Source organism: Homo sapiens, chromosome 13 (genome assembly GCF_000001405.40).
Source record: "Homo sapiens chromosome 13, GRCh38.p14 Primary Assembly".
NCBI classification, from domain to species: domain Eukaryota; kingdom Metazoa; phylum Chordata; class Mammalia; order Primates; family Hominidae; genus Homo; species Homo sapiens.
In genome coordinates this window covers 18,250,703-18,321,915 of record NC_000013.11, presented here as the reverse complement: position 1 = coordinate 18,321,915, position 71,213 = coordinate 18,250,703, and the positions used below count along the sequence as shown (strand labels likewise).

General features: G+C 49.2%; 4 pseudogenes; 3 read left to right on the top strand and 1 right to left on the bottom strand.

Annotated features, from left to right (window-relative positions):
* On the top strand, positions 11,982 to 42,596 carry IGSF3P1 (IGSF3 pseudogene 1; annotated as a pseudogene).
* On the bottom strand, positions 21,536 to 24,231 carry KMT5AP1 (KMT5A pseudogene 1; annotated as a pseudogene).
* On the top strand, positions 50,292 to 60,616 carry GGT4P (gamma-glutamyltransferase 4 pseudogene; annotated as a pseudogene).
* On the top strand, positions 63,345 to 68,553 carry LOC101060145 (glutathione hydrolase light chain 1-like; annotated as a pseudogene).
* The last annotated feature ends 2,660 nt before the right edge of the window (positions 68,554 to 71,213 follow it).

The following is a 71,213-nucleotide window of genomic DNA, read 5'->3' as shown; positions in this document are numbered from 1 at the left end:
GGATCACAGGTGTGAGCCACTGCGCCTGGCTGCTGCTCCTTTTTTTGTAATGGACCTGGGAGATCTTTAGGAATGAGGGAAATGATCATTTCTTTGAATAAGGCAGAATACTAAAGACTAGCCAGCCCTCAGGCTCATGGTGGTTGCTGCTGTTCTGTTGAACGTGAACCATAGCCTTTAGAAAGGAGCAAGTCTTTGTGGAATACACAGGATTTGAAGTGCAACAAAGGGGTGGAAACCCAGCTGACCATGATACCTTCAAGTGAGTTTTTCCACTGAATTTGATTATTTTCGCATTTGGCACTTCTTTCTGGGTTTTTTAAGCAGCCCAAAAACTCTAGGTGATTTTACTTTTGTAATTGTATTCTCTTGGGAATGCTCATTCCTGATTCCTCATTTCACCAGATAGGTGTGTAACCTTCTTGTTTCTGCCCATAATAATTCTGGAGTCTTTAAACAAAACGACTGTGACTTTTCATGATGAGTAGAAGATAGGTTTTACTCACGCTACAATCAATATTAATTCCTTGCAGTTCGAAGACACTGAGGCCCTGTCTAATAATATGGAAGTTGAACTTGGACTTGGGAGATGACTCCTGCCTCTCGTCCTCTCTGTGGCTCTGCTTTCTATTATTTTACTCATAAGCTTGTTTTGTCTCCTTGCTGAGAATTGTCAAACATGAAATGTAATTTCAGGCTATAGTGAAGAAAGATGACGTAGGCAGAAGAAATTGGCAATCATTTGGCCTGTACATGTTGCTTTTGGTTTTTTTTCTGGACTTAGGATGTAGACCACACCTTGACAGTTCTGGCCTTTGAGTCTTTCACAACTGTGATTATAATACATTAGCTCTTCTAGAAGTTAGAAGTGACTTTGGATTAAGTCTTTCATAAGGTGGCTAAATGAATTTATATGGCTCATCACAATTCACTTGATTGGTTAAGCAGGAAGTTTACAGAGATTTTTTTCTTTGCTGTAAATGTTTTTCTAAATTGAAAAACTTCTATTACTGTCTTCTGGAGTACTAGAAATAAGTGCAAGTGATTGTTTTTGGCAGGAGGCCACATAAACATTTCTGCTTCTCTGTGCCTTATGGGTAGCATTGATATAAATTGTTAAAAATAATGATTGTAGATAGATAATGTATCAGAGTTTGGGCTCAGCCGTGGTAGCTGCTGTTGACCCAGAGGGACCACTGGGATCCTCACATCTCAGGGCAGCACATCGTTGGCAGCAATGGTTGGTTCTACGCAAACTTTTATGAAATTAGGTGAGGCCCTTGCTTAGAATTTTTTAAAAGCTTAATATGAGTTTATATCTCTTTAAATATCAGTTTCTAATATTTTTTAAAGGCCTATGTTTACAACAAATTTGGGAGATACCTATATGCACTACTAACTAGTGTTCTTTTGTGGTGCTTTAGAAATTCTGGCTTACTTGTATTTTTGCTGGCCTTCTAATGATTTCACTCATCAATCAGAAGATACTAGTGTCCACCTCCCTGCTTCCTCTCCGGTGATCTTGTCTATTCTTGGCCATTTTAGAGTTGACTTAGCAGCCTTCACAAAACTGATTGGAATTTCCACTGGGATTAAATTGATAGGTCATTTTTGGGAGACCTTTGCAATATTGAACTTTCCAATCCATGAACTTTACTTATCTGCCCATTTATCATGTTTGTTTTTGGTAGATTACAAAATTATATGATCACTCCAAAAATTACCTTGCCCTTTATAGTAAAACCTTCCATTGTAAACTGGCAATCACTGATCTGTGTTCCTCTAGCATTGCTTTTTTTTCAGAATTTTATACAAATGGAATCGTTCAGGATGTAGCCTTTTGAGTCTGGCTACTTTCATATACTGTATCAACAGTTATTCCTTTTTATTGCCAAATAGTAATCCATTGTATAAATACTACATGGTTTGCTTATTGGTTTGTCATTGGAGGAATATGGACTATTTTCACTTTTTGGTAAATTATAAGTGGATTGGAATTCACAAAGTGCTTTTTGTCTTAGCATAGTTTTTCATTTCACTTGTGCAAATGCCTAAGGGTAGGATTGCTGAGTCACATGGTCCATTTACATTTGACTTTATCAGAACCTGCCAAATTGTCTTCCAAAGTGCTGTGCCACTTCTGTTTCTTTAATAAATACAGGGGTATTCAAGCTGTCTGTTTCTCCTTGAGTTTTGGTAGTCTGTCTTTCAAGGAATTGATCTATTTCATGTAATTTGTAGAATTTAGAAGCATATAGTTGTTTGTTTTGTTTTTGTAGTATCCATTATAGCCTTCTAGTGTCTACAGGATTTGTAATAATATTCCTTTCATTTCTGGTATTGGCAATTTGCGTTTTCTCTTCTTCCTTTGTCAGTCTGCTAGAGGCTTCCTCATTTAATTGATTTCCACCTCCCACCACCCCTGCAAAGAACCAACTTTGGATTTCGTTGAATTTTTTTCCTTTACTGTTTTTGTTTAAATATTACTGATCTAGTCTGTTTTTCTTATGCCTGATTTGAGTTTATTTGGTTCTTTTTTTACTTAAAGTAAATGCTTACATTATTGATTTGATGCTTCATTTCTCATAATTTAGTGCTATAAATTGCCCTGTAAGCACATATTTTGATAAGATGATGTCATATTTATTAAGTTCAAACTGTTTTCCGATTTGTCTTAAGATACTCTCTTTGACCTAGGGGCCATTTAGAAGTATGCCATTTAACTTCTCATATTTGGGGATGTTCTAGAAATGTTCTAGATTCCTAGTTTAATTCTGTCATCAGAGAAAATAATTAACTGAATTTTAATTGTTTAACTTTAGGGTTTGTTTTATGACCCAGAATATGATCTCTCACCACCGCCATCCAGATAATTCTTCAGGTTTTGACGTTTCCCAACCTGTCTGCTGGTTACTTTTCAGAGTACTTGGGTCATTGTTATTTATATTTTGTCCAGAGTTTCAAATTGTGATCAGTGGAAATGACAGGCCGTAGCATGCATACACCATCCTGGCCAGCATCACAGGTGGTCAGCATATCTTTCTGTTGTTGTTTTGAGACAGGGTCTCACTCTGTTGCCCAGGCTGGAGCACAGTGGCATGATCAGGGATCACTGCATTCTCAACCTGCTAGGCTCAAGTGATCCTCCCACCTCAGCCTCCCAAATAGCTGGGTCTATAGGTGTGCTGCCATGCCCAGCTAATTTTTGTATTTTTTATAAAGACGGGATTTTGCCTTGTTGCCCAGGCTGGTCTCAAACTCCTGAGCTCAGGCCATCCTCTCACTCGGGCCTCCCAAAATACTAGGATTATAGGCATGAGCACCACACCTGGCCAGTACTTCTTAAAAATAATTGCTGATCCACGTTGAATAATGATGGCCTGTAAATATTTTTTCTTGCACTTGCCTTGTTGGGTTTTGATATCAAGGTTATTTTTATTTTAACCTTGTAAAATGAACTGGGGAGTCTTCTTTTTTTATTCTCTGTTTGTGTTGGTGGCAGAGTTTTTTTTTTTGTTTGGTTGGTTGGTTTGTTTCTCTTGTATGTTTCATGGAACTTTTTGGTGAAGGCACTTGGGCCTGGAAATTTCTTTATGGGAAGTTTTTTCATTACTGATTCAATATATTTAATCTATGTAAGTTTTTTTTCTACTTTTTGAGTCAATTTTGATTTTTTTTCCTAGAAATTCATATCTCACCAAGTATGGTGGCTTATGCTTGTAATCCCAGCACTTTGGGAGGCTCAGGTGGGAGGACCACTTGACTACAGTAGTTCAAGACCAGCCTGGGCAATATAGTGAGACTCCATCTCTACAAAAAAAATAAAAATTAGCTTGGTGTGGTGGTGGGTGCCTGTAGTGTGAGCTACTTGGGATGCTGAGGTGGGAGGATCATTTGAGCCTGGAAGGTCGAGACTGCAGTGAGCTGTGATTGTGCCACTGCACTCCAGCCTGAGCGACAGAATGAGACCTTGTCTCAAAAAAAAAAAAGAAAAAGATTTGTCATCTATGCTTTAAAGTCTGTTGGCATAAAGGTATTCATAATTTTACATTATGAATTTGTTTATTTGAGACAGGGTCTCACTCTGTTGCCCAGGCTGGAGTACAGTGGTGCAATCATGGCTCACTGCAGCCTCCACCTCCCAGGCTCAAGCCACCCTCTTGCTTCAGCCTCCCAAGTAGCTGGGACCACAGGCACGTGCCACCATGCCCAGCTAATTTTTGTATTTTTGGTAGAGACGGGGTTTTGCCATGTTGCCCAGGCTGGTCTCAAACTCCTGAATTTGAGCATTCCTCCCACTTCGGTCTCCCAAAGTGCTGGGATTACAAGCGTGAGCCATCATTCTTGGCCTGCAAGTTATGACTTCCTTTCAGAGTCTTTCTATCTGTAGTACAGTCCTCCTGTGCAAGATTGTTTTTTGAATGCTTTTTCTTGACAAATCTTGCTAAAGGTCTGTGAATTTTATAATGTATTTTTAAAGAACCAGGTTTTAGCAGGGCATGGTGGCTCATACCTGTAATCCCAGCACTTTGAGAGGCAAAGGTGGGAGGATCGCTTGAGCCTGTAAGGGGGAGGCTGTACTAAGCTGTGATTGAGCCACTACACTCCAGCCTGGGCAACGGAATGAGACCCTATCTGAAAACCAAAAAAACCACAAGTTTTAGCTTGGCTGATTCTATTGTGTGTTTCTTTTGTATTTCATTTGTTTGTTATGTTTTTCCTTTTTCTTTCTTTGAATTTAACTTGTTCTTTGTCTGATTTATTGACTGATGCTTAGTTTTTTTTTTGTTTTTTTTTTTTTTTGAGACGTAGTCTCACTCTTTCACCAGGCTGGAGTGCAGTGGCACAATCTTGGCTCACTGCAACCTCCAGCTCCCGGGTTCAAGCGATTCTCCTGCCTCAGCCTCCCGAGTAGCTGGGACTACAGGTGTGCGCCACCACACCCAGCTAATTTTTGTATTTTTAGTAGAGCTGGGGATTCACCATGTTGGCCAGCACAAAGTGCTGGGATTACAGGCATGAGCCACTGTGCCTGGCCAGTGCAAGTGTCTTTAGCCAGCTTCATTTACTCCCTAACTCCTTACCTCAGGTTCTGCATCCGTAAAATGAGGTCACTAGGAGTATTTACCTCAGAGGGCTGTTGCAAGGTTAAAGCTGGTTATACAAGCAGAGTACTTGGAACAGTGTCAGTTACCTGGCTGGGGCTCAGTAAGTGCTGGCTGTCCTTATTGAAAAGGTTCAAGTGTTGTGTTTTCCTGTTACCTGATCTGGAAAGAGGTCAAACAAAGGATCTTTTAGCCCATGCCATTTCCTGTCCGTCCTTGGCTGAAGGCTGACAGGTAAGAATCCCCAGAAGTTGTCACCGATGTGCCTGTGGAAGTGCCTTCCTGATTGCTTTCCCTCTGGAGCCTTTAAGTTCCATGAAGCACTTAGTTGGCCTGGATTCCACCTATTCAGCATGCTGTGGCAGCTCAGTTCAGTTCCCATTTTTAACTTGGGACTGCATAGATTCCCCGTCATTTCTTTTAGGACCAGGTGGGCAAGAAGATCCAGTCAGTGCTTTATTACTTCTCACTGATATTCACACAGCACATTTAGTGTGAGCCATAGAATAAGAAAACTCTTAGTCACATTCTGTGTCATGAGAAGGTTACTTAAGCTTGAAAACCATTTCCTTGTCTGGTAAATGCGGCTGTAATGAAATCGACCCCATTCACTGTTGTGAGAATTAAATGAGATGATGTATGCAGAGCAACTAGGACAGTGCCTGGGAAAGTGCTACTCATGATCATTTATCTTCAGTTTAGAACAATATATACTTGCTTACTTAAAAAAGGAGATAATAGAGAAAAGGTATTGAGAAAAGTAGGAGAGGAGAAAATCACTCATATTCTCACCATTCAGTGATTCAGCCCAGTATCATCAATGTTTTGTTTGGTTGTTTTTGTAGGTGTAGGATTTTTTTTTTTTTAAACATAATTTTCCTGCATATGCAGTTTTGCATTTTTAACCCAAACTTAATGTTCTTTTTAATGTTCTTGTACTTACAAAGATTTATCCTGTTTTTAGATTGATATCTCACCTTGGCAGAAATGAGATAAAATTTTAAAATATTCATTTGGTGGCTTTCACAGTATTATTTGATCTCTAGGGTCTCCTGTGAGTTTGCTACATGGTGCATTGTATTACTTTCATCTTATAGATGAAGAAAGATACTAGTGTGGCTGAGTCGCATGCAGAATTTGGAGGAGCATGGTGCTGAATGAGCTTTGATGATTGTAGGGGCCACAACTGGAAAAGTAGATGTAAAATGGTGAGGTCGATCCCTCTGACACTTTCACATGCTCAGTCACGCATCTTGAACATATAAGTTGGATCCTATGCCTAGAGAGGTAGGTTTCTGAGCCAAGGCATATTCCAAAAATTGCATGAGAAGCTGGCTTTCCCAGGAACAGTGAGCCCTCCCGGCTCACTAACTCCTGAATCATACTTCCTGCCCCTAGCCAGGTTTATCTAGGACTTGAGCACAAAGAAAAAGTGGGAGCATCTTTGAACAAGAAATATCTTGAAAAACTAGTTAAGTGGTATCATATATTTGTGGGATGGGTGATTTCAAAACCCAGTCTAAAAGGACAGGACCTTGCTCATTGACAATTTATTGTCTGATGCAATGTTTCTTAATCTTTTTGGGTCTTGGATTCCTTTGAGAATCTTTTGAAGTTTATGGACTCTTTTCCCAGAAGAACACACTCATGTGTATGTAACACAATTTTGCATTCAATCTTAGGGACTGCAGGTGTCTACATTAGTTATATATTGGTGTAAAAAAAAGAGCCCCAAACTTAAGGCTTAAAGGAACAATAGATGTTTATTATCTCACAGTTTCTGTGGTTCAGAAAGTCAGTAACATCTTAACTGGATACTTCTGACTTGGAGTCTCCCAGGAGGTTGCAATCAAGATGTTGTTGGGGGGAAAGGGGCAGGTTCAGTGGCTCATGCCTGTAATCTCTACACTCTGGGAAGCAAAGCCAGGAGGATTACTTGAGCCCAGGAGTTTGAGACCAGCCTGGGCAACACAGTGAGACCCTATGTATTAGTCAGTTCTCACATTGCTATAAATACATGAGACTGGAGAATTTATAAAGAAAAGAGGTTTAATTGTCTCACAGTTCCACAGGCTGTTCAGGGAGCATAATGCTGGCATCTGCTCGGCTTCTGGGGCAACCACAGGAAACTTTCAATCATGGTGGAAGGTGAAGGGGAAGCAGGCACGCCTTACATGGCCAAAGCAGGAGCGAGAGAGAGGGGGGAGGTGCCACACACTTTTAAACAATTAGATACTGTGAGAACTCTAACGAGCACAGCACCAAAAGGGTGATGCTAAATCATTCATGAAAGATCTATTCCTGTGATCCAGTCACCTCCCACCAGGCCCCACCTCTAACATTGGGGATTATAATTGAACGTGAGATTTAGGTGGGTACACAGACCCCAACCATATCATCCCGTCTCTATAAGAAATAAAAAAGTTAGCCAGGCATGGTGGTGTGTGCTGGTGGTCCCAGATACTCAGGAGGCTGATGTGGGAGGATCACTTGAGCCTCGGAGGTCAAGGCTGCAGTGAGCTATGATTGCACCACTGCACTCCAGCCTGGGTGACAGAGTGAGACCCTGTCTCAACAACAACAAAAAGATGCCTGGGGTTGACATTATCTGAAGGCTTGACTGAGTTGACTGAGGCTGGAGAATCTACTTCCAGTCACATGCTAGCAAGTTAGTGCTAGCTGTTGGCAGGAGGCCTCATGCGGTCCTCCCCATATGGCTGCTTTGATGTCCTCATAACATCGTGCTTGTCTTTTTATGACCTAGCCTTGGAAGTCACATTCCACCATTTGTGCATTTCCTATTGGTCACATAGGTCAGTCCTATTTAGTGCATAGGGCAAGGTCTGAGAGGGGAGTAGTGCTGACTGCCCATGCCCTCTCCTGGTGCACGCCGCTTCCAGCACCCAGAAGCTCTCCTAACTCCGTTATTTAGGGTTTTCATATGGGATTTCATTACATGGGTATGACTGATCAAATCACTGACCAATGCTGATTGGATCAATCTGCGGTCCCCCTCTTGTCCTTGGAGGTCTAAGGGTGGGGCTGAAAACTCCACAACTCTAAGCGTGGCCAGCTCCTTCCTTGAAACTGCCTCCGTGCTCACCTTCAGTCACCCCATTAGCATAAACTCTGGGATGGCCAAAAGGGGCTTCTTATAAATAACAAAATGTACTCCCATTGCTTAGGAAGTTCCAAGGGGTTTAGGAGCTCAGTGCCAGGAACTGGGGACAAAGACCAAATATGTATATATATATAAACACTACAGTAGTGAATTTTATATAGCAAACATGCATTATTTTTCTTTTTGGCTAAAATTTTTTTCTAGTTATAAAACTGGTACATACTCATTGCAGAGAACTGGGGGAAGGAGTAAAATATTAAGAAAAAAATAAAAATCACTTGCCATCCTGTCACCTAGTATTTTCTTTCTAGTTCTTTTCATGCAGTTATATATAACATTTTGATCTTTCTTTTTATGTTACAGAAGTCATATTTGCTTATTGCAGAGTAATCCAAAGAGTACAGAATGTCTAAAGTTAAAAAAGTTATTTAAAAAAAATGATCCTTGCCTGGGAGGAACTTTCTATTGTAGGTTGAGAGGGGAGATAGAGGGGCTGTGGGTCAGAGGATGCCCTGGTCAGGGTTGGGTGCCTGTGTCTCTTTGGAGGCAGCAGAGGTCTGCACAGCAGGGTATTACCATTATAGGGAAATGGGGGGGTGGGATGTGTGGAAGGGGAATTAAACTGCCAAGAAGAAAACAATTATTTTTATGTTGAGAAGCATTATTTTCAGGGGTCAGAAGCCCTTTGTGGGGCAGAGGGAAATTAAGGAGGTATTTAATAAACAGGTGCAGCTGAATGTGTGTGGTTAAAGTGCAGTCCAGTAGTTATTTATTTGTCCGGATTGTTTATAACCTGCTTCCAGCCTAGACAAGTTGATTTGACCCTGCTGACCTGGCTCATTCAGGCCACTTAACACTGTTTACCTTTGGGTGGGGAGGACATGCATGATCCGCTGGCCGAGTGCCTTTGTAAGGTCTGTAAATAGGATGCATTCTGGTTAAACTCATTATTGCATCACAAAAGCCAGTATCTGATGGGTCTCAGCTCTTTTCTTTTGCACTGGGGAAGACTGGAGGAGAATGAAACTTCCTTGAACCAGTGATTGGGTCTCTACCAAAGAGAGAAACTTAAAGCTAGTGAGAGCCTTAAGATATTTCATTTGAGCACTTGGCTGGCACCATGTAGGTAGAGACACTTTAAAGTAACAGTGCTTTGCTACACCTGATTTGAATCATCTGTGGAGCTTCAAAAAAAATCCTAATTAATCCTAAGACCAGTTATGTCAGGTGGGGTCCAGGCACTGTTATTTTTTTTAAAGCTCCCCAGGTGATTCCAGTGTAGGTCCAGGACTGAGAAGCAGTCCTTGAAGATGCTGGTGTACCCTGACCTGCCTCCAGCCTTCTTTGCAGGAGATGGATGGGGGTTGGTTGTAGTTGTTCTGTCATAGAACACTGCAATTCAAAGGATACCTAATGCTATGAATGTAGGTAAATTGTTTGCAAAATGTTCTGTGTTTCAGGAATACTGCAATCATTTGATTCAAATGTCACCATATGTGTGCGTGTATACAGTCATGGGTCACTTAATGATGGGGACATGTTTTAAGAAATGTGTCGTTAGGCAATTTCATTCTTGTGTGAACATCATAGGGTGTATTTCAACAAACCGAGATGGGATATATATTTTCATTTATATATTTTATTATGGAAAATCAAATGTCCCAGCACTGTTACTAAATATCAGTCATTTCCCCTACTTGATCTGCCATGCCAACATTAAGTGCCATATATTAGATCTCTATATATACTCCATTATAATCTTACAGGATCACTGTTGCACATGTGTTTCCTCATTGACTGAAATGTTATTCAGTGCATGACTGTACATATAGTAAAAACGTTATGCACCATATTTTAACATACTGATATTACTAATGAGTTGTCCTCATGGTGACTTTAAATATCATAATTAATGCCATCAACCAGAATATATCAAATAAATTCAGATACCACTTGTTCTGTTTATTTCCTTCCCCTGCCAATTTTTTATTTTTCCTGATTCTGCTGAAGCCAAGATGGGGTTCTGTGTAAGATTTTGTTTGTGAGGAAAGGTTCTGCATGAATTAAAGTTTTGCAAGCCATGGGCATTTCATTGTATGGGCCGTTTTGAGGTCTGTCATCTTGCAGATTAGATTAGCTTACACTGAGGCACAGTCACCTGCTGGGCTGGGCAGAGAGCTGCACTCCACTAGTATTTGAGCTGTCCCGGCTGTTCACCAGCTGGATCCACTTCAGATAGGCATAGCCAGGGCAGCCGCCATTCCCATTTGTGGGGGAAAAGGGAAGCTATCACAAGAATGGGCTGCAGCTGTGGGATGAGGCGGGCAGCCCAGTGATGGTGTCATTGTCAAGGGGCCATTGAAATGTCCTTAAGCAGTCATTGGCCAAATCCTGTCCTCTATGGATCCAGAGCCACAGAATGTTCCAGCAGAAATATGTCTTAGCCAGCAGCTCTTTATTGAGGACTGATTGTGGGCTAGGCTCTGTGCTAGGGTCTTTACAGATGTTACTAAATCTTCTCAATAACCCTATGAGACAGGCATTATTATCCCCATCTTACCGATGAGAAAACTGAGGCTTAGAGAGGTTAAGCAGCTTATCCAAGACCACAGTTAATAAGTGACAAAGCCAGCATCGGAACCCATGCTAGTCCTCTCTAAAGCCTTCTTAGAAATCATGTGATAGATGAGAAGATCAAGGTCTGGAGAAGAAAAGCAAGTTGTCTGAGATGACACAATCAGCTCTAATTGGTGGCAAAGCTGCGCCTATAACTCACCTGCGCTTTTCACAACCTGCAGTACGTGACCACTGCCGAAATGAAGAGGCAGCATTGTGCCCCCTCCCACCTTCTGAGTGGCTCAGGCACAATCAGTGTTGAGTTGGCATGAAATGAGAACTTAAACTCACCATGCCACTTTAAGAAGAACATGGAGAAGGCAGGCAGAAGTGACCTTGGAGAACAGTATCTGAGCCAGAAGGCAGGAGGTCAGCGGGGGAGTCTTGAGTGGGAAACTCAAGGGTAGCCTGACTGTCCTTGTCACAGGTTTAGCTGGGCACTGTTAGTTCCCCCCTTTGTCAGTTTGTGGGAATCTGGGCATCAGGGATCTCTTTCAGCCCTTCACATTTGTATTTGGGTGTGCTCAGCTTAAAACGATAGCAGCCTGCAGGAGCTCAGCTCTGCCTCCATTTATAGAGGGAAGAGAAACTAAGGAATGCTCCTTGGGGTGGTGTTGGGGAGCAGCTACATGGGAAAATGAAGGGTGCAGCACCAGTAAAAAGGTGCTCCCAGGACTCCCTCCCACCAGCACTCGGACCAAGGAAGAAGCATTTAATTTCAGCCAGATTTCTAGATGGTTGCTTTTATTTGTTTTCATCTGAATTTGTGCCAAGGATTCAACTTTTCCTGCTTATTTTATTAAAAACTTTATACACAGCATTAATAAATAGATATAAACTGCCATATACATGACAAACAGAGGGGCTTAATGAAATTCCCAAGGGTCAGCTGTTGAATAAGTAACAAAAGCACATCTTGGCATGATCAAATTCCCATATATGCAAATTAGGGACAGTGTTTTACCACAGAGTGTTTTAATTAATATTTATAAATCACAGAGTGCCTTTGAAAGGGCCAGTAAGCTGTTTATATTATTATCATGTCACACAAGTAACAAACCCTTTGGAGATTGCTGCCTACTTTGCATTTTGGTCTGAGAAGTAAGTGAGCATGTTGCCTGTGTTTCTCTCCCTCGTAGGTGTGGTGTCAGCACAGCGGCAGGTCACCGTTCAGGAAGGACCCTTGTACCGCACAGAGGGCTCCCACATCACTATCTGGTGCAATGTGAGTGGCTACCAGGGACCTCCTGAGCAGAATTTCCAGTGGTCCATTTACCTGCCTTCATCGCCAGAGCGAGAGGTGCAGATCATCAGCACCATAGACTCTTCCTTCCCCTATGCCATCTACACCCAGCGCGTCCACGGAGGGAAGATCTTCATAGAAAGAGTCCAGGGGAACCCAACCCTATTGCACATCACAGATCTTCAGGCCCGGGATGCCGGAGAATATGAATGCCACACACCCAGCACCGATAAGCAATACTTTGGGAGTTACAGTGCAAAGATGAACCTAGTGGGTAAGGAGAAGCTGTCTTCACGTTGCCAGCGTCTGGCCTGACTCAGTTCTTTAGTAGTGTAATTTTGCTTTATGCCATGCATTTGACTTTAAAAAAAATCCCAAAACTCCCAACATATTTTAGGGGTCAACAGATAGCACAAGGAAACTAAATTTCTGTGTTCACTTCTAAATAATAGGTGGTTGAGGGTGAAACTTTAAAAAGATCTAATGCAGATGTTAAGAATTTCATAAGTTAACTAACCCTGTAACTGGTGAAAAGGGATATGAAAATATAAGGCAAGGACGTTTGTGGTTGATGATCTGAATGACAAGGAAGATGAGACATATGACATCAGGTGGAAGAGAGGAGGAACCTCTCGGAAGGATAGGCCTCTGGGCAGCTCTGAGACCCACGGGGCACTGCTGAAGCAGGAAGCACATGTGGCTGCGGGTCCTTGCTCAGACCTTGTACATTGAAGGTCCTTTGGCTCCATGCGTAAGGAACTATGAACTGGCTGTCTCCCTTGTTGCTCCTTAATGCTGAAGGAAACATGAGGAAGAGGGATGCAGGAGCTTCCAGTGTGGGCAGCACTGGTCACAGTGTTTGCCAGTGTCAAAGGGTTAACCGTATCAAGGCTGTTCTGTTTTTCTGCCTATCTTAATGTCCAGTTTTTATTATCACAACTAAGCAGTGGGTGTTGCTAGTTCTTTTATTAATACACATACTATCATTTGTTTATGTTTCCTTTCTCTAACTAGTCTGTGTCCCAGCAGGAGACCTTTTATTTTTCGTGTGTGTGTGTGTGTGTGTGTGTGTGTGTGTGACGGAGTTTCGCTCTTGTTGCCCAGGCTGGAGTGCAATGGGGCTCACTGCAACCTCCACCTCCCGGGTTCAAGCAGTTCTCCTGCCTCAGCCTCCCGAGTAGCTGGGATTAGAGGCATGCACTACCCTGCCTGGCTAATTTTGGATTTTTAGTAGAGACGGGGTTTCTCCATGTTGGTCAGGCTGGTCTCGAACTCCCGACCTCAGGTGATCCGCCTCCCTCAGCCTCCCAAAGTGTTAGGATTATAGGTGTGAGCCACCGCACTTGGCCGTTCCCAGCAGGAGACCTGTAAGACCCAATCCTTGGGTGAGAACAGGGAGAAAACACATACTAGTTGTGACTAGGGTACTGTCATCAGACAGAGAGGTGGTGCTATTTAATCTCCAGAAAGGTGCAAGCAAGGATCAGGGTATGATTCTGACCAAGGGATCACGGAGAAAATCTCTTCTCTTGCCTGAATCTCTCCAGACTGTGGCTTCCTTCCAGTGAGGACCCCTTTGATCGATGAATTAGGTGAAAATTAAACCCACTAAAAATAGGGTATGATGATTATTGTTTCTACCAAAAATGGTTTTTTAAAAAAATCATCTTCCTAGGGCTGCATTGCTGAAGTAAGTTACAGGATGGGGATGTGGGAAGGAAAGAAAGGATATTGTATAGAAATGTAAAACTAAAAGTTCCAGGAGGCATTTCCATTAGAGGATCAGTCAGAAGTGAAGTTAAAGTATCTCAAAGCAGTGCCAGAATCAACAACAAATGTTATTTGACCTATAAGACAATTGTTTAAAGACAGTATTTTCAGGGAGTTCATTTATTATGTAATATGAAATACACCCCATGTTTTATCCAAGTGTTATTAAAATACGAGACAGGTAAGTGTAAGCACCAAAATAATGCATTTCCAAATCTGAACAGAAAACTTTCTGTTTATGTGCATCTGGGGCTGTCTGTGGCCTTGAATCGATGGTTCAAGGATGACTGTTAGGGACGCAGTGTGGTGACGCCTGCGTGGAATGGGAGCTTAGCCCCGGGAGTCTCAGATTCTGTGGCTTTGTGACTGCAGTCTCAGGACATTTCTGTGTTGCAGTGATCCCAGACTCCCTGCAGACCACTGCCATGCCCCAGACTCTGCACAGAGTGGAGCAGGACCCACTGGAACTCACTTGTGAGGTGGCCTCGGAGACCGTTCAGCACAGCCAGGTGCTGTGGCCTGGCTCTGGCAGAAAGTTGGCGAGAAGCCCGTGGAGGTCATCTCCCTGAGCCGAGATTTCATGCTTCACTCCGGCAGCGAATATGCCTGGAGGCAGAGCCTGGGGGAGGTGCGGCTGGACAAGCTGGGGAGGACCACCTTCCGCCTCACCATCTTCCACCTGCAGCCTTCTGACCAGGGCGAGTTCTACTGCGAGGCCGCCGAGTGGATCCAGAATCCGGATGGGTCGTGGTATGCTATGACCCGAAAGCGTTCCGAGGGAGCCGTGGTCAACGTCCAGCCAACTGGTCAGTCCCTCTGAGCCTCTTGTCCTGTCCTTTACTTGGTGGTGAAAGCTGTCGGATACTAGGAGAATGTGGAGACTCCTTCTTTGGGCACCTCTACCAGGACAGCAGGTTTTCATGTGAAGTTAAAGCCGGTCTTGTGTGCGGCCGGAGGGAGCTGAGGGATGTGCGGGACATAGGTATCCTAAGACCTGAGTCACAGGCAGGTGCCACACAGACTGAATCCTGCTTAGAGACATGCTTTCTTCCACCTACGTGGTGTTTACACTTTTTTGAATTAGAAACTCATTTTAAAAATTGGGAGATTTCTGAGAAACCATTTGTATCTTAAAACTCCGGGCTTTCATTCCCATTAGCCACAGTTGCTGCCCCGTTTAATGATGTTGCCTTCCTCAGGTACCCATCTGGTTTCATTTGCAGAAGCCATTTGAGATAATGAGACTTCCATCCAAGGTCTAACATTATGAACTAGAGAAATTTTGGCTTAAATTATTATTTTTTATCTAATAATAGTCTTTGGTGATATTTTGTAATTTCCAAAATGCTTTATCACATATTACTTCACCATCCCCCAGACGTTCTGTGAGGTGAGTACGTGGTAGTATTCCTATTTTGCAGGTGAGGATGCTGAATGCAGATTACTTTATGTTGGGGCTCAAGAGGAGTCATAGGGCATGTTGATGAGGCCAGTCTGAGAGTACCAAGTTCCACTGTATATGTTTTCTTAAGTGAAGACCTGGAAGGGGTCCTGAGGAGGTTGCATGATGTCTTTAGACACCATCATTTGTCTTGAGGCAAAATGATGGTGGCACAGCCAGCTGAAACCCTCCCTGGCTTCTCTTGGTATCTCCTGTGGCCCCAGACTCTACTCCCCAGTCTCATGAGCCCACCAGGCTCCAGGCCAGAGCTGACAGCTGTTGCTGGCTGCCTCTGCTGGGCTGAGGGCAGGTTCTCACATGGGCCTTCAGTTCCCCCAGCTTTGGTTGGAGCGTGGTTGTTGTGCCGTCACTAAGTTGGTGATGAGTGGCCTGAAAGCCTTTCCTTGTGTGGATGCTCACTTCCAGTGAGGACTGTGGTGGTTCTGGTGAGTGAGTGTGGCTTTGTGGGAAATGAGCTGGTGAGTTGCAGTACAGGTGGGGTCCTTCTTCAGGACCTGTCTCTTGGGCTCCCTGTCCCATTTGCTGCAGTCAGTTGTCTGGGTCTTTGCATACTTTCTCTGCCATTCTAGAGTAATGCCTCAGACTCAGCTAACAGTACACATTTTGGGGCTTTGTCCCAGAAGTCTTCAATTGGAGGCTCCCGGGATGGGACCTGGGAAGCTGGATTTCTGGCACGCTTCCCAGGTGATTCTTCTGCTATCTACATTTTTTTTTTCAAGCAAAGCTTCTAGGGCAGAAGCAATTCTCTGGACATCACTTTAATAAGTCATCTAATGGATGTGAAATCTTTTACCATAGGGGTTGGTAGGGATAGGGGGCACTTTATCTGCTCTGTAGGGCATTTAGCAGCTTCTGGATTTTTCAGTATTAAAAAATCTATCCAAGGGGCTTTATTTTATATTTATCCTTTCCCTTCCTGGAAAGTTTTGAGATCAACTTCAAAAATTTGGGCCAAATTTTGAGTCTTAATGCTTTTAAATTAGGTTGCATCAGTTAATCTTCTTTATTTTAATCTTACCAATTTGGAATTAGAACTTTTTGAATTTACCCTGAAAATGTATCTAGACTAAGCCATCAAAAGGAAAACTAAGTGAAAAAAAAGTTGATGACTTCACTCTGCATTCCTGTGCTGTTTAGGTTCAGTAGTTGCATCTCCAACTCTACCCTTCTCAGTTTATTTCAGTAAACATGTAGCCAGTCTCCACAGCATTGAAGGTGTGATGGTGATAGGCATTAAGGGCTTCAAAGATGACTAGCACTGGTCCCTGCACTTAGGCAGACCTGAGAACCAATGGACAAGTAAAATGTGCTAAGTGCATTGATAGCATTTGTATAGAGTCCTCTGGGAATACCGGAAATAGGAAGTGTTCTTGCAACCATAGTTTTCTCTGAATGGGATGGTTGATAAGACAAATCCAGGAACACCAATAAGTTTCTTGACTTGAACTGAGTCTGGAAGCTTGAGGAGTCAGGAGAAGAAGCATAAAAGTGCAAAAGTGTTTGATATGTTTGGCAAGCAGAAAGGAGTCAAGTATGACTAGTTCCAGATGTTCAGTTCCAGATGTGTGTGATGAGAGGAAAGGGAGCCCGAAGCCCCAAATGCAGTGATATAGAGCCAGGGCTTGACTCTGTGGGCCAAGAGTTTTTAAGCTGTTCTTGGAACCCTGGAAGCCCCTCAAAGGTGCCTAGGAGGTTAGACATGGGTGTGTGTTGGTGTTCATGTGCACATTGTGCACACCCAGGAGTGCAGGGAGAAGGCATGCAAGGGCCTGGGTGGTCCCCCCTTGCTTCAACTATGTTGGGCAGCAGAAGATTTTATATGAATAAAAAGTCCACTTCCTTTGTCCTCTTCTTAATAAAGTTTGAAGACCTCTGCTGCAGACAGTTGGAGAGGAGGTAGAGATTTTTAAGCAGGGAGTAAGACAATCAGATCAGGGTTTCAGAAAGAAAAACCTATGGAGGCCACCTGGAGGTTGATTAAATCTGTTGAGTCTGAAGCCAAGAGACCAGGTAGAAAAGAGCTAATAAGAGCCAAGGCTAGGTCAGTGGGTGCCAGAGGCGAAAGAATAAAGAGCACAATGGAAGGAGGGGTCCAACTGTCTAGAACCCCAGGGGCTGGGGCTGGGGCTCTGGGGGTTCCTTGAACTGTGGGAGGGAAGGAACAATAATGAGGACATGCGGGACCTTTGCATTTGTGGCAGCATTGGCTGCCTTTTGTTTTTGTAAATTCTAATGAAAGAGCCCATCCATCAGATAGACTCTGATAGAGATGCTCAGTGTGCGAAACACCCAGTGGGTCCTCAGACATAGGGGTCTGGGGCTCAGAGACCGAGCCTGAGAGTGATCAGGGCCCTGGAAGAGCTCATGGGGTCAAAATGGGAAAGGGCCTGGGAGAACAGCAGCAGTAAGGGGTGACCAGAGAAGCAGGTGAGAGAGTGGAACAGAGTGGGCAGGCCAGCAAGAAGAGCAGGAGAGAAGGGATCATAGAGCAGGCTCAGAGGCCTCAACCTGCTTGAGGAAAGCCTTTGGTTAGGATGGGGGTAGGGGTAGGGGTAGGGTGGATCATTCATGACATTTGCTAAGTCAGTGAAGCCTAATTTCAGTGAGATGAAGTGGAAGGGGTATTGGAAAAAGCACAGGTCAGTTTCTAGAGATGTAATTGACTGGGCATAACCAAGGGCAGAAACGGGGGTGATGTGGGTAAATCTTGTGTCTTCAACCTGGGAACATGAAGGTGTCACCAAGGCATGGGGGGATTCCCCTGAGATGAGCAGATCCTTTGGCCTCTGAAAGAAGAAAGCCAGAGTTACAGCCAGGCTAACCTGGAGCAATGGAAAGGTCTGAGGTCTAGGGTACCCCTTGCACAGCTCCAGTGGTGTTTATGTGGAAGGAGTGCTTTTCTGTCATTGATGTCGGGTTATAAATGACTAATTGGGTTGACATGAGAGATAATATCCAGCAGATAACATGGGGACTGTCCCATATGGGTGTGTTCATCCAGGCAGATGGTGGCAGAGTGAAATGTGCTTCCTTCAATCCATGCCTCTTAAGACTGGTCTCTTGGGAGCTGGAAGCTGTGACAGCAGCTACTTCATTGGAGGGGAGGCCCTGGAGTTGATGACGTGGTTTTCCCTGTCAGGAAGTTTGGCTGCTAGAGGAAGTAGTTAGGTCACTGGAAAGAAGAGGTGTTTGCAGCAGGTCACTGGCCTATATCGGCAGGGAGGGGCTGGAGAGCCTGAGGAGTGGGAGGGGTAAAGCTGAGCTGGGGCTGGAAAAGAGGAATGTGGATGCTGCTCATGCGTGACTCTTATGTTTTCTCGGGGAAACAGAAACCTCGTCTGCTTGAAGAGTGCCTAGGACGGGATGAATGGGCAAGATCTTGCAGATAGTGGGAAAGACTAGACATGCCAGTCTAGGGAAGGCAGACAAGGTCAGAGCTAATGAATCTACATGGAATTCAAACATCTCTGCCATGAGATTTTTTCCACCTCAGTGTTCTTTTTAGAGGAACAGAGCTAGAACTGGGCAGTGGTCACAGCTCCAGTCTCTAACCCTTAACTCCATTTTCTTCCCCCTGACTTCTGCCCTGGGTGCCTATGAGATACGATAGCTGTCTAATGAGATTAATAGCCACTGTACACTGGTACACAGGTTGTGGTGATGCTGTTAGTGGTGATGAGCCCCTCTTTGGTCACCCCCTCATGCCTGGTTAAACACCCAACTCAACAAAAATTAGCCAGATATGGTGGCTACTCCGGAGGCTGAGGTGGGAGGATGGCTGGAGCCTGGGAAGTCGAGGCTGCAGTGAGCCATGATCATGCCACTACACTCCAGCCTGGGCAACAGAGCGAGACCTTGTTACAATAAATAAGTAAATAAATAAAAATTTAAAAAACACCTAGCTCTTTGGAGGCTGCTTGGTTTTAGTAATCATTTCAGAGTCTGTCTGGCTTTCAGCAGAAGTAGGTACTTTCCTACTAAAGTACCTACTAAGGTTTAACCAGGCGTGAGTACTTAGTAGGTACTTTCCCACTGAAGTAGGTACTTTCCTACTAAAGTAAGTACTTAGTAGGTACTTCAGTGGGAAAGTACCTACTTCCATTGAAATCTGCCTAAAGATTTGATCTGACAGGTGGTAAACTAGTGAACAGACATTAGTTTTTATTTTTTCTATGTAATTCTGTTAGGGTTTTGTCATGGCTACAACTTATTTCTAGTATTCACATGGCGGGGGGTAGAGAGGGAATTTTAATCTTTGAGCATTTGTTAGGATTGGGCCAGCACCTAGGCCACTCTGTAATTTTTTCCCACAGACCTCAGTGGGGTAAGTCTTACAGTATCTGCTGAAAATGTTTATAAGGCTGTTCCTTAAATAGAGTTCTGGGTGCATATATCAAGGCTAGATATTTGTAATCCACCATTTGAGTGATATTAGTAGCTTCTCACTGACCTGGGGGTTTCATGCAAGACATCTAAAGCTTCAGACTGAGCCCCATTGGTCTTAACTGGGGTAACAGTTTGCTTAGACCGTCTGGGCTGAAGTAGTATTGAATTCTGTCTGTGATATTCAGGCGTTTCTCTGGACCTCAGATAACCTGGGTCTGAGTTGGATTTTACTCTCAAGCCAAGTGTTGTGGTACTCCCTGCAATTAGTATTGTAAAGAAGAGGAAGGATAGTGGGAATGTGCTAATGTGGTTTAGTTGGCTGGGGCCCTCATTCACCCAGGATGTGTCTCTTTTCTTAATTGTTCTCTCAGACAAAGAATTCACTGTTCGGTTGGAAACAGAGAAGCGGCTGCACACGGTGGGCGAGCCGGTGGAGTTCAGATGCATCCTGGAGGCTCAGAATGTTCCCGACCGTTACTTTGCTGTCTCCTGGGCCTTCAACAGCTCGCTCATCGCCACCATGGGTCCTAACGCTGTGCCTGTCCTCAACAGCGAATTTGCTCACCGGGAAGCCAGGGGACAGCTTAACGTGGCCAAAGAGAGCGACAGTGTCTTTGTGCTGAAGATCTACCACCTCCGCCAGGAAGATAGCGGGAAATACAACTGCCGGGTGACTGAGCGAGAGAAAACCGTGACGGGGGAATTCACTGATAAGGAGAGCAAGCGTCCCAAGAACATCCCCATCATAGTCCTCCCCCTCGGTAAGTAGAGAGATGTGCTGCTTTCTTCTCCTTTGGCTCAGCATCATTTAGGAGAGGTAGGGGGAGAGAGAATAGTGTGGTGAGGGTGAGGGGAGGCAGATGGAACCCCCGAGGTTAATGCAGAGCTGGGGGAAAAACCATTGAGCCTCTCTTCCCTGTTGTAGCCCACCTGCCTACATTTAGCAGTCTCCCCATAGCAGAGGATCAGGATCAGGGGTGTCCAGGATCAGGGCAGTCTAGGGCTGGGCATAGGCCTATCTGATTGCTAGCAGCCCTGTGCATACACAAGCAGTGCCAGCTCAGCTTGGAGGGAAACCAGGAATCCCAGAAAGCTGTTTGCTCTTGTGTGGGAATCAAGTCCCAGAAGAAGTGGGTAGATAGATGCCTGCCTTGAAATCTCACTTAAGGAGAGCTGGTCTTTTATGGGAGGATTTTAAATCATAAAGTGCATTATTAAGGATTTGCCATCTGGGTTTTTCAGGTATAAAGGCTGGCATTTCCCTAAATGGCTTTTCCCTGTTGAAATTGTGTTTCTAAAAGTCAGTGGATGGGACCTCTCACATCTTCCTGGAGCATAGTCTTTTAAGCTTAGCTGATTTCTGAGGCTGCCTCAGTGGGCTCCCAGCCTTCATGTAGACTGGCCTTGTGTGGGTGGGTAGTGGCCATTGCTAGGGATTCCAGAAACTACCGGTGTTTGCTTGTGTTGTGTTTAAACATTCACAGTATCAAGATATTCTTATTAATCTCATTCTCCCATAGTTCTGTTTTTAGTAAAGAGAATAAAAACCTACGATGCTCTGATTTTAAACAAGTGGTAAAGTTTTAAGACTAATCTTTAACCTTTTCTCAGCTGCTAAAACTATTCTTTCTCTGAGCCTTGTAATAATTTCCTTTACTTTTTATTTATATGTTTTAATATTTAAAATATTTCTCTTCAAGTGTGAAGTAAAAAGTAGCCATAGGGGTCCTCTTGTTAGTCTTTTCTTCTTTTCTCATCAACTGGATTATTTTCTTTTATGCTTATTATTATTTTGTTAAAAACCATGCACACACATACCTAATTATCTTTTTTTTCCTGGCAATAAATATTTTAATTTGTTTCATTTTTATGATGACAAATAATTTTCAAGTTTATTTCCTCGTTTAAATACAAAGCTAAACCACAAACAGGTATAATCAAGACATTGTGTCTCATATTTACACTCCCATCGGATCCTCTTCCAATTTGCTGACCACTGACCAGGCTAGCGGGGGGCGGGGGTGGGAGGGAAGACTTTCTTAGGTAACACCGTCGTAAGGCCCGAGGTGGGGTTGGGGGGGGAATCAAAGATGAGGACAGGCTCTCATACCTGTCTCCATTCACATTTACCTGGGACCAGGGTGGGCAGGAGACACCAGGTCATGGCTCCTGAGCCCCGGCCCCCTGGACTGAAGGGACAGTGTGTGAGAATCAGTTCTGTGAAGGGCGGGAGGAAGCAGCCACCTATTCCTCCTGCCTTCACAGTTAAGGTGAAAACCTTAGCCCTATCCTTGATTCCTGGGGGCTGCCGGGCCCTGTGTGCCCCCCTGCACACCTGGGTGTCTTTCTGAGGCTGGCAGCATCGGCTGGGGTCAGGGGTCCTGGGCTCCTAGGCTCACACCTCAGCTCAGTTGTGTCCTTGCAGGAGGACACTGGGTATCTGACAAACACAAAGCCTCGACAGCAGGTCTGGAACTTTCAACCCCAGCAGGATGAGGGGGAATGGGGGTGGATGTCAGGTAAGTAATTTCTGGTCCCACTACAAAACTTTATTTTTGATTAGAGTACCATTCTCAATCTCTTCTACAAAAAGCAAAAAAAAAAAAGCAAAAAAAAAAAAAAAAAAGCAGCCACTTCACTCACTTCAAGACCTATATACATGTAAGTTGTTTTCTGTGTTTTTTTTAATTATTTTTAATTTTTATTATTATTTTTAAAATAAATTCAGTGTTCACATTTCTATAAAGAATTAACCCAGTTTCAGGAAACCCTGCCCCAGCAGGGCAGGTAAGCAACACTCTCCCTGCCCACATCTAGTTTGATTTCGCGCCCTGATGCTTCAAGCTGCCCAGAAAAGCGGCAGCTTGTGGAAGAGGAAATCTATGCCTGGCCCGTGCTTGGGGCCCAGGGCTCAGTAAGCTTTCGAGAAAACAGAGGGGAAGACTAGCTTACTGCAAAAACCTTTTTAAAAAATATTCATACACTTCAGTGAGTGCCTGTCGAGACGTTAGGAGAACAAGAGCTTGGAAACATCCCGTCCAGGCCACTGGGAGGCAGCATCTTCCTCACACCCCGTCCCTGGATTTCGGGGGTGCAGGGGGAAGGTCCCGGCTCTTCCACTGGAGAAAGGAGACTCACCTAGCTTCCTAGTTCATGTTTGACTATTTCCTCTAAAACCTGTGCTGAGTCTTTGACTGCATGCACGGGAAGCACAAACGTTCGGCTTGTATGCAAAAAAAGTACAAAAACAACTAGAATATAAAAGTTTTGGTAATATAAGGCCATCTGTTCAAGTCCACCTTGGAAACCTGTAACAGATATTTAAATACTACAGTGAAAAGGCATCTTAATATACTTTTTAAAAACATCTGAAGTAATCCGCTAAGATTAAGTGTGTAAAAAAAAATTCAATTCCCTTTGAGGGCACTTTGTCCTTTGAAGAAGGGAAAGTGGGGCGGGGAGGGCGCGGGGCCCACCGGTTAATGCTTCAGCCATGGGTGGGCTTCAATGGAAGCCTTGCTGCGGTCCCCATAGTCATACAGGGGCTCCTCCCCAGCCGCGATGTCTCGGGAGGCGATGAGGATGAGGTGAGGTACGCCGTCGATGTCGTGCAGTTTGGTTTGGCAGTTCCCACGTTTGCTGTGATTGATCAGTCTTCCTAGGCGATTTGTCTCTCTAGTTGCATCCACGCAGTAGGTTTTGCTCAGATACTGAAAATAGTACATGTAGCAGCCCGTGGAAGGGTCCTGTGCGTACAGAGCCTCCCGTTTCTTGGCGTCGGTGATCTCGATGAGGTCCCCGTGGTATTCCACCACAAAGGCACCCCGGGAGAACTGCTTGGTGGCAATCACACCCCTGCCTTTGCCATCGATGAGGTCAATCTTCATTCCTTCTTCCTTCCCACTTTCAATCAATTCATCTATTCTTTTCCTTTCTTCAGACTGCAGCTCGGCTTTGCTCTTCCTGGAGCTCCTTCGGACAGGGTAGAAATCCGTGTTTGCGATTCTGTTGCGTTTTTCCTTGAGCTTTTTTTCGGGGGTGCTGTTTGCCCTTGATGGGCTTTTTCAGGGCCGGCTTGGCGATGGCTGCATTGGTGGAATCACAAGATGAGGGTGGAGTTTTTGGAGGTTCTGCTGCTTCAGATTTTTGGTTTGGAAAAGGTACCAGGGGACGTCTCCTGGCGTCTTTGATCTTCTGTTCCTCGGACTTCATGGCGCTCCGTACTGCGTTCCCAGCATTTCTTTTCTCTTCTCGTTTCCTGTAGATTCCGGCTAATGGTTTCCCCTGGCATTTGACTTCGTGATGTGTAACTGAGTTATCTTCCTGAAGGGGGAAACGCATTCCAGAGCATTTGTTCGGGCTCATGTAGGAATAGATCTTTGACTGCCCGGTAAATACGTTCTCCCCGTCGGTGCGGGGCCTCCCCGGGCCCCTCCGCTCCACCATCTCCGGGCCCGGGGCCGTCGCTGCCACCGCCGCCGCCGCCGCCTCCACCGCGCAGGGCTTGGACATCTTCCCGCCTGCAGCCCGGCCAGGCCCATGGCAGCGCGCCCTGCGCCCTAGCCGCCGCCGCCGCTGCCCGGCCACCACCGCTGCCGCTGCCGCTGCTGCTGCTGCTGCCGCCGCCACCAGCGCCGCCGCGGCGCCCCCTTCCCCCATGGCCGGCAAGGCAGGGCCCGGCACCCGCGCACCGCGGCAGCCCCGGGCCGCCCGGGGCGAGGCACGCAGGGAGGAAGGCGCAGGCGGCGCGTCCTCAGCAGCCCGCCCGCCCGCTCCACCTAATTATCTTGAAATTCTTTTGTTTCTTAGCCTTTTCCACCCTGCAATGCCTAGCATGGTGCTTTGCATAGAGTAGGTGCTCGCTGAATACTGTACAACTGAAATTATTGAATTGAATGCCCACTGTCTTTACTATTTTCCTGTCAGTCTGTGCTTGCCTTAACCACGGACTCTCTACTTTTAAATCTGCAACTAATTCCTCATTGTTTTCTAAGGATCAAGTGAAGGGCAGCCACTCTGTTTACTTCCTATATTTTTTGTCCTAAGATTTCCCCCAACCCCTTCTGAGAACTTGTTTGATGATCTGTGGCCTGCTATATTGCTTTTCCAGCAGATAACTGGGTAGTTAAAGTCCCCCAGCACCGCCAGATCCTGTCCCAAGGCCACTTGGGTAAGTCGGCTGAAGAACAACAACAATCACATCGGTAATGGTGATAATGCCTTGGATTTTAATGGCGCTTTTTCTCCTAAGAGACCAAAGTGCTTCTGCATATATCATCTCCTTCTCCGCTCCCACCTCTCAAATCCTCGTAGAGGCCAATATGATATCCATCTAATGAATGAAGAAATCAGAGCACCACACAGGAAGTGACAGAGCTGATTGTTCAGTTAGTGGTTGAGCTTGCATTGTATTAGGAAATATTTGCTTCTAACTCCACACCCACCGCCCTGCGCTTAGCCTGTGCTACACCATCAACTTCCTGATTTGAAATTTCATTTGCGAATGTGTACTCAGATTTTTATTAGTTCTGTCCTAGTTTTCACTTAATCCAGAGAGTTTAAAATTGTCAGCTGCCTTTTCTCAGGCCTGGAAATTCTTGTAAATAGTGTTTAGTGGGCAGTGAGGCACCAGGTCTGTAGTTGCCTTTGCCTCAGCTGCTGTAATAAAATAGCATTTCTTCTTGTAGCCCCACATTCTAACTATGTGGGTTTCCAGGCTTGCTCAAGCAACAGAGCACCACCAAACAGTAGCCCTTTCAATAAATGAGCCAGGACTTGCATAAGCGTCCACTGGGATGACAGTAGGGGATGAGAGTGAGGTCCTGCAAGTCATTCTCCTGCTTAAGACAAGTGAAAGAATTTTCTTCCTTGATGCTGCAGTTGCCCTTTTAATCCCTTATTTTGAATTGATAACAGTGGGGATGAGTCTTTAATCTAAAGAGGAATATTGTTGTTATTAATGATGATGAAAAATAATTACCTCATCTAATCCTGTCAATGTCATGCCCTAAGAAGTAGGCACTATTAGTATCTCCATTTTTCACATGAGAAATTGGAGCTTTGGTAGGTTAAGGAAGAACCACAGGATTACAGAGTTAAGAAGTCTCCAAATCCAGCCCCTTAACCATTAGTGCTATAGATGGTGACTGTTCAGGAGCCTGATTATCTCTATGAATCATCCTGGTATGACTCCTGGGGGAGGTCGCCCTCCTGGGAAAATTGCTATTCCCTGCCCCATCCAGACCTTTTATTTTTCACATAAAACAAGCACATCCAGAATGGCTAGCAGGCATCCTCACTATAATAAGAGCTACATTTTGAGGCTCAGTGCTCATCTTTGTTTCTGCTTGTTGAGGAAATAAAGGAGAGAAAAGATTTGATTCAAATGCATTGTTATGTGTATGTGTGTGTTTTCTCTTGGTAATTGGGTGTGCCTCTTAAAATCTGGGATTTGATTTAATTAATTGGTTTAAATTATTGCATGTATTTAATGTGGGTGGTACCCAAAAATTGGAGCCAAATTAGTTACTTTGTGTTCTTTAATACTTACAGACCTTCTGAACTCAATATAGATAATTATACAAAATACTACGTGCATAATTAAAACATATTAGGCTATCTGTGATGTTTATAAAAACAAAGAGTTATGTGGAATAGTAAAATTAATCATGATCATGATGACCAGTTTTTGAAAACCTACTATGTGTTAGGTGAATCTATATGCATCATCTCATTTACTTTTTAATATTTAAAGAATTCTACAATTAAAGGTGGCTCTCTACCTGTCTTACAGAAGAAGAGGCTGAGGCATGTCGAGTTTAAATAATTTGATTGAGTGATTCAGATAGTTAAGCGAGCAGCAGAGGCTAGATGAGACAGGGAAGGGAGTGGAATCCTTATCCCAAACTTTTGATTGGCCAAATGTTTCTAGAAAGAGAGCAAAGGAGCCCCAGGGCTGACTGGACAGGTGGGAGAGTGGTGGATGATGAGCTGCTGGCTTTGTTTTATTCCTGTGTGTTAATGAAAGAATGAAAGCCTGCTCCTCATGCACTGCAAAACCAGACCATCTGTGCTCTATTATTACCCACACTTAAGCACACGTTATCATCCAAATACTTACTGTCAGTTTTTTTTTTTTCGTACTTCCTAAATTGTCCTGAAGGACTCAAATGGCACATTATGGATGTTCAGCTTTTATTTGACTGCTGTAGTATCGAATGGTAGGAAGAGTGAAGTGAAGTAGGATTTTGGAGTTACTCTTCTTGCTGAAAATTCAACTTGAAAAACCCTGAACTGCCGCTGAATAGATTACCCAATAAATTGTTTTATGCCCTAATCATCATGCCACTATGTTGTATTTCTTAGGTTCTTATTCAGGCTCAGGTGTTAGAACCTCGTTATCACAGTTCTCTGCACACAGCAAAGAACATCCTAGATTATCAGATCTAAAACCACAGGGAGCAATGCCCAGAACCAGCCAGGGCTTACATCAGCTAGGGTCAGAGTGTTTTTGACCCTCTGAGGCTCACCGTACCTGAATATGATTCCATTTGCACCCCTCCTCCTGTTTCCTCTGTGGGGAGGGCGCTGTGGAGACCATAAAGCCTCCAGGGTGTTTCTCTCTCCCTCTTCCTAGAGAGCAGCATCTCCGTGGGGGTGGCCAGCAATGCCAGCGTCATCCTTGAGGGCGACGACCTGCGCTTCTCCTGCAGCGTCCGCATGGCAGGCAGGCCGCAGGGTCGCTTCTCTGTCATCTGGCAGCTTGTGGACAGGCAGAACTGCCGCAGCAATATCATGTGGCTAGACCGGGATGGCACCGTGCAGCCAGGCTCGTCCTACTGGGAGCGCAGCAGCTTTGGGAGCGTCCAGATGGAGCAGGTGCAGCCCAACTCATTCAGCCTGGGCATCTTCAACAGCAGGAAGGAGGACGAGGGCCAGTATGAATGCCATGTGACTGAATGGGTGCGGGTGGTGGATGGCGAGTGGCAGATTGTTGGGGAGCGCCGGGCCAGCACTCCCATCTCCATCATAGCTCTTGGTGAGTGAGCGGTGGGACTGGCAGTGGGTCTGGCATGGAGACAGCTTCAGTGTCAAACACCTTATCCTGACTTTTGTCTGTCAGAGTTCTAGCAGGAAACTATGGCCAGTCTTTTACCTATAGAGTTTGAAGTACTTTCCTTTATATCTATTTTGTTTCTTATAAGGGTTTAATTAATTAAGATAGTGCTAGCAGGGACTAAGGGACCCACAGTGGATGATGGGGCTCCTGAGGGATAGCAATAGCTGGCAGCTGTGACTACTCCTAGTCTGGCTGGGAGAGAGTGATGTTATCAGAACTCTATCCAGGTTAGTGAAGCCACCCAGCCATAGTGGTGGCCCCAGGTGGAGGAGCATGGCCACTGCCAGCCTGGCCTTAAAGAGAGCAGAGTGGCTGAGCACTGTGTGGCATGTCTTTCCTGCCCTGCTGTTCAGGGGCCAGCCTTCCTGAAAGAGAGCAGAGAAGGGTATAAAATTATCTGTTGTCATTTATTTAGCATTTACTATGTTCCTGGCTAATCCTTAACACTTAAGCTTAGTTGTCCCATTGAATCCCCACCTAGCCAAGTGACAGACACTTTCATTTTATGGAGGAAACTGAGACTGAGACACATTAAATACTTTGCCTAAGGCTAGAAGTTTCTACTACCTGATGGGGCCCATACCTAACAAAGCTATTCCCTCATTAGCATGGAATGAAAAGATACCTTGAGATTTGCTAAAACCAAGGAAGATTAGATTTGCTTCTCATGGGGTAAAGAGGCTTCTATCAACATTTATCTGCTTGGATATAATCAGTATATTAGATTTTAAACGACCAGTCTGTGACTTTGCTGGGAAAGAAACTTGTTATGTCAGGTCTTCCTGTTTATCAGGAGACATTGGTTGTCCTCAGCAACTTTATGTCCCACTCCCTGGGACTGTGTCACCACCTTCCTTGCAGGTCGGGATGGTGGTGCTTTTGGATACTTCCAGTAAAGATGGCAGCCCCGAGTGGTTTTTGTCCTTAACAGAGTCCTCCATTTTCTTACCCCTCTGAGATTAGAATTACATTTGTTTTCTAAAGCTTAATCCTAAAGATTGACCTGCTTTTTGCAGTAATTATATGGCTCAGATTTCTGTCTTAGAAACTTCCTCCAGTGATTGCGTTTCCTGATCAGCTCAGTTCCTGTGTCCATACTCAGCACCTGTGTGGACCCAGTCAGATGGAACTTGGGGGACAAATTTTGGATGTCCAGTACTGGTGTTTTTTTTTTTTAACCATCCTGGAAGGTTAGGAATGTCCAATGAGTGATTAGAGTTAGTGAGGATTGTTTCTCTAGAAGTAATTTATGGTATCAGGTTATCCCCTGAGTTTTTTCTTACTCACCATATGTCTGGTGGTTCTCACAGCCAGGGGCACTGAGGAGCTCTGCCCTGGGATCTGGAGGCCAGCACTGTTCACCTGATCTCCACCGCTGAGATACCTCTGGCTACAGCCATAATCAGGTGGCCCAAAGGACTGAACAAGGAAGAATGGGAGGGCACTCTAGACTAATTAAGGTTGTCTTTTCAGTCTAAAGTTAACAATGACACACATGAATTTTCATATCAGTATAATTTGATGTGGGTCCCAAATGTACAATGGGCCATTATGGCTGTTCAGTTAGAGCAGCTTGGGTGCTCTGTGACTGTGGCATGTGCCTGTGTCAGGACTAGACAAAGTCATTTGCTTGGGGAAGCTCTCTCCCCTTCAGGTGTGAGGCCAGGAGCACCTGGTGTGGGTCCTGTCCCTGAGGTTCTGTCCTACACCACCCTCATGCAACACCTACTACACACAGGTGCACAGTGACAGTCAGAGGTGCTTCATGTTTAAGGATGGACCTCCGTGTCATAAACTTTTTTAAAAGGTATATAGAGATAGCTCATGAAATCCAAATCAAAGGTCCAGAGTTTTCAGCAAATTGTACCTACCTATTTGCCAACTTAACCTCACCATAGAAAGCCAAAAGATTCATCCTGTGGCCAGTCTTTCACATTACAGAATTTAAAGTACTTTTTTAAAATTTCTATTTCATTTTTTAACAAAATATTTAACAAAATATAGTATATCTCATGTGCCAGGTACTATTTGTAATATTTATAAACACTGATTTATTTAATCTTCACAGAGACTCATTTTACAGATTGGAAAACAGAGGCAGAGAGAAGTTAAGTAACTTTAATGTCACTCAGCTGGGACGTATCAAAGGCTTGGCTGCTGGCTCCAGAGTCTAGACCTTTAACCATTGTGTTATGCTTTCCATGGGTAAAGCAACCTAAAAAGGCCCCTGGAATCAGTTACATGTGGTTGGAGACTAACTCTGTCATTGACTTACCAAATGCTTGATATTGGGCAATTTATCTAACCTCTCTCTGCATCAGTTTCTACGTCTGCAGGAAGAGATGACAAGCCTGCCTGTTCTACAAGGTTGTTTTGGGGATTCAGTGGAGCATGATGAGAGCAAAGCAGTTGGCACCATGCTTGCACCTAGATAGTGCTCAATAAATACTGGCTACTGTTAGCTTTATGATTGTGATCAATGTATGAATATTAAGCAGTATTTCCAGGCTGAAGGAACTCTGAGGTACTCATATTGAGGAGTCAGTATTAGAGCTTAGCAGTGCTGCCCATTCAATAAGGAATATTGAGAGACCCACAGCCGCTGAGACTGCAGAACCCTGCATTTAGGACAATTGTCCCACCCCACTGGAGGTCCCCACCTGCTCTGTTCTTGGATTTCATGAGGGACGTGAGAAAGGGACTGGAGGCCGACTCCATCTGCTTCCCTTCTCAGCACCAGTGCACTAAGGGACCAGGAAAAGAGGTGTTGGGGCTGTGTGGTTGTGTTTTCCTCCTGCGCAATGGAGGAAATTGGCTTTGGGGTTTTCTTTTCCTGTTTTCTCATGGAATCTCAAGATTTCTAGGAGCAACCCTGCCTACATGCAATCAGTCCCTGAGAGGATTGTGATGTCTAATTCCAGGGGAGGAGCAAATGCACGAGGATCTCATTGGGAAGGGTTAGGCTAGCGCTGCTCAGGGGGAATTGTGGTGGGCCTTTCTTTGGAGTCTTGGAAACTCTTGGACTGGGCCTCAGCAGGATACTAAAAGCAACACTAGCCTGAGAGCTCAAAAGGGGCCCCGAGAGCCTCTGCTCCACACTGCTTGCTTTGCCAGCTGCCCCATTGCTGATGTCATACTGCCCTGAGAAAGCCACATGCCTCCTCTGGTTGAATCTCTCTGCTCTCTCTCCAGAAATGGGCTTCGCAGTCACAGCCATCTCCCGGACACCGGGGGTGACCTACAGCGACTCCTTTGACTTGCAGTGTATCATCAAACCCCACTACCCTGCCCAGGTCCCCGTGTCAGTGACATGGCGGTTCCAGCCGGTGGGCACGGTGGAGTTCCATGACTTGGTGACCTTCACCCGGGACGGAGGGGTCCAGTGGGGGGACAGGTCCTCCAGCTTCCGAACCCGAACTGCCACCGAGAAGGCTGAGTCCAGCAACAACGTCCGCCTAATCATCAGCCGAGCCAGTGACACGGAAGCAGGCAAGTACCAGTGTGTGGCAGAGCTGTGGCGGAAGAACTACAACAACACCTGGACGCAACTGGCGGAGAGGACCTCCAACCTGCTGGTGATCAGGGTGCTGCAGCCAGGTGAGTGCTGAGGACCTGTGGGCTATGTGCCCATGCTGCCTGAGCAGACGTGAGGGAAAAAGAAAAGTGTGCATGGAGCCCTCAGCATCACTTCCCCCTTTCCCAGCTCTTCATTTAGAGACATTGCAAATCAATAGGAAGTTTTAAGAATCATGCAGTGGACACTTGTATTTCCTTTCCTTGATAGCCAGTTGTTGTCTGACGGCATTTGTTTTCTTCCTCTGTGTGTATGTTTGTTGTTGTTTTTGAGCCATTGGAGGGAAAGCTGTGGACATTGGGACACTTCCCCCTAAGTACTTCAGCATGTAACTCCTAAGAACCTACCCCTATCACCTACATTTCCCCAGTTGTCCCAATCATGCCCTTTATTTTTCCCTTTCAGATTAGGATCCAACCAGGGATCACACATCACATTTGTTATCCTGTCTCTTTAGACTCCTTTAATCTAGAACAATTCCCTAACCTGTGTGTTTGCATGTGTGTGTGTGTGTGTGTGTGTGTGTGTATGTGTGTGTCTGTAGACATGGACATTTGTGAAATGCACAGGCCAATTGTTTTAAAGAAAGCCCTTTTCTTTACTTAACCTCATCTCCTGTAATCCTCATACAATTATGTGGAAGTGATATCATTGTCTCCTGTTCATAGACAAGGAAATTGTGAGTAAAAAGGGAGGGTAATAGGCACCTATTGAGCATCTTCTTTGCATGAGGTGCTGAAGGTCAGTTATTCTATTAGAATTGCACAACAACCCCAGGAAAGATTTAAGTGACTAGCTTAAGGTCATGTACCTAGTGAATGGTGGAGCCAGGATTTGAACCCCGGTTGTCTCCCACAATGTTGCCTGCACCCAGGCCCTGTCCAGTTGTATGGGCCCTGAATTTGAGCTCCTTTCTCTATGGAGGCTGAGTCTGTCTCAAAGCGGATCATCAGGATGCATTAATTTGGGGAGCATTAGTCAGTGGGGCTTTCTGCAAACACTCTCGCCTTCATCAGGCTCTTCCGCTGACATGCGGGAGGAGTTAAGTACATGCAGCTCTTATGGTTTTCCTCCATCTGTCCTTGTCTCCTGCCAGGTTAGAAGCTGGTGGAGGGTGGAGCCCAGGCGGTAGGCTCCTGTGTTCCTTCCCTCACCCAGCCCGTGCCTCGGCTGGAACAGACACCTGTGCAGGCAAAGGCAAGGGTTTGACTTTGCAAAGATGGCTGGAACGCCTTGCCAAAGGGATTTTTCTGCCCACTAACAGCCATGGTTAGGGCCTGACCTGGTCTGCCCGACTACTTTAGGTGGCCACAGTGTTGTTTTCAGCAACGTGAGGTTAAATAACGGTAACCTTTGGGTTTCTCCTTCACCTCTTCCAACCCCATAGCAGAGTTCTGTTCTGTACCAGATTTGGAACAAGTGAGTTGTATAAATGATGAGACTGTTCCCTTGGCCAACGAGAGCCTAAACTTTGACTGACAAGAGGCTCAGGGAAGAGGCTGTTTTACTTAAGTGGATTTTCAGGTTAGTGGAAGGTTAAGCAGAGACCCCATTTTATGTGAACCCTTGTTGTGGAAAATGTCGAGGTACCCACTTGCCTGCGTTATTGAGTGGGACATTAGGATTGTAATTGCACCTTTTTTGGTCCCCTCTGGCTCTCAAAGTCAGTTTTCTGAGCAGCATTGCCCATCACATGGTTCTGCAGCTGTAGAAGGTAGAGGAGATGCTGACCTCAAGACCTTGTCTGACATTGCCTTTTTGAATCCATCCCTAGTATTTGCCTATTTCTGGTATTACTTGGAATCTAAGACTGGAGTGCCTAAGGGAAGAATACAGAATTAGTTCATTGAAGGTTCTAATTATTTGGATTAATTTATGGTGTTACTAAAGGCAGACAGGGAAAAATATGTATGAAGTACCTCTTGGATGCCAGGTTTGTGCTTAGTGCTTTACTCATGTTTTCTTTTTTAAATTTATCCAACAACCTAATAATGTAGGTGTTTGTATCCCTATTTTGCTAATGAGGAAACCAAGGCTCAAAGTGGTCAGGAATCTTGATGGAGGCAAGCCAGCTGGTTAAGGGGCAAAACTGAGATTTGAACTGAGATTGGAGCCCAGGTATCTCTGACTTCCATAGAGCAAATGTATTCCTTTATACCATAATTGCCTTCTGGGTAAAGTAGCTGGAGGGTTGGGAGACCCCAGATCTGCTCTGAGGTTGTCTTTGTGTCTTGGGTGTCTTGAGTTGGTTTCTGTTGTGTTTTCACTGTAAAATGAGAATGAACAGTGGTTGGCAGAGGAGACTTATGAGTATCACTGTACTTAGGCTGTTATGAGACCGCTACTTAAAGGTGCACAGTAATATACTTTTATGACCCTTTGGAGGCTAGGAAGGGCAAAGGTGGGTGCTTGAGGCCGTGCAGGACTCCCAGAGGGCAGTTGAGGCACCAGGAGAGTGCATCCCCTTAAGTGTTACTGTCTCTCCTCTATTAAATATTTATGCATTTAGCACTTAATATTTTCCAGAGAGCTTCATAAGAGTTTTTACTCTTTCTTATTTACTTTGGTGCTGGTGCATTCATTTTGGGGAAATAGAAGTGGAAAAATACATGAGAGCTGACTGTGCGCTGGAGACTGTTGGACACTTGGTGTATATTATCTCACTTAATCTTCACTGCAACCCTGGGAGGAACATATTGCTTTCCCATTTTATAAATGAAGTAACAGAGGCTCTGAGAGGTTCTCAGTTCCTCAAATTAAACACCTAGTGAGTGGGGGAAGTTGGGATTTGAATCCAGGTGTGCCTCGTTAAAAAGTAATTGCGGTAGGGAGACTTTGACCTTTTTAAAGGCTATGTAATCAGAGATTCTTCTTTCTGCATTCAGTTAATGCTGTCCTTTACAGAAGAATTTTCTCCTTGTAGATTGATGATGTGGAGGAGTTATGGCACTAGTGTTACTGGTAGTAACAACAGTAGCAGCTAATATTCACTGAGCATTTCTTGTAAACCACTGGGAATGCTTTACACATAATAACTTAGTTCCTTGTTTCTTAATCCATGCAGTGCTGTGAGGGGGACCATTTTACCCAACTTCACAGATGAGGACACTGACACAGAAGTTACATAAATTGCCCAGTGTGCCATAGTAAGTGGCAGAGCCAGGATTCAAGTCCAGACAGGCAGTTTGGCTCCAGAGTCCAAGTTCCTAATTTTATTATTATATGTTCTAGACAAGTGTTTTTCTTCTCAGGAATCCTCTTTGGTAACGTATGCTTGTATTTAGTGTTTCCTCTCTCTGGTTAACCACTCCTGATTTCCTAATCCCCTTTAGCAAATCCTTAAATTTGTTTTTTGGAAGTTGGGGTCATAAGACACTGGTAGAGGTTCCTCAAGACACAGTTTGCTGATGGTGTAGAAGTTTTATCTTGTGCCTCTTTTAACTCCTGATTCTTCCAGCTTCTGCCACAAGGTGGCTCTAAGACCTGGGGATACCAGAGCTCAGAACCAGCGCTGTCCTCTCTTCTTTTGCTCTCCCTGCATACCTTGCCCCTCAAAACATAGATTCTTAGCCCTGCTCTGGTGTCTTCCATAGAAGTGTCCCCTGCTACCCCTGTTTTAAAGAATATTGTGTTAAATATTCGTATTCCATCAGAATCAAATAGGAACCCAGGGACTGTTGGCTCACTCATGCTGGTCCATTTACCATCAGCCTTCCACTGCTGTGATATCATTTATCACAGCAAGCTTCTCTGTGGTCTGTGCCCCAGACTCGTCCCTGCTGATCCTGCCCCCATATCAGTATTCATCAGAATCTCTGGTTGGATGGCACAGTTGACTTGTGGATCTGTTATTTGACCATGCCCTGTGTGTGCTTCCTGTTGCGTATGCACATCCCCAACAGAATCTTCAAGGAATGCCATGACTGTCATGTTGCCATTGATCTAGCTTAGTCTGATCCCCATTGATCACATAGTGTGACCCCTCAAGGGGTGCTTAGGCAAGACTTTCAGCCAGTTCACATATTTGATTGTTAGCTCTTAATCAGTTTTCTCTTTTAATTGTAAAGCATAATTGCCTTGCTTCCTTCTGATTTTCTTTAGCTCAAAACGCCCTCCAATTACACATCCCTAAATACAGAAGCAGTAAGGGAAATGTCAGCACTCATTTTCCAAATGTTTACGACAATATCTTGGTTTGGCTATTAAAATTGACAAAGCCATAAACAAGCTTCCATGAGGACAGCCTCCAGTGGTGGAAAGCTGACTTGTCAGAGGGTGTATTCTGCTGGGATTTTACTGATGGGCACTCAGGATGAATATTTAATACCCTCTGGATGTTGCCAAATCAGTTTTCTTCTATTTCTTATTGCTGACCTGGCAGATTGGGATAGCAGAGGGCTTTTCTTTGACTTCCATGAGTCCAGAGCATGTGAACACTGGCTATCCTTTCACATTCTGAGGGATGACTGCCCCATCCCTCAGAGGACTGGCCTCTGCCTTCTTTCAGGGGAGTCCGGGTTCTCCTTCTTCCATCCCAGGTGGCTTCTGCCTGTTGTCTGTGCCAAGATAGAATGGGTGTGAGTGCAAGAGCCCTAAGAGGAGAGCCCAGCCCCTCCCAGATGCCTCAGGCCTGTTGTCATGGTAACACCGGGGCACTTGTTATTGGCATCAACGAGCCAGAGTCACTGCCCTGCCTGCAGACAGGTAAGGCAGGGTAGAGCGCATCTGGGTAACCTTCATTAGCTATTTCCACCTGCAGACTCTTGCTGCTTTCCCCTTGCCCCTCCCTCCCTGTCTCTCTGCATGCATTGAGCACCTACTAAGTGCCAGGTTGCCATGCTGGTGAGGCTGCTGAGATGGGTGTGTCACGTTCCTGCCTTGCGGGCTCTGTGGGAGGCAGCAGGCCTAGGGACAGAGGAGAGCAGAAAAGCATTACAGGTGTGGAGGCAGAGCCAGCACAGGGCATGAACACGGGGCAGGGGGCAGGGGGCGTGAGGAGGGAATGGGGTAGGGGTGAGGGTGGGAGGTTGGGAAGGAGGAGTGGAGCATTTCAGGCTCAGAGAAGAGTGTGAATAAAGATAGTCATGGAGGGTGGGAGCAGCATGCTTATCTTGAGATGACTAAAGCATGGGGTCTGGGAGGGGTTCACCCCCAGGCAAGCTGGCAGGGATCAAGAAGTCCCTTTTGTACATGGGAGCACGGGGTGAGGGTGGGCATATGTAATAGCTAAAAGCAAGGACAGACCAGACAGCCTGGGTTTGAATCCCAGCTCTACCACTAAGCCAGCTGTGTGACCTTGGGCAAGTGTCTTTATAAAATTGGGAATAATATTTATTTCATAGGATTGGTGAGGACCAAATAGTTAATATTTATAAAGTGCTTAGAATAGTGCTGAGCACATAGGACCAGACGAAAGTTTGCTAAATAAATAAGAATATCCTAAACTCAGAAATTAGGACTTTAGCTCATACCCAGATCATATACTCCATTTTTGTAATAATTTATAATATTCCCTTTACCCAGAAATGAAATTCATATACAATATAACATTCCTAATCATATCTTTAAAATTTGCTATACTGTCCTAGTTGTGGGATAAAGAAAGTTGTTTTTTTTTAAAGTAGTTCATGGTAAAATAACGTGTTTCAATGTGTAAATGCTCAGGACAGCTATGCTAGGAGGCACAGTCACAGTCAACGCTGTCCCTAAATGCACACTGACAGTCACCGTATCAGACTTGGCACCATGAGCAGGACTGCCATCCTGACAGGGTTTCTGAAGTCCTGAGTAACTCTTGCTACAATTCTGAACAAAACAAAGGAAAATCCTCTCTTGACTGACCTGGCATGTATTAAAACCATGCAAAATAAAAGTATTGTGATTATAGTAAAATGAAAGTAGGTTCTAGGCTCAGAGGCATAATTTTTGCCCATATGAATGTCATTCGAAAGTCACACAGGACACGAGGCAGAGTTTTGTTGCATGGAGTTGTCCCAGATACGATTTTACATCTTTAATGGCTTTATTCCATTGAATATATACCCCTCCCCAAATCAATATGGCAACCAGAGACCTGCTTGCAATTAGCTGCCTTATTGAGAACTGCTGTCACGGGCTGTGGGGTGGGCAGCCGTGGGCAGTAGCATGCCCCATTTGCCATTTAGGGAAATCCCCTGGCTGTGGCTAGGCCGAGAGGGAGGGAGTGTCATATGCAGGCCAATTATAAGAGGCTGAGAAAGAGATCATTGAGGGCCCAAATAGGGAATGGTCATGTGGAGAGAGCAGGGAGCCAAGGGGTGTTAAGGACAGAGGGACTCAGGGGTAGTAACAGTTTGAGTGGCAGGCGCCTGTGCCACTGGCTTCCCATGCAGCTCACCCTGCATTCTTTCCTTGTCTCTCATCTGACTTGCTTCTCTCCACTTGAAACATCTCTCCTGCCGCAGCCACTGGCCACCTCTATCTCTAGCATTACTGTCTGTTGTCTTTAATAAAGAGCAGTGTCTTCCTCCCTCAGTGCCCATCTCTTTGCACCTGCCACTCTGGCTGCTGCTCACACCACTGCACAGAAACCGCTTTCTCCAGACTTACCGGCAACCACCTCAGCAGCACAGCTGTTGCTTCTCAAACTTGAATGTGCATCAGAATCAATTGGAGGGCTCATGAGCCTGCAGGTTGCTGAGCCTTACTCACAGTTTTTCTGACTTAGCAGGGGCTGGCAAATTCCCAGGTGATACTGATCTGCAGATCCATGGCATGCACCCTGAGGGCCACAGGTGGTCAGGATCAAGTACAAGCTGCAGGCCCCTTGCAGTGTGGCCGAAGCTTACCTTTCTAACCTCATCCACTACACCTGAGCACTTGCTCCTCCTTGAATAGAGTGCACAGGGTAGTTGTTATCTTTCTTCACTTGTCCCCTCTCTCTGGCATGCCCTTTCACTCTCCTTCTCTGCTTGTTTCTCAGGGCCTAGCTCAGAGGCCACATACCTTTTGAAATGTTCTCTTTTCTATCAAAATCAGAATTGCCCCTCCTTTTAAAAAGTAACCACATTTATTCAACCATTCATTGATTAGTTTAACAATGATTGGGTCAGAGTCCCTGCCCTGCATATGCTTAGAATTTTGTAAGAAAGAGAAGACTTTAAAAATTACCTTCGTTGTAAGGCAGCAGTAACAGCTATAGTGGAGCATAAGGGAATCCTTTATTGAAGAAATAAATGAGTTTTGAGTGAGAAGAGCACGCACAGAGTGGAATCTGAAGGGAGGGTAGGCTGGCTGAGAAAGCTGCTGCTGGTCTCCGCTGTGGAGTTCTTCCCTCTTCCTGATGTCTCACCTTGAAACCACCCTATCCTGGCTTGTAACAAATGCAACAGCCTCTCCTACCATACAAAACACAGATCTTCCAAGTTTTAATCACAAGCCTGGGAAGGAAACTCTCCAGCTGCAGAAAGAAAGGGCCACTCCCTCAAAGCAGGGCCTGGTCCCTGGGGGCTGCTGTGAAGGCAGCTGCTGGCGTGAGCTGGAGCAGCTCTCGGACCCTCTTCCTGTCTCTTGCTGGATTCTTTCTTCCTCCTGCCAATTCACTGTTGGGGGTTAACCAAGCCTCACTCTTTTCTTTCACGTCTGCATTTATGGCCTCTCAAAGCCCGTTCACTCACACGGCCAAGTCCGGGGTTTCTCAGGCTTGAAGCTACTTGTGAATCACCTGGGGATCTTGTTAAAGTGCAGATTCTGACTTACTGGGTCTGGGGTGGGGCCTGAGAGTCTGCATTTCTAACAAGCTCCCAGTGCTGCTGGTCCAAGAACAGCACTTTGAGCAGGAAGATTGCCACTTATGCTTGACAACTCCTAATCTAAGTGTTGAACTTTGAACTTGGGACAAGGCACAGAAACCAAAAAGGAATGAGAATAGCTAAAATTCACTGGGTGTTTGTTATATCCCAGGTTCTGTGCTAAACTCTTTTTATAGACAATTGCTTTTAGTCTGCACAAAACTCCTAATGGAGATAGAGACATTGTTCTTATTTTGCAGATGAAAACACCTTTGGTCTCTAAGTGGGCAGGGCTCTCCTAGCTCTGTGGAGGAAGGTGGTGCACGCAAGCTGTACACCGCCCAGGGCAGGGCTCTGGCAGGACATGGGAGGGCTCCCTAATTATATGTGGAGATTCCAGTCTCCCCTGTGCCTCAGGAAAGGTCCTACCTGCCCTGGAGATGTGGGAGGAAATCCAGAGCATAGAATAGGAGCTGACCCCTTGCCCACCTGTCAGACATGCACCAAATTTAAAAAATGTCTCTCTTTCAAGCTTCTCAACACTTCACAATATTTTGACATGGGAAGGAAAAAAAATGGAAATGCTTTGGAACATTTCTCTTCCTTGAATTCTTGTTCTCAGACCACGTGACTGAATAGAATTTTAGTCACAGGATTCCAGTTTAACATATGCAGTTACTATAGCAATTGAGGTTTCCTTAGTAACAGTTGCAAAAATAATCCAGCCCCAATTAATAATACATTTTAAAGCTCTTTCTACTCCATGCTGAACAACCCAGTTTTTTTGGCCAAGAACCAGATAATTCAGGTGGTGTCATTTGCACTGATATAGATATCATTTGCATGCGGTGAATTGGGTTGGAAAGGAATGAAAAGGGAGCCGGTTGTTTCAAGTATTATAGGAATCCAATCTGAAAAGTCGACTGGCAAGCGAATGCAAATCTAGCTTCCAGAGCTTGGGAGCTTAATGGTAAACCCTGTCCTGGATTCCTAGTGTGCCCTAGAGGACTTTCTGCATTTGAAGAAGGGAGAAGGCAGAAGATTGGACTTGCTAACAAAAAAGATGAACCCGGGAGGGTGGGGCCGTGGCACACAGGATTTCTCTCTAAGTGGTGCCTGGTGTGTTCTTGATGGCGTGAGAAGGTCTGTGGGTTTGTGAATTCAACAAGTCTTCCTGGAGAGAATGTCTGATTCACCGCCGGGAGATGCTCCGCAGTGTTGCTCAGTCACGGCATTGGGAATTGGACTTTGCCACACCTTGGCTTACTAAATCCTTCCATCCATTCAGAACATTTGTCTGTGTGTTACAGGGAGACCAAGTGGCAGTCTGTGGCTTTCACAAGTTTTGGTTCTGTGATGCATGGGACTCAATCAACCCTTGATGCTGCCAAACCAAGCTTAAGCCAGCTGGCAGGCCAGGGTCATGACCAGTGGGCTGGGTCCTGGGTCTGGATGCAGTTCCTGGGGTTGAGCTGGACTAAAGAGACAAGAGTCTGACCAGCAGAGTGCTGGAGCCTGGCCAGGCACCCCTGCCCTGCCCCTGCCCCTGCCCTCCACACAAGATCGGTTGGAGGAGGCCTAGGTTGCTGTCCCTGGGTGGAATCTGCACCTTGCCCCTGCTTTCTTTCTCAGCTGGGAAGTGGTTTGGTCCCTGTGGCGGAAAAACTAAGTGTGAAGAGAGTGGTGGAGGTGGAACAATGCTTGTGCTATTAGTTCCCTAAGAGGAACTTAGAATTGTTTTTTTTTTTTTTTTCATTTTTAGTAGCAGGAGAGGCGTGGGTGGGGGAATGCAGAGCCAAGGTTAATGATGATGGGGTGGGTGAGATCTCAAATCACCTTCCTAACATGGATTTCATTAGACCTTGGCTTCTTGCCACTGGCAAGGTGAACATCATCATTAATTAGCTGCTGGGGAGGCGCTCCACAGGCTGCCCTCTTGTCTGTTTTTGGAGCGGGACAGTGAGGAGAAGGGAGGATTGCAGTTGGCTTTGCCTTGTCCCGTGGTTTACTGTCTTCTCAGCCTTCTCTCTCACTCCCCTAGAGGAAGCCCCCCCTCCCCACCCCCGCAGCATCCTCTAATTACCTGTTGCCGTGTTTCTCCAACGTGCTCTCATTCGCTCACCCACTCATTCACCTATTTCAGCAAACACTGATCAAATGCTTTCCTGGCCCAGGTGTTGTGCTAGGCTCTGGGGGTGCAGCGATAAGAATGTCCGCTAGGCCGTCCGCCCCATGAGGGCTGGGACTCTGGCTTACTCTTCAGGGCATCCCCAGCACTTAGCATCCTGTGGGAAACTGAGTGGGCACTCCGTAAATACTGGTTGATTGAGTGGAAAGAGCTTGATCCCTGCCCTGGGGGAGCTCACCATCTAGGATATGGGAGAGAGATGTGAAGACACACAGCCCAGAGATATATAGAGGGTGCTGAGGAAGGGTATGGAGCCCAGGGGGATGGGAATGAGGAATAAGTGGAGAGAAGGGTGAGGGTGGGAGGTGGCAGAAGGAGACAGGCAGAGAGGACAGCAAGGGCAAAGGCCAGCACTCAGGGAAACTGCACCAGGGGCGTGCGCCTGTGGAGGGTGCCTGAGGGTGAGTCGTGAGAGATGAGTCAGGACACTTGGGTGCAGGCCAGATCCTGAAGGGACTTTGTGCTGTGAAAAGGAATTGTTTCTCTCTAGCCCGTAGGTAGTTCAGAGCCATTAAACTTTTCAAGCAGAGACCTGATATAGCTAGATTTGTATTTCAGCAGGATCACCCTCAGAGGCCCTGTGATGGTGGGCTGTGCAGGCAGTGGATAGGGGAGAGATGGTGAAGGCCTAAGCCAGGCACATGGCAAGGAGGAGACAGGGAAGGATGTTTAGCGGTGGCCTGGGCTCCGTGCTGCCTTCCTCACACTGAAGCCAGTCGGTGTTAAATCCCCCAGGAACTGTGCTGGAGGAAAACTGACTCAGAGCCTCGAGGTGGATGGGCCACGTTTCTGGGAGTCTGTGGTGATTCCTGTGTTCCCCTTTCCTTTGCAGTGACAAAGCTGCAGGTGAGCAAATCGAAGAGGACCCTCACCCTGGTGGAAAACAAGCCCATTCAGCTGAACTGCTCAGTCAAGTCTCAGACCAGCCAGAACTCCCACTTTGCGGTGCTCTGGTACGTCCACAAGCCCTCAGATGCCAACGGCAAGCTTATCCTGAAGACCACCCACAACTCCGCCTTCGAATACGGTACTTACGTGGAGGAGGAGGGCCTGAGAGCCAGGCTCCAGTTTGAGAGGCATGTGTCGGGGGACCTGTTCAGCCTCACCGTCCAGAGAGCCGAGGTCAGCGACAGCGGCAGCTACTACTGCCACATGGAGTAGTGGCTGCTGAGCCCCAACTACGCCTGGTACAAGCTGGCAGAGGAGGTTTCTGGGCGCACAGAAGTCACTGTGAAACAGCCAGGTAAGGCCGCAGGGCACGGCTGTCCTGGGCCAGTGGGTTTAGTGCAGAGACTGCCTGGGGGTGGGTGGGGCTCTGTGGGGCTGGTGTGGAGAGACTGTCTGCAAGGTGCATGCTGAGTGTGGGTGCAGGTACACAGACCATCACCCTAGCACACTGCAATCCCATCCATTTTACCTGCAGTGGGTCCTGCTGCTGATGGCAGACTCATGGAAGCATCCTTGACTCTGCTTCTGTGGATAGCATCTTCACCAAGGAGCAGGGCAGCTGTGGTTAGCAAAATGTGGCAAGGCAGGGTTCATGGCAGCTCCTGAATCTTCTTCTGGGTTTGCAGTTTGCACCCTGAATCTTGGGCTTACACCAGCTCCACACCCAGAGTTCCTACCTAGAAGGCATTTTCTGGTCTTATGCATCTGCATCCCCCTTCTTTCTTAGCTCCCAGCCCAGCCCAGACAAGACTTTCCTGTCTCCAAACTGAATCATTCCTCCTCTGGCCCTTCCTCGACCCCGTGGTGTAGCCCTTATTCCTCTCCCTCACAGGTGGCACTCAACCTCTGCCAGAATGCTTCCAGGGAGGGAGAGCTACTCACTCCACAAGCCTCAGTTCCACTTTTGGGCAGCTCTGATTGTTGAAAAGTTCACTTTCCTGTAATTTCCCTTTTGAGATCTGCCCATGGAAAAACCAAAGAGAAGTCTGCGTCATTTCCTTTCAAATACATGAAATGTATGCCCCTTCTCTGTTAAAGATCTCTAGTTCTTTCAACTTCTCACATAGTGTAGCCTTAAGGGCCTCTCCATCCCTCATTCTCACATCCCTACAATTTGTTGTTGTCTCTGCCTGTCCTTCCTGATGGGCCATGGAGGGTGCTGTGTTGCCACTCTTAGCCTTGCTAAGAGTGACAATTCTGGCAGGCTGCAGACCATGTGTGGACCTTGATCTGAGGGCTTAGAGGCTTCGGCCTGCCAGCCCTGTGGGGGCACCCACCCCATCTCTTCTCATTGAATGGGGCAGAGCAGGTGAGGGCATGATGGACAGATGGGCCTCATCCCCCTGCTTCCGTTGCCTGGGGTCCTCGGTCAGCCTGTCTGCTCAGACCCCTGAAACTGGGGGTTGAGGAAGGACCCTCCTGGATCATGTGACTCTGTTCAGTCCAGGTGAGCAGGGTCCTTGGAGTGACATCTCCTAGAGCCCAGCCTATAGCCCTGAAAGTTGGGGAGAGGACCTGTTAGGAGAAGCATCCCCTGCCCTGGGGTTGTAGAGGTGATCTAGGCTCCTCAGACCTTGTGGGGCCTCAGATGCTTACATCTCCAGCTCCTCCTGGCATGGGCATCTGGCTGCAGCCCAGCTCTGTGGCCCCATCTCCCAGGGAACCTTTGGTGTAATCTGCCTCCCGCTGAAACCCAGCCTCATTCAGCCCCACCGAGGCTTTCAGAGTTCAGGTCTCTCATTCAGGGTTTGAGACCCCACCGGGCTCAGAGAGACCTGCAGCCTGCAGCGGTCCCAGATCACACAGCCCCAGGGATGGGACCAGGAGCCAGCCCACATCCCACCTGCAGCAGTTCCTGTGCCTTTAAAGCCTCCCCTCCCCCCGCCCCACCCCCAGGCCACTGGGGGAGGGAAGGAGGAGCTGGGTCACAGCAGGGAATCTTAGCTTGGTTTTGGTGTGCTGCTGGACGACCAGACCGGGCGTCGGGTGAGCCCAGAAGTGAGAGCAGTTGGCTGCGCCCCAGTGCTGTGTGACCCAGAGGCGCCACACACCCTCTCTGAGCTGGTGGACATCATAGGTGGGGAAGCTCAGGTCAGGGCACTCCCATGAGTGTCTGGAGGCCTGAGTTCCATTCTCAGCTCTGCCATATGCTTGCTGCGCTCTAGAGGAGTTCCTCTTCCTCTCCGAGCCTCGGTTTATGTACCCGTGCAGTGGGAGTGAGTTGCACTTCGGGGTGAAGGGGGCAAGACTTGTGTGGGCGCATCCTGCAGAGGGATCCCACAGAAGGGGAGAGCCCTGGGTTCTTTATCTGACTGGGTCTGGGCTGGGGGGGCCTCTGTTTCTTGGCTGACGAGTTTATGTGAGTTTGAGTGAGGTATGCGGGTGGGTGAAGGAGGGCTGGGGGGAGTCACCTGACTTGTGCGAAGAAGCTCTTGAGAGAGCCGTGGCTTCTTGGAATTAAGAGGAAAGAGTGAAGCATGAACAAACAGGCCCTGGAGGATCTGGCAGCCCTGAGTGGGGGTGGGGGGTCAGCTCTGGAGTAGAGCCAGAGCTGTGATGGGGTTGGGGGACCCTGTGTCCTTGGGCCATGCTTGCCTCGCTCCTGGGTTCTGTTTGTGGCTGTGGATTGGGGTAGGGCAGGGCCGGTTGTGCGAGGGGTCATTGCCCAACTCCAGGGGGCACCTGCCACCTCTCAGCTATATATATAGGGATATATATAGTTCTTTCGACAGGTTTCCAGCAGGTTGTGGTTATTAAATCTTACTGAAGGGGTGTTTTTTCTGATTCTCAACTCTGTGCCGCAAGGGTGGAAACTGTGAGAGACAGATTCCAACTCCACTTCTGGGTAGTAAGCATCCAGTCCAGGGGTGTAGACGGTCTTGGGGAAGCTGCCAGAGATCTGTACATTCTCATATCCAGGGATAGCGACTTCAGGCTGGGGGCTGGCAGGGTAAGGGGTGGGTGGGTCCCAGGCTCACCCACAGGTCTGCAGACTTCCTGGGGCCAGCTGACCTCGGTAAATCCCTTTTGTCTAAGCTTCAGTTTCCTGCCTGTGAATGGGGTTGGGGCTGTGCTCTGGTTTCACCCTTGTGGCTCTGGGGTTGTGGTGACAAAGCCATCAAGCTGGGTTGAAGGATTAACCAGGAAACCTCAGACTGGCTGCCGTGTCTACCTCTTCCTCCTACTCCTCTCTCTGCTACATCCTGGGAAGCTGCTCTGCTCAGCCTAGATGAGGCTCAGTTGTGTGTGTGTGCACGTGCTTGCACGTGTGTTGGAAGTGGGTGGTATTGACGCCAGAGTCAGTGTCTCCGGGTGAGTGAGGCTTGCACATTTCTCGGGACAGGGAACTCACTACCTTATGTGCCCAGGACAAGAGCTGTGGGGTCTGGAGAAGACTTCTAGGCCAGCCCCTGCAGTCTTTCCTCAGGTGACATGGCTTCCCCAGACCCACTTCCCCCTAGGTGCCCTCTCTGCATTCAGGGGGTAGAGGGCTGACTGGGACAGAATGTGACACACTCAGCAAGTGAGGAAAAGCCTCCTTCATTCTGTAGGCCCTACCTCTATTAACATGTCCTTTGATAAAGTGCCTCCCCTCCTGTCTCCCCTCTCTGGAATCCTCAGCTGCTGCCAGGCTTCAGCTGTGCCCCATGGAAGGCAGCTCTGTCTCCCTACTTTCCCCAGCCCAGGGTTTTCCTTTTGGGGTCAGCTGCAGGGATCTGGGCCATCCTTTACCCACTCAGACTTTCTTCCTGCCCACCTGCTGCTGTGAATCCTGTATGTCATATATATATATATATATAATATATTATATAATTATTATATTTATGTAATTTATATAATATAATATATTATAAATATATATAGTATTATATATAAAATTATACTTTAAGTTCCAGGGTACATGTGCACAACGTACAGGTTTGTTACATATGTATACATGTGCCATGTTGGTGTGCTGCACCCATTAACTTGTCATTTACATTAGGTATATCTCCTAATGCTATCCCTCCCCCCTCCCCTCACCCCACCACAGGCCCCAGTGTGTGATGTTCCCCTTCCTGTGTCCAAGTGTTCTCATTGTTCAATTCCAACCTATGAGTGAGAACATGCATGTCTTATAGGCTCTCAGGCAGAGAGGAAACTGCTGAGCAGGGCAGGGGACAGAGCCCTATGGCTCTCCACTTTAGACCCCTCCCGGCTGACTGCCATGGAATTCAGCCACTTAGCAGGGCCAAATCCCCTGATGTTCCTGTTGGCTGTCTAGCCTTCAGGGACAGGTCATGGGGCCTTGGTTCCTGCCCTGTCATCTTCCTAGTCACCCTGATCTTCAGGGGGAGGAATAGCCTGAGAAAGGGCTTGGTCATAGCACCTCCACCCTAGGGCTATTGAGGATCTCACAGTTGTGTGTCTGGTGGGTTCTGTCCAGAGCCCATTTGAGAGCAGTGGATGACAGGACAGGCCTATGTGACCCAGGCAGGCAGCAATATTGGGTCAGCCTTCATGTCCCCTTCTGTCAGCTTGGGGCAGCTTGGAAGGATGATTGTGGGGTAGGTGTTATGGGCACGGAATAGACCTCAGGTGGAGGCTGCAGGGGCTCTCCGGCACTGTAGACCAGGATCAGGGGAGGGAGCCATGACTCAGGGAGACTCTGGCCCATATCCTTGGCAGATGAGGGCCACAGGGGAATGGGCAGCACTGTCCAAAGTCCCCTGGGCTGGGTCCGCAGCTGTTCCTGGCTCAGACTTCTTGGTGGGCTGGTCAGAAACATGCAGTAACTTGGGGCAGTTACCAGGTGGCCAAGTCTGCACTGCTGGGCTCTGTGAGCTTGGGCCAGCTCAGGCCCTCTCTGGGCCCTGCCTTTCTGGGCTGTTCAGGTGGTTCCTTGGGCCTGGGGTGCTAATGTTTCTGGATGGGCAGCAGAACCAGTCTGCACTCAGGGCCCCAGGCCATGTTCCTGGAACACACCTTTAGCATTGACAGCAGCGTGTGGTGAGGCCCCTTAGTCTGGGTTCTGGTCTAGTGCCAGGGGCACCACTACTCCACCGCCTCCAGAGCCATCTCTGGGACACTGGCTGTGAGTTCAGATGTTCTGAACAGGGACAGGGAGAGCCAGAGGGACCCAGCCTGGGGCTCTCTGGAGGGGCTCGTGGGCAGACAGTGCCCTTTGGAGGGAACTGAGTCTGAAAGGAAGGAAACCCTTTCCCCGGCTCATAGCACCTGCCATCCAGGGCCCTGCCAGGGCTGCGTGAACTTTAGTCATGCGATGACAGGCCGAGTCACCGTGCCAAGTCACTGTGCGCCTCCTTGCTGCTGTGACGTCAGCTTCCCCATCCTCCCAGCCAGGCTGGATCTCTGTGAGAGGCCTGCCTGTCCTGCACCCTGTGCGGATGCCTCCCACTGTCCACCAGGGCTGCTGGGCACCCCCTGGCTGGTCTCTTGGACTAGGTAAGCTCATGGGTCCTCCGGCCGCTCCTGCTCTTTCCCTGCCTCTGCTCCTCCTCGGAGGTGGCCACCCCCAGATCCCAGTCCCAATTTGGAGGCCCCCTGAGGAGTGCTGCAGGGGGCCGCAGGCGTGGCTCTGAGCCACTCTGGAGAGTGGGGGTGCCCAGCCAGTTCTGTGGCTGGGACTTTCCCAGGCAGACAAGTCTGTCTCTTCCTCCCCAGCAGGTGCAGCCCAGAACTGTCTTCTGAGGAAGAGGTGCTCTCCTGGGCCCCCACTGTCCCCAGGCCTCAGGTAAGCCCATCAGGGTCACAAGGAAGGGGGTCTGGGTTTGAGGCCAACCATGGCAGCTGACCTACTTTCTAGCCTCAGTTTCCCCTAGTGTGTGCAGCTCTCACACTGTTTGGGTGAGAACCAGGCCTCTGGGCTTGGACATTCTTTCAGTGAGTTTTGAGGGTGGAGGGATGGGAAATGGAAGCCCAGGACCTCAGCAGGGTGTCTTCCTCCGAGCCGTGGACATCTGCCTGTGGGAGGCTGGGCCCACCCTCCCTTGCTGACCTGCTCTGGGAGGAAGGGACAGGGCCCAGCACTGCCTACTCCCCTCCCTGTTCTTCCCAGCAGTCTGAGCCTGGCTGGGTGCCCCCTGCTCCTCCAGGTGCCTACTTGGGCCTTTGGGTAGAGAGATTAACAGACGGGGGAGGCTGGGTCATGGTTGGACCACCCCAGGATCCTGACTGGGGGCTCAGCTCATGACCCTGAGCCTGGGAGAGATGAGGCCATGCCCTCCAGGGCACTCAGCATGACCCGGCCCAGTGGACGGGACTGGATAGCTTCCTTGGTGCAGGGGGCTGTCATGCTAGGACAGGGTCACTGACCAGGCCAGGCCCCTGCCCCATGACTTGTGGTGGAAATGTCCTTTTGTTTTTGTTTTTTGCTTTTTTTTTTGAGACGGAGTTTCCCTCTTGTTGCCCAGGCTGGAGTGCAGTGGTGCAATCTTGCCTCACTGCAACCTCCACCTCCCGGGTTCAAGCAATTCTCCTGACTCAGCTCCTGAGTAGCTGGGATTACAGGCACCTGCCACCATGCCAGGCTAATTTTTTGTATTTTTAGTGGAGATGGGGGTTTCACCATGTTGTCCAGGCTGGTCTCCAACTCTTCACCTCAGGTGATCCACCTGCCTCTACCTCCCAAAGTGCTGGGATTATAGGCGTGAGCCACTGCACCCGGCCATGTGATGGGAATGTTCTGTGTCCATAATAGATGCTGCATATTGCTGGCCCAGCTCCTGAGGCTCTTTGGACCTCCAGGAATCGGTGTCTCTATCAGGAACCCTTAACCCTGACCCGGACTCCCGGCTGGGACCCAGGGTGTTGGAGTGGCAGGAGCGCTGTCAGGCTTGGTGAAGGGTGTGAGCTGTCCAACGGGGCAAGGAGGAGGCAGGGCCTGTTCTGTAGTTGGACAGACAGAGCCCTCTAGCTGCTTTCTGGAAGACTGAAGGGCAGGTGATGTTGGAGGGAGGGAGTGCAGGCAGGGGCTGTGAGGGAGTTCAGATCAGAAACAGGTGGCGCCTGGATTCAGGCTGTGGTGGTCACGGTGGGGATGAGGGGCTGCTTTGGATTGTGCTGGGGATGTGCGGTGGTGCGCTGCTGTGTGGCTACTGCCAGGTCTCTCTGCTCTTGGTGTCTGCATCCAGGGCTGGGAGGGGGTCAAATGTATCACACTATCAGCCCCAGGCCCACCAAGCCTGGGGAGGTGGCCACCCTTCCACGATGGCATTTGGATGTTCCCTGTGTGTGGGGAGGGCACAGGGACTCCATTCGTAGACCACCTCTGGGACAGTGTGTCTGCCTCTGAGGTCAGACGCTCTGCACTGGGACAGGGTGGAGTGGAGGGAAACCCAGCTTGGGGCTCATTGGAGGGGCTTGCTGGCAGACACCGCCCTTTGTGGGAAACTGACTGTGGGAGAGGGGAACCCCAACCTCTGTCACCACATCCCTCTTCCCTGTTGTCACACCTGTCACTTGCTGCCATAGCCATGAGACTTCCCAAGGGTCACTGCTGCCACTCACTGCACAGCCTGGAAGGGAGTCCACAGGGGACATAGAGTGAGCAAGAGACCTGTGCCACTCAGGCCTCCTGGGGGTGTCCCCAGTGCAGCCATGATGATAATCACAGCTACCATTCACCAAGTCCTGCCCACAGTCTAACCTACTCTATTCACAACACTCCCAGCAGCAAGGCAAGTGAGGTGCTGCCATCTTCCAGGCTGGACAGTTCAGTGATTTGCCTGAGGCCCCACAGCAGGTGAGTGGCAAGTCCAGCATCAGAGCAGGGAAGGCTGGCGGTGCCCCTTGAGCCCCCTTTGCCATGCTTACCACATGCACATCCTGGGCTTCTGCAGGAATGCCCTGTCCCCTACCTGCCCTGCTCCGTGCAAAACCCTCTTTGAGCTGTGCCTGGGAGAAATGCTGAGAGAATTCATGGAAACAAATGTGTTACTGACAGCCTCTTTGCCTCCAGAGTTCAACTGGAGACAGAGAAACCAGCTAGAGGCAGAGGGAGGTAACCCGGAGTCCCCCAGAAAGGTCTGGGCTGTGCGTGCTTCAGGTAACCTCCCTTGACCTTCAGGAGAACGAGAAGGCTGCCTGATCAGAGAGTCTCTGAAGAAGATTCTGTGGCTACAGGCTTCAGCAGAGTGTGAGGGAGACCCCAGTTATTTCCTCAGCTGTTTCCACCAAATCCTCCTGTCTTTCGTGGCCAACACCCCAGGCAAGGCTTGGGGCCCCCGTCTGCTGCTGGACGGTAAGTCCTGGCCCCGTGGCAGTGAATCTGTGGGGCACTCTGATTGTGGGCACTATGGAAGCTAAACCCCATGCTCCAGGTGGGGTGGAGGGTCTTCAGAGGACTCCTGGACAGTGCCAGGCTCTAGGCTGGGGTGGGGGACACAGGAGAAACCAGGCCAGGCCCATCCCTGCTGGAGCTTCTCCCTAAGCAGTGGAGGCTCAGCCACTGTGAGGAGGTAGGCCAGGCCCTGCAGAAAGAGGGGTGTGGAAATCTGGGGGCTCCCAGGAAGGGCCACTGCTGGAGATGGGGTTCTTACCAGGATGGGCTCTGAAGACAAGCAGGGAGGATTTGGGAGGGTAGAGATGAGGCCCAGAGCTTCTGGCAGAGGGCATGGCCTGCACAAAGGTCTGGGGGCCGGACAGCCTGTACGTATTCTGGGAAGCAGGAAGGAGACACAGGCCTTGTGTTTCTGAGGCCCGACTTTAGACTGTGCCCTGTTGGGGAGGGGCCAGGGAATGTCTGAGGCTGGGCCTGACCCTGCTCCTTACCCCGTGGGAGCAGCAGAGCCATGAAGAAGAAGTTAGTGGTGCTGGGCCTGCTGGCCGTGGTCCTGGTGCTGGTCATTGTCAATCTCTGTCTCTGGCTGCCCTCAGCCTCCAAGGAACCTGACAACCATGTGTACACCAGGGCTGCCGTGGCTGCAGATGCCAAGCAGTGCTCGGAGATTGGGAGGTGAGCGGGGCAGGGCATGGGACATGGGCCCTGAAAACTGGGCAAGTGGACCTGAGCAATACGTTCACCCCTCTGAGACTCAGTTTCCCCACATGTAAGCTTCGCTTGGACTCCCTCAGTAGCCTTTGGGAAGGGGACGGTGACTCCGAGAGCAGGGTGTGGGTCTCTAGAGCCAAACAGGCCCCTTTTCTCAGTTCTAAGAGTCTCTGTCTCTTTGGATAAACTCCACTGTTTTGTTGTTTGGTTGCTATTTTTACTTATTTCTTCCTATCTATCTATCTATCTATCTATCTATCTATCTATCTATCTATCTATCTATTTAGAGATGGAGTTTTGCTCTGTTGCCAGGCTGGAGTGCAGTGATGCAATCTCAGTTAACTGCAACCTCCGCCTCCCAAGTTCAAGCGATTCTCATGCCTAAGCCTCCCAAGTAGCTGGGATTACAGGTGTGTGCCACCACGCCCAACAAATTTGTGTGTGTGTGTGTGTGTGTGTGTGTGTGTTTGTTTCCGAGACAGAGTATTGCTCTGTTACCCAGGCTGGAGGGCAGTGGTGCAATCTTGGCTTACTGCAGCCTCCCCCTCCCAGGTTTAAGTGATTCTCCTGCCTCAGCCTCCACAGTAGCTGAGACTACAGGCATGTGCCACCATGCCTAGCTAATTTTTGTATCTTTAGTAGAGACAGGGTTTTGCTATGTTGGCCAGGCTGGTCTTGAACTCCTGACCTTGTGATCCTCCCACCTCTGCCTCTCAAAGTGCTGGGATTACAGGTGTGAGCCACTGTGCCTGGCCTAATTATGGTGTTTTTAGTAGAGATGGGGTTTCACCATGTTGGTCAGGCTGGTCTCGAACTCCTGACCTCAGGTAATCCACCCACCTGGGCCTCCCAAAGTGTTGGGATTACAGGTGTGAGCCACCATGCCCGGCTTATTCTTTTCTTTTTATTTTTTGGTTAGGAGACAATTTCTTTCTTTCTTTTTTTTATTTTATTTTATTATTATTATACTTTAAGTTTTAGGGTACATGTGCACAATGTGCAGGTTTGTTACATATGTACACATGTGCCATGTTGGTGTGCTGCACCCACCAACTCGTCATTTAGCATTAGGTATATCTCCCAATGCCATCCCTCCCCCCTCCCCCGAAGGAACGCTGTTGCCCAAACAGGGACATGAAGGGCTTATTCTTTTTTTAAGGTGGAGTGTTACTCTGTCACCCAGGCTGGAGTATAGGGGAGCGATCATAGCCCACTGCAGCCTCAAACTCTTGGATTTAAGTGATCCTCCCGCCTCAGCTTCCTAAAGTGCTGGGATTACAGGTGTGAGCCATGGTGCCTGGCTTCTACTGTTTTATTCTATTTTGGGCTCTTATCTCATGTTATATATAAAGATCAGTTCCCTTCTAAAGACTTAAACAGAAAAAATATTATGTTTTTCATATTTTGAGACAGGGTCTTGTTCTGTCACCCAGGCTGGAGTGCAGTGGCATGATCATAGCTCACTGCAGCCTTGAACTCTTGGGCTCAAGCGATCCTCCCACCTCAGCCCCCTGAGTAGCTAGGACTACAGGCGTGCATCACACCTGACTAATTTAAAAAGACTGTTTTGTAGAGACGGTCTCACTCTATTGCCCAGGCTGGTCTTGAACTCCTGGCCTCAAGTGATCCTCCACCTTGGCCTCCCAAAGTGCTGAGATTACAGGTGTAAGCCACCATCTCTAGCAGGGAAAAAAAAATGTTATTAATAAAGTATAGCAATTTCCCTTTTTGTCCCAATTATAAAAGTCATGTACATTTGTTTGCTTGATAAAGAGGAAACTGTCTGGGCAAGGTGGTCCACACCTGTAATCCCAGCACTTTGGGGGGTTGAGGCGGGCAGACCACCCGAGGTCAGGAGTTTGAGACTAGCCTGGCCAACATGGTGCACTCTGTCCCTACTAAAAATATAAAAAGTTAGCGGGGCATGGTGGTGTGCGCCTGTAATCCCAGCTACTCAGGGGCTGAGGCAGGAGAATCGCTTGAACCCAGGAGGCAGAGGTTGCAGTGAGCTAAGATCATGCCACTGCACTCCAGCCTGGGCAACTGAGTGAAACTCTGTCTCAGAAAAAAAAAAAAAGAAAGAAAAGAAAAAGAAGAAACTGTAATCCCAGCACTTTGGGAGGTTGAGGCGATAGGATTGCTTTAGACCATGAGTTCGAGACCAGCCTGGGCAACATAGAAAGACCCTATCTCTACAAAAAAGACAAAAAATTGCCCAGTGTGGTGGTTCTTACCTGTAGTCCCAGCTACTCAGGAGACTGAAGTGGGAGCATTGCTTGAGCCCAGGAGGTCAAAGCTGCATTGAGCCAAGACTGTGCCACTGTACTTCATCCTGGGTGACAAAGTGAGACCCTGTCTCATAAAACAAAGGCTGGGCACAGTGGCTCATGCCTGTAATACCAGCACTTTGGGAGGCCAAGGTGGGTGGATTACTTGAGCACAGGAGTTCTTGACCAGCCTGGGCAACATGATGAAACCCCATCTCTACAAAATACACAAACAAACAAAATTGGCTGGGCATGGTGGCATGTGGCCACAGTCCCAGCTACTTGGGAGGCTGAGATGGGAGGGTCAATTGAGCCCAGGAGACTGAGGCTGCAGTGATCTGAGATCACACCACTGCACTCCAGCCTGAGCAACAAAGAGAGACTTTGTCTCAAAAAAAAAAAAATAAAAGAGGCCAAGGCAGGCAGATCATGAGGTCAAGAGATAGAGATCATCCTGGCCAACATGGTGAAACCCCGTCTCTACTAAAAATACAAAAATTAGCTGGGCGTGGTGGCATGCACCTGTAGTCCCAGCTACTCAGGAGGCTGAGGCAGGAGAATGGCTTGAACCCGAGAGGCAGAGGTTGCAGTGAGCTGAGATCGTGCCACTACACTCCAGCCTGGCAATAGAGCAAGACTCCATCTCAAAACAAAAAAGAAAGAAACTAAAAACAAAAACCCCAAAACTCGAATGGACTTCTCTTCCATCCTCCTTTGGGCAGGTAGGCAGCAGGGTATGTATGCGGTGCCAGGGTGGAAGCCTGCAGGTTCTCGTGCCTTTATGTGCCACATGGCAGGGACACACTGCGGGATGGTGGCTCTGCGGTGGATGCAGCCATTGCAGCCCTGTTGTGTGTGGGGCTCATGAATGCCCACAGCATGAGCATCGGGGGTGGCCTCTTCCTCACCATCTACAACAGCACCTCTCATGAATGCCTCGGAAGAGGAGAGGGAGAGGGGCAGGGGTTGTGGGTTGGGCCGAGGCACAGCTGGGTGGCCCCCAGGCTCACGTGGCATAAAGGGTTTGGGTGGGTGGGCCTGCCTACCTGCTTCTCCTTCTAGGAAAAGCTGAGGTCATCAATGCCCGCGAGGTGGCCCCCAGGCTGGCCTTTGCCAGCATGTTCAACAGCTTGGAGCAGTCCCAGAAGGGTAAGCCATGCTGCAGACTTGGGGCATGGGTGCAGAGCTGGCTGAGCCACCGGGAAGGGGCCTTGCCCACAGGAGCCTGCTCCCGTCAGGGTTCAGGGGCAGTTCTAGCACCCCCCATCCCTTCCTGGCCCCATAGCACCCTCCCACAATGAGTGGTCAGGACCATCATCACCACGGTAAAGGGCCGGGAGCTTCTGTTATTTCTGCTAAGGCCTCCGGGGCCATTCTGTGCAGCACATGGAAAGAATAATTATTATGCTAGCAGACCTCATGGACCAGGGCTCACTGGGGCCCACGCTCTGCTCTGTGCTTTTCACCCACGAGCTTCTCACAACCCTCCCTGCTCCTTTGGGCTAGGGGATGCTGTGTGGATTCCCATTTTACAGGGTGGGGATGCTGAGGCTCAGACAGGTCATGCAAATCAGCTGAGGTCACACAGCTGGGAGGTGGTGAAGCTAAAATTGATCCCAGGCTGTCTATATCCTGCCTTTTCAACAGGCATCCCATTCACTCATTTGTTCATTTGTGGGGATGGCGCTCTAGAATGTGAGGTGGAGTCTCTCTTTTCTAATCTGGTCTTAAGTGGAGAGGAGGCCCCCAAATTCCCCAGGTACCTGAAGGGAAGCCACTGTCCATCCAGGAAGCCACTGTCTGACCCCAAAGGAGGCACAATAGATTGTGAGATAAAAGTTGGAGGATGGGAGGGTCTCAACAACTCAACACCTCTAATCCTAGCACTTTAGGAGGCCAAGTCAGGAGGAGTGCATGAGCCCAGGAGACCTGCCTGGACAACATAGCAAGACTCCATCTCTACAAAAAAATGGAAAAAAAAATTAGCTAGGTATGGCGGTGTGTGCTTATGGTCCCAGCTACTTGGGAGGCTAAGGTGGGAGGATCACTTGAGCCCAGGAGGTTGAGGCTGCAGTGAGCCATGATTATACCACTACACTCTAGCTTGGGCAACAAAGTGAGACCCTGTCAAAAAAAAAAAAAAAAGGTTGGGCCTTTTTTTCACAGGCTCACGCCTGTAATCCCAGCACTTTGGGAGGCTGAGGCAGATGGATCACCTAGGTCAGGAGTTCAAGACCAGCCTGGCCAACATAGTGAAACCCATTCTCTACTAAAAGTACAATAAGTCAGGCGTGGTGGCACAGGCCTGTAATATCCCAGCTACTCAGGAGGCTAAGGCAGGAGAATCGCTTGAACCCAGGAGGTGGAGATTGCAGTGAGCCGAGATCATGCCACTGCACTCCAGCCTGGGCAACAAGAACGAAGCTCCGTCTCAAAAAAAAAAAAAAAAAGTTGGAGGATGGAGGGGCAGGACACACTCACCATAGCAGGTCTTAGACTTCAGGTGGGGGTCCTGGGTGGTGCCCTTTGGAGTCTTCTGCAACATACTCAATCTTTGATTTTTTTTTCTTTTTTTTTTTTTTTTTTTGAGACAGAGTCTCACTCTGTCGCCCAGGTTGGAGTGCAGTGGTGCGATCTCGGCTCACTGCAAGCTCTGCCTCCTGAGTTCACGCCATTCTCCTGCCTCAGCCTCCCGAGTAGCTGGGACTACAGGCGCCTGCCACCACGCCCGGCTAATTTTTTGTATTTTTTAGTAGAGGCGGGTTTTCACTATGTTGCCCAGGCTGGTCCCTCGATCTCCTGACCTCGTGATCCCCCTGCCTCGGCCTCCCAAAGTGCTGGAATTACAGGCGTGAGCCACTGTGCCCCACCAATCTTTCATTTGTTTTTAATACTCATTGAGAAACTCAGCATCTGTAGACATGAAGTTGCTCAGGGTAAGAGAATGCGGGAATCATAGGCTTGGCACCTTGTGGATGCTTAGAATCATTTATTTAACTAGAATGTATTGAGCATTGTCTTAAAGAATCAGCTGTTGTTCCTGAAGCTGGGGTGAAAAACAAAGACGGCAGATGAAATCTGTGACACTCCAGGTGGGAAAAGAAACTAGGCAGGTGCCGGTATGTTACGGGCTGTAGAAAAACAGACCTGGAGGGCCTCAAAATCTGGGACTCTATGGAGGGTGACCTAGTCAGGGAAGGGGACATCTGAGCAAAGACCCAGAGGCAGAGATGGGGTCGGGGGAGTTATCTCCTGGTCTGCTATCCAGGTGTGATGGCAGGGACAGAGCCCTGTGGGGAGCTGGGGAGGCTGCAGCAAGTGATCCAAGGGGAATGGCCCAGGTTGTGCGGGATCTCTTAGGTTATGGTGAAGCCTCTGCTTCCTGTCTGAGGGAAGTGGGGGCTCGTGGAGTGTGTGAGTGGAAGGGGATGGATCTGGCCTATGGACCCCTTGGATTGCTGTGTAAGGGGCAGGGAGCATGTGGGGACCTGTCCGGAGGTCACTGCAGTAATTCGTGGAGAGGGTGCTGGGAAGTGGCTGATGCTGGACAGACACACTTGGAAGTGGAGCCTGTGGATTTGAGGATGGGGTGGGTGTGATGCTTGTGTAGGGAGTCCCCAGGGACCCCTGATCTTTTGTCTGTACCTGGAAGGATGGGGTGACCCTAATGGAGGCAGGCAGGGTTCTCAGGAAGCAGGTTGAGCAGACACTCAGGAGCTCGGTTTTGGGCACGTTGAAGTTTGAGATGCTTTCTTCAAGCAGGCAGGTAGATACTCAGGTCTGGTGATCAGAGGAGCAGTCCAGGCCAGCAGGTCAATTTGGGAGTTGTCAGTGCATAAATGGAGGCTGAAGCTCAGATGTCAAGCAGACCACCAGGAGAGAGAGCAAAGACAGAGGGGAGAGTAGGAGCTAGGATGGCAGGCAGGGGATACTCGGGTGGAGCCAGGTGCTGGGATGCAGGGGCGGCTCTCAGGGAGAGTGATGAGCCCAGTAAAGCTGAGAGGGGCACTGGGTCTGGCAGTGTGGGTGTCACCAGAGAACTTGGCAAGTGTGGTGGCATGAGAGTCTGATTGGCCTGAGGTCAGGAGAAGATTTTTTTTCTGATGTTGATACATGATATTTTCTATATTTATGGGTACATGTGAGTGCTTGTTACATGCAGAGAGTGTATAATGATCAAGGCAGGGTATTTGGAGTCTCCGTCACCTTGAATATTTTTCTTTCTGGGTGTTAGCACCATAGTCCTCTCTTCATTACTTTGAAATATACAAAATACTGTTGCTAAGCATCGTCACCCTGGTCTGCTATCAAAGATTAGAACTTCTCCTGTCTTGGCTGGGCACGGTGGCTCATGCCTGTCATCCCAGCACCTTGGAAGGCTGAGGTGGGTGGATGACCTGAGGTCAGGAGTTTGAAACCAGCCTGGCCAACATGGCAAAACCCCATCTGTACTAAAAATACAAAAATTAGCCTGGCGTGCTGGCCTGTGCCTGTAATCCCAGCGACTCGGGAGGCTGAGGCAGGAGAATCGCTTGAACCTGGGAGGCGGAGGTTGTAGTCAGCTGAGATCATGCCACTGCACTGCAGTCTGGGAGACAGAGCAAGACTCCATCTCAAAAACAAACAAACAAAAAAACAAAACAAAACAAAAAAGAACTTCTGTCTAACCACAAGGTGGAAGGAATCATGTGCTGGGTGTCAGACCTTCCGGGATGTATGTGCAGCTTTTAGGAATTGAAACCACCAGCTCTTGGAAACTTGTGCCAGGCTTCAGGGTGGGAGAGGCAGTTTTAGAGCTGCAGCCGCCAAGCCAAGCCAAATGGCCCCATCATCTCTCGCAAGAGCAGGAGAGTACCTGGGGGCAGAGGCCATAGTTGTACCTTTCTAGGCAAAGGGTCAGTGTCTGTAGTGTCCATATGGGCAGTGGGGCTCGGGGGGAAGCAGGCCCAGGGGTCTGTTTCCAATGACCTCCTCAAAAGTCAGAACTGGAAGGCAAAACCCCGTATAGACTGGGTGCACCTGTAATCCCAGCATGTTGGGAGGCTGAGGTGGGAGGATTGCTTGAGGCCAGAGTTTGAGACCAGTCTTGGCAATGTAGCAAGACCCCTGTCTCTACAAAAAATAAAAATAAAAAATTAGGCTGGGAGTGGTGGCTCATGCCTCTAATCCCAGAACTCTGAGAGGCTGAGGAGGATGGATCACCTGATATTAGGAGTTCAAGACCAGCTTGACCAACCTGGTGAAACCCCGTCTCTGCTAAAAATGCAAAAATTAGCAAGCCATGGTTGTACATGCCTGTAATCCCAGCTACTTGGGAGGCTGAGGCAGGAGAATTACTTGAACTCGGGAGGTGGAGGTTGGAGTGAGCCAAGATTGTGCCATTGCACTCCAGCCTGGGCAACAAGAGTGAAACTCCATCTCAAAAAAAAAAAAAAAGCCACATGTAGTGGGGTATGTCTGTAGTCTTAGGTACTTCAGAGGCTGAGGTGGGAGGATCGCTTGAGCCTGGGAAGCCAAGGCTGCAGTGAGCCATGATTGCACCACTGCACTCCAGCTGGGACAACAGAGTGAGACCCTGTCTCAAAACAGACAAACAAACAAAAACCCTTATAGTTGGATGGAGAAACTGAGGCTGGGAGAGGGGACAGGATGGAGGTTAAGGCTCAGTCTTGCCTATCTGGGGCAGTAGAAAAGAGGAAGGGAGCCCTTTCTTGGGGCTGGCTGTGTCTTGAAGGTGGCCTGTGCTTGACCTGGGTCAGGGTGGGATCTGCTCTTGTTTTGGCACATTCTGGTGGAGCCCATGAGTCTTACAGGATAAGGCCTTGTGGTCAGTGAGATGGGAGGGGGTCTGGCCTGGCACAGGATTTTAGACATGCAGGCACCTGCACAGACAGACACCTCATCCTGGGACAGCAAAACCCAGCCGCATGCTACTGCTTCCCCTCCTGTGCCCTCCTCAGACATCCCTGGTCCATGTACACTCCTACCTGCTAAGCCCCTCTTAAAAAAAAAATTAAACATCCCCTCCTAAAAAAAATAATAAAATAAAAATCAGGAGGCTGAGGTGGGAGGATTGCTTGAATCCAGGAGTTCGAGATCAGGCTGGGCAAGATGGCAAGACCCCAACTCAAAAAAGAAAAAAAAAATCTTTCCTCCTAAGCCTCATTGCCCCATCTGTAAAACGAGTCAGGGACTGTGCCTGGGATGCTGCCTGCGAGAGATCCCGATGTCCCCCACTCAGGGTCACTAACTGTGGCTCTCTCTCCCCAGGAGGGCTGTCAGTGGCAGTGCCTGGGGAGATCCGAGGCTATGAGCTGGCACACCAGCGGCATGGGCGGCTGCCCTGGGCTCGCCTCTTCCAGCCCAGCATCCAGCTGGCCCGCCAGGGCTTCCCCGTGGGCAAGGGCTTGGCGGCAGTCCTGGAAAACAAGCGGACCGTCATCGAGCAGCAGCCTGTCTTGTGGCATGTCTGTGGGTGCGGCCCCCTGACACAGGCAGGGCAGGCACAGCCCAAGGACCTTGCAGGCCGTAGCAGCAGTGGAGCGGCCCTCTGCCTTCAGGACCCTGCGCTGATAATGGGATGAGGAGATACAGACCCTTCCCACCACGTGTGGGGACACATTCTGAGCGTGGGGACACATTCTGAGCGTGAGGTCCCAGTGGCCACTGTGGCTGGCCATGTGTCCTGAGTGGCAAGGGACACTAGAATGTTCCCGGAAGGGACACTAGGAGGATGAGCGCTGAGTGACAGGGCCACCCACCTGTGACAGGCGCTGCCCCTGCTTTGTGCTGGTCTCCTGTGTGGGCAGGTGTGGGGGGTGGTCTAGCTAAGTCCACCCCACCTGCTGCCTCACATGAGCCCCCTCTGCCCCAGTGAGGTGTTCTGCCGGGATAGAAAGGTGCTTCGGGAGGGGGAGAGACTGACCCTGCCGCGGGTGGCTGACACCTATGAGACGCTGGCCATTGAGGGTGCCCAGGCCTTCTACAATGGCAGCCTCATGGCCCAGATTGTGAAGGACATCCAGGCGGCCGTGAGTGGGTAACCTCAAGGGCCTGGGTAAGGAACTCTGCAGTGGAAACCCTGAGCTGTAGCCCAGAGCCATGGGGTCCTCCTGTCTTGCCTGAGCCTGCAGGAAGTTCCTGGTGGAGGAGGGTCAGTGACTAGCCATGTGGGTCCACAGCTCCTGCTTATATCAAAACCAAGAGAGGCCACACAGTCCAGGAGAGCAAGTCCCTGTTGGGGTAAATGCAGGTGTAGGCAAGAGCCAGGGCTAGGGAAGCACTAGAATACAGCCTGAAGATCCAGGAGGACTTCTTGGAGGAGGTGGCGGCTGGGCTGCAGATAACTTTGTTAGGCAGAGAGAGGAAGGGATTCCTAGCAGAGGAACAGCTGGGCTAAGGCCCAGTAGAGGGGGCTTTGATTCACCAAGGGGGTTACAAGGGATGAGGGTCGCCTTGAGAGAGGCATGGGGAAGGGGATTTGTGGGGCAGGGGCCTGGAGCTTGGCTGTGGCTTTCTTCAGGTAATTTTTGTCACTGTTTCATGGAGGAGGGTGATTAGCATGTCGACCTTTACTACTGAGGCTGGAAATTGGCGTGCCAATACCCTGTCTGTCTGGAGCTGACTCCAGGAGAATTAAGAGCCTCCCTCCCTCCCTCTATCCATTCATCGTGAGGAGAAGAGGCCAAGCAGCAGGGACACCGGCAGGAATTCTCCAGTTAGAAAAGGCCCTCTGAGCCAGGTGTGGTGGCTCACATCTGTAATCCCAGCACTTTGGGAGGCCGAGGCGGGTGGATCACCTGAGGTCAGGAGTTCAAGACCAGCCTGGCCAACATGGTGAAACCCTGTCTCTACTAAAAATGCAAAATTAGTCAGGCATGGTGGGTTGTGCCTGTAATCCCAGCTGCTTGGGAGGCTGTGGCAGGAGAATCGCTAGAACCTCGGGGGCTGAGGTTGCAGTGAGCTGAGATTGCACCACTGCACTCCACAGAGTGAGACTCCATCTCAAAAAAAAAAGAAAAAAAAGGCCCTCTGAGGCCAAGCTTGGTGTCTCATGTCTGTAATCACAACACTTTGGGAGGCTGAGGTAGAAGTTGAGGCCAGGAGGTCCAAGACAAGCCTGGGCAACATAGTGAGTCTACAAAAAAGTATTGAGAATCTACATAAATATAGTGGGGGTGGGGGTGGGGAACAAGAAAACAAAAAATTCAAAGCATAGTGAAAAGAAATATAGCAAAACCTGGCCGTGCATGGTGGCTCATGCCTGTAATCCCAGCACTTTGAGAGGTCGAGGCGTGTGGATACGGGGTCAGGAGATCGAGACCATCCTGGCTAACACAGTGAAACCTGTCTCTACTAAAAATACAAAAAAATTAGCCAGGTGTGGTGGCGGGTGCCTGCAGTCCCAGCTACTTGGGAGGCTGAGGCAGGAGAATGGCGTGAACCTGGGAAGCGGAGCTTGCAGTGAGCCGATATCATGCCACTGCACTCCAGCCTGGGCGATAGAGTGAGACTCCGTCTCAAAAAAAAAAAATAGCAAAACACAACAAAAAAAATTAAAATTTGCTGGGTGTAGTTGTGCCTTTAGTCTCAGCTACTGGGGAGGGTCTGCTGGAGGATCACTTGAGCCCGGGAGTTCAAGGCTGTGATTAAGCCACTGCACTCCAGCCTGGGTGACAGAGCAAGATCCTATCTCTAAAAAAAAAAAAAAAAAAAGAAAACACTCTCTGGCCACAGATGAGAGAAGGCAGACAGGAAGCCACTAAGCCAAGCAGGCAGAGGGCAGGTGGCCCCAGACCAGCTGTCGGGTGGTGAGCAGTGTCAGGGAGACAGGAGTGCCGGAGCTGGTGAGGTTCCCAAGGAGGTGAGGTTGCCTGTGGCCTCCTCCCAGGGCACAGTCCCACCCCTCCAGTAGTGCACTCTGTCCTCCTTTGTAGGTACAGGCTTTTCCTCACCACCATGGTGCAGCCATGCCTGCCCCCAACACCACTGGTGCAGCTCCATCCTCCACGCAGTGGTGCAGCCCCATCCCAGTGCCCATTCGAGCTGCTGTCCCGTCGCAGGGGGCATTGTGACAGCTGAGGACCTGAACAACTACTGTGCTGAGCTGATCGAGCACCCGCTGAACATCAGCCTGGGAGACGCGGTGCTGTACATGCCCAGTGCGCCGCTCAGCGGGCCCGTGCTGGCCCTCATCCTCAACATCCTCAAAGGTGAGTGGTCGCACCACAGCCGTGTGGTAGGACCCATGACACTGCCTCTCTCTCCCCACGCCCCACCCCTGCTGCATCTCTGCTCGCCCTCCATGCCACGTCTTTCCATCACTGAGCTCCCGAGGCGTGTCCCTGCGTCACAGCTCACCATGTCCTGAAGGAGGCAGTGCAGAGCGACAGGGCTGAAGCGGGCAATGCTCAAGGGTTGGAGGAGGAACAGGAGTCATCAGGAAGGAGAGAGGTGCAGGAGCTCAGGGCTGCAGGGCCTGGTCCAGAGGGTACCCTGGTCCAGTGGGTGACCCTGCCACTTGGTCACCGAATGGCCAGAGCTGATGCGTGACGTGAGGTCCAGGCTCGGGAGCCCTCACCTTACTTCACTCTCACCACAGCCTTCTGAAGCAGCTGCTGCTATTGGTTATTAAACGCTCCTTGAGGTGGGCAAAGTGGCTCAGGCAGGTGTTAACCCTCTGAGCCCCTCAGAGCCTCTGGGGCTCAGCAACATGCACCTGGCTCTGATCAACCAGGGTACAACTTCTCCTGGGAGAGTGTGGAGACCCCCGAGCAGAAGGGCCTGACGTACCACCGCATCGTAGAGGCTTTCTGGTTTGCCTACGCCAAGAGGACCCTGCTTGGGGACCCCAAGTTTGTGAATGTGACTGAGGTAAGGGGCAGGGGCTGGCCCACTGTGGGTGTGGGGCCTGCTGTAGAGGCATCAGGTGGGCTCCCCAGGGTGGCTACAGCCTCACATACGCTTTATGAATCCATTCCTGCCACGAACTTTGATTGCGGGCCTACTGTGTGCTCGGATGGACTGGTGGGTGACCCCCAGTCTTGGCTTCTGCCCCACAGAACTGACAGTGTGGGGAATTAGTGGCCACCCTCCTACCTCAGGTCCTTTGCACATGCTGTGGTTCTCGAGTGTTCAGTGCTGAGATGAGGAATGCATGGGGGCATTGCAGCCCTCGGGCATGGTGAGATGGATGGGTGAAAGGGAGAGGGCCAGGTGAACAGAGACCTCGGCCACCCACTCCCTGTCACTCCAAACTAACGCTTCCCAGATGCCACCCTCAGCCCTGCACCACCTGACCCACTCACTCAGTAGTTGCTCCAGCTCCACGCTGGGTCCCTATAAGACCCTGTCATATCCCTTCCCGCTGAGGATCCTCACATTCCTCCTTACCTACTTGGGTCCTTGGCATTCCTGGGTGGATCTGCAGACGCCCCCCACACTGACCAGTGACCTCCCAGGAGGGGCGTCAGCTGCCCGGGTGGTGTCTTCTCTTTCCCCGTGAGCATTCTGCACCTCTGACTCCCGCTGCAGCCAGTGACCTGATGTCTTGTCTCTCTGAGGGGACAGAGCCACTGCAGCGTGTCCCTCTGCCCTCCCTTTTGGCTAAGGCCAACTCTTTCATCTACTCGCTGGCTCAGGGTGCTGTTCCTACAATGCTCCTTTCTGCCTCTGACGATTTACTTCTTTATCACGGATTATTCCCAAAAGAAAGGCAGCTGTTGTTGCTCTAGAAATTTCTATCTGCTGCCTCCTTCTGTCCTTTGCTCCTCTTAGAGCAAACATGGCTGGGCTATGTCCTCTCTCCCTTCAGGGTATCCCCTCCCCTGCTCTATCCCCATGCCACCAGATCGCCATGTCCAGCCTCAGTTTCCCCATCAAGCCCCACTCAGCAGCATCTCACACAGCTCACCACACTCTCCTCGAGTTTTCATTTTGCAAATTTTCGCACTTACAAAAATGTAAAAAAAAACCAAAACTGCCCAAGCATCAATGTTCCCTTTTCCTGGAGTCTGCAGTGTGGACGTTTCTGCCGGATTTCCTAACTCTCTCCATCTCCACCCACATCTATTGGGATTCGTGTTTTTCTGAGGGATTCCACAGTAGGTTACTGATGTCACACCTCAGGGTGTGTCTCAAAAGTGAGACTTGAACATAGCACAGCAGGATGTCGGGGTGACACAACCTGCTGTCCCTTCTCTTTACCTACAGTAGGCTCCCTTGGCTGTTTTGTTTTTGTTGTGTTTTTGTTTGGACACAGAGTCTCTGTCATCCAGGTTGGAGTGCAGTGGTGTGATCTTGGCTCACTGCAGCCTCAACCTCCATGGCTCAAGCAATCCTCCCACTTCAGCCCCCTGAGCAGCTGGGACCAGAGGCACGTGCCACCAAACCTGGATAATTTTTGTATGTTTTTTAGAGACAGGGTCTTGCCCAGACTGGTCTCAAACTCCTGGGATCAAACTATCTTCCCACCTCAGCCTCCCAAAGTGCTGGGATTACAGGTGTGTGTGTTTTTTTTTTTGAGACAGAGTCTCTCTCTGTCACCCAGGCTGGAGTGCAGTGGCGCTATCTCAGCTCACTGCAAGCTCCGCCTCCTGGGTTCACGCCATTCTCCTGCCTCAGCCTCCCGAGTAGCTGGGACTACAGGCGCCTGCCACTGCGCCCAGCTAATTTTTTGTATTTTTAGTAGAGACGGGGTTTCACCGTGATTGCGATCTCCTGACCTCGTGATCCTCCTGCCTCGGCCTCCCAAAGTGCTGGGATTACAGGCATGAGCCACCGTGCCTGGCCTGTTTTGTTGATTTTTAAAGCCCAGGGCAGTAGTCTTGGAAAATGTCCCACATCATGGATTTGCCTTTCTGTTTCCTTGAGGGCAGTTTCAGACAGAACACCTTTCCCTCGGATTGGTCAACTAATCTGTGGGGTGTTGCTGAAACTTTATTTTATTTTATTTTATTTTATTGTATTTTATTTATTTTATTTTTGAGATGGAGTCTCGCTCTGTCCCCCAGGCTGTCGCCCAGGCTGGAGTGCAGTGGCGCGATCTCGGCTCACTGCAAGCTCCGCCTCCCAGGTTCACGCCATTCTCCTGCCTCAGCCCCCCAAGTAGCTGGGACTACAGGTGCCCACCACCGCGCCCAGCTAATTTTTTGTATTTTTAGTAGAGATGGGGTTTCACTGTGTTAGCCAGGATGGTCTCGATCTCCTGACGTCGTGATCCGCCCTCCCAAAGTGCTGGGATTACAGGCCTCGGCCTCCCAAAGTGCTGGGATTACAGGCGTGAGCCACCGCGCCCGGTGTGGAAACTCTCTTGAGGCATTTTCTTCGGCCTTCGGGTCCATCCTCTCTGTCTCCTCCTTGACCTCCTCATCTCCTCCTCGCCACTGCCTTGGGGACCTTGGCCAGGCTCATGGCATCCAGCAGCCACTCAATGTCAATACCTCCATGTTCATCTCTCAGCCCGCCCTTGCCCGTGAACCCATGCTTATTTATTTATTTTTTTTATACTTGCACCCATGCTGTTCAGGTCTGATGAAGTGTCCAAAATCAAGCTTCTGACCATCCCCAAACCTGCCCCTTCTGCAGGGTTTACCTCGCTAGTCAGCACCATCCTTGATTCTTCTCTTTCTCCCACCCAGGCCATCATCTCTTGCCTGGTTGATACCCACAGCCTCCCCTTTGGGATTTATCCTTATCCCCGTCATAGCTGCCAGAGGGACCCTGTGAAAACACTCCCCAGCCTGCTCATTCCTCTGCCCTAAGCCTGCATGGCACAGAGCAAAAGCCAGTTTTTATGGGACCTAGGAGGTCCTGTGGGATGGGCCCCAGCCTGCATCTTCATCCTCTTCTCCCCACCCCACTCCATTCACTCTCTGCCTATCGCTCACCAGCCTATACCACCTGCCTCAGGGCCTTTGCACTGACCATTTAGGCCGCATTCCAGGCTCTTTTCACACGTTGCCTCCTCTGAGAAGCCCTCCCTGACCACTCTGCCCATACCTCATGCCTCTTGATTCCCCTTACCTGGCTTGTGGTTTCAGCACTTTCCCTGTGTGTGTTTGTTTTTCTTGGCATGAGGGCAGGACCTAAAACTGTCTGTTCCCTGTTGATTCCCCAGTGCCAGGCATGCAGTGCAAACTCTAGAAATATTTTTTGCATGAAGGAATGAGTGATTGAATGCAGCAAGGGTCTGGAGGCTGAGGACCAGGCAGACAGACATTCAGAGTTGCTGAAACGCAACAGAGACAGGGAGTCAGACTGGTCATGCAAGGTCCTGGGCCTGCCCTTGGGTCCTGGGGAGCCACGGAAGGTTGTGGGTGCCAGAGGGTTTTGGTCAGAGTCACAGTCAGGGGCCTTCTGAGACCTGTGCCCCCTCCCCACCCTCCCTCCCCACCTCCTCAGGCCAGCTCTGGGGTCTCGGCAGGTGGTCCGCAACATGACCTCTGAGTTCTTCGCTGCCCAGCTCTGGGCCCAGATCTCTGACAACACCACTCACACGATCTCCTACTACAAGCCCAAGTTCTACACGCCGGATGACAGGGGCACTGCTCACCTGTCTGTCATCACAGAGGACGGCAGTGCTGTGTCCGCCACCAGCACCATCAACCTCTAGTAGGGGCTGCTGGGCCGCCTGGGTGGGAAACTGCCAGAGGTGGGTGGCCCAGGGACCACCCACTTATCCAGTCAGGTGGCTCCATCACCTCTTTTCCTGGTGGGAAACTGAGGCCCAATCTTGGTAGCTTATCCTGGGCCTCTCAGTGAGTATGTTTCAGCCTCAGTGGGTGGATAGGGACCAGGCTGGGCCAGGCAAGGTCGGGCGCTGTCTGACCCTGCTGGGCGGTAGCTTTGGCTCCAAGGTCTGCTCCCCGGTCAGCGGGATCCTGTTCAATAATGAATGGACGACTTCAGCTCTCCCAGCATCACCAATGAGTTTGGGGTACCCCCCTCACCTGCCAATTTCATCCAGCCAGGTATGGGGTGGAGGTCCGGGGGTGGGGGACTGGGGTGGAGAGGGGCGGGTGTCCTGGGCAGGCAGCTGACGGGCATCCCTGTCTTCTCCCATCAGCCGCAGGGAAGCAGCCGCTCTCGTCCATGTTCCCAACGATCATGGTGGGCCAGGACGGCCAGGTCCGGATGGTGGTGGGAGCTGCTGGGGGCACGCAGATCACCACAGCCACTGCACTGGTATGCGTCACCCCTTTTCTCCCTGGCCCTGCCCACTCCGCACAGCCCCCAAGCCATGCTGATCACACTCCCATGCCCCAGGCCATCATCTACAACCTCTGGTTCGGCTATGACATGAAGCGGGCCGTGGAGGAGCACCGGCTGCACAACCAGCTTCTGCCCAACATCACGACAGTGGAGAGAAACATTGACCAGGTGGGCCAGGGGTTGGAGAAACTGAGTCATGGTGTGTGGCCCCAGGGCATCCTGGGCTGGAGGCCTGGATCATCACAGAGTGAACAATGGTTGGTGTCCTCTCTCTAGTGCCTGGGCCATCTGGAGCCCCTGTGCCATGAGGGCCAAACCCCCTGCTCCAATGAGACCCAGCAGGCCCCAACCTGCTCTTCCTGATGACCTGGCCTGAAATGGCACCACCTGGGCTGAGGCCTGTGACCACACAGGCGTGGTTCAGGTGGCATCTGGAGCCCTGCTCAGCCTTCCCCTCTCCCCCCACCCCCAGGCAGTGACTGCAGCCCTGGAGACCCGGCACCATCACACCCAGATCGCGTCCACCTTCATCGCTGTGGTGCAAGCCATCGTCCGCACGGCTGGTGGCTGGGCAGCTGCCTCAGACTCCAGGAAAGGTGGGGAGCCTGCCGGCTACTGAGTGCTCCGGGCAGACAAGGCTGACAAGCAATCCAGGGACAAGATACTCACGAGGACGAGGAAGAGGACTTTGGGGGACGGGCTTCCCCTGTGAGCAGCAGAGCAGCATAATAAATGAGGCCACTGTGCCAGGCTCCAGGTGGCCTCCCTGGCCTGTCTCCCCACTCTCTGGGCCTCAGTGTATTGTGTGTGAAATGGAGCCATCTGGCTGGGGAGGAACAGAGAGGTGGGATTCGGAGATCTTCACAATGCGGGCACTGGAACTAGCCTCAGCATCTTCAGCATGGGGAGAGCCGGGCACATGGCTGGGGGCCAGGGGAAGGTTCACACCAAACCCTGCCCCTTCCCACCCTGATCCCTCGGACTTTGGGGCCAGGCCCTCCCTTACTGGGGCTGGGCAGTGACACTACCTAGGATCAGCCACCAGGGGGTGTCACGACCCTGGCGCTTTCTTAGGCAGAGGGTGGCCAGCTGATGCTGGGAACCTGGGCGCCTTCTCAGACCCGTAGGCCTCCAGCTCACCCTGCCGATGACACTGGCGGTGAAGCTGAGGTCCGAGGAATGGGGACTGGGCAACAGGCTGGAGGAAAACATCTCGGTCAGAGCCACGCCCCTCGGGGGTTCCCAAGAGCAAGCCCAGAGTGAAACCCAAGCTTGTGATCCTCTCCAGAGGGAGGCCTGGTTCTCAGGGAACAGCAAACGGGAAGATGTCCCCAGATCCCAGGGATCAGGGCTTGGACCAGCTGGGGACGCAGCCCAGAGGGAGTGGGTCCAGAAGGAAACAGCTAGACACAGCAGCCTTCACCATTGGCAGCCCCTCCAGGCCTCCCTTGGGGCCTGCTCCCTCCTCTGTGCACAGTTCCAACACCTGGAGCAGGGTTCTGGGAAGGGCTGGTGGAGGTGGGCTGGTGGGAGGCGGTGATCACAGCCCAGCACCTGGATATCACCAGGGGCACTGGGGCCAGGGGCCAGGTGAGGCCAGGTCGGGGCTATCCTTCAGGAGCCCCAAAAACCTGGTGATTCCAAAGGGCCCATAGACAAACAGGGTTTTATGCCTGTGGAGTCAAGTCCCACTGGGTCTGAGCTCTGGAGGGCTGTGTCTCTGGGGCTCTGCAAGGGTGAGGTGGAGGTAGGCTCAACTGGTGTACAAGTCACTCTTCAATCCTTATTTTATTTATTTAATTTTTTTTAAAAAAATTTAAACCAATAGAGATGGGGTCTCACTATGTTGACCAGGCTGGTCTTAACTCCTGACTTCAAGCAGTCCCCCAATCTCAGTCTCCCAAAGTGCTAGGATTACAGGGGTGAGCCACTGCACCCGGCCTCAATCCTTATTTTGGCCTGAGAGGAAAAGCCGTGGCCCCATTTGCAGGGGAGAAGACTAAAGCTGGAGGGGCAGGCCTTGCTCTGGGTTGCACAGCAGCAAGAGAAGTGGGAGCTGGCCATGAGACTTCCTGGACCCAACACGCTGGTGGGGTACACCCTGGTTCTCCAGGTCCCATGGGGCTCAGCCCAGGACTACCTCGGGGGGTGAGGGACTTAAATCCTCTCCTTCATTCTCATCACCCCTTCCCCCATCATTTCCTGAGGAAGGACATTCAGGGACCTGAAGGGGTGGCCTGCCCCTCCACACCTGTGGGTGTTTCTCATCAGGTGGGACAAGAGACTGAGAAAAGAAAGAGACACAGAGACAAAGTATAGAGAAAGAAAAGTGGGCCCAGGGGACCTGCACTCAGCATATGGAGGACCCACGCTGGCACCAGTCTCTGAGTTCCCTAGTATTTATTGATCATTATCTCTACCATCTCAGAGAGGGGGATGTGGCAGGACAATAGGGTAATAGTGGGGAGAGGGTCAGCAGGAAAACACGTGAACAAATGTCTGTGTCATAAACAAGGTTAAGAAAAAGGTGCTGTGCTTTGATGTGCATATACATAAACATCTCAATGCATTAAAGAGCAGTATTGCCGCCAGCATGTCTCACCTCCAGCCCTAAGGCAGTTTTCTCCTATCTCAGTAGATGGAATATACAATCGGGTTTTACACCGAGACATTCCTTTGCCCAGGGACGATCAGGAGAGAGATGCCTTCCTCTTATCTCAACTGCAAAGAGGCCTTCCTCTTTTATTAATCCTCCTCAGCAAAGACCCTTTGGGGTGTCGGGCTGTGGGATGGTCAGGTCTTTCCCTTCCCAGGAGGCCATATTTCAGACTGTCACTTGGGGAGAAACCTTGGACAATACCTGGCTTTCCTAGGCAGAGGTCCCTGTGGCCTTCTGCAGTGTTTTGTGTCCCTGCTTACTTGAGATTAGGGAGTGGTGATGACTCTTAACAAGCATGCTGCCTTCAAGCATTTGTTTAACAAAGCACATCCTGCATAGCCCTAAATCCATTAAACCTTGAGTCGACACAGTACATGTTTCTGTGAGCACAGGGTTGGGGGTACGGTTACAGATTAACAGCATCTCAAGGCAAAAGAATTTTTCTTACTACACAACAAAATGGAGTCTCTTATGTCTACTTCTTTCTACATAGACACAGTAACAGTCTGATATCTCTTTCTTTTCCCCACAGGGACCTTCCTGGCTGTGCCTCGGGTCAGGACCAGAATGACACCCATTCGTTTCCCTGGGCCTTTGCTCGGATGGTCCCTGCACCCTGGCCTCTGCCTGATGAGGATGGTGGGGAGAGGAGGGGGGACGTCCCCCACACTGCTGTCTCCACTGTTCCTGCTGCCCAGGCCTCTGGGCTTCCAGGACTGCAGCGGGTCGATGGGTGGGCTGGCCTGAGCCGAGGAATGCACTTCAGCTCCTGGTTGAGCAATG